We start from the raw sequence: 72,089 nt of genomic DNA on the forward strand, positions 1-72,089 counted from the left end.
CAGCGTCGCATCACAGGAAAAAAAAAAACCTTGGGCACAGTGGGCCCCCTCCAGCTGTGGGCCCGAAGCGGTTGCTTCGTTCGCTTTGCCCTAAGGCCAGCTCTGACCTACCCCACCCCTTACAGTCCATAGCAGTCCTGTTTTATGGTGTTGTGAAATATAAAAATATAACAACGTCATATATTGCATATTCCAGGGAAATCCTGGAAAAAATACCTAGGCAACGGCTGACATCAATGTCACCAAACAGCACCCATAAGAATCCATAAATGAAAAAATATGATTAATGATTGTAACATTCTCAGGAATAATATTAAAAATAATTTAAAAAAAAAATAATAAAAATAATAAAAATAAACATCAAATCAATAAAAGCCAGCAAAATTGAATTCCTTAAGTTCAAAAAGCCCAGTTTAGACGACAAGAAGTTAAAAAAAACCAGAAGAAGCACAAAAAAAAAGAATAAACAACACCACTTATAACAGAGAGTTTGGGTAGCATTTTGGTTTTGGTGACAGATATTCAGTCTTTCTGGTTTAACCCTCGTTTTAACTTCCTTAGCATGGTGTATCCCTGGAAAAACACGCAAAATGTTGAATTTTGTTTTTTTTTCAATAGAAATGTGCAAATACCAAAATGTCAACATACGTAAATCCATTAGGAGAGATTTGTGTAGTGTCCATTGCTGTCCTGATGCAGATTTAGTACACACGTTTTGAAACAGTCACCAACATACAGCTAGAATTCACAATCAGCACAGTAGACACTTGTCTCTTTCCATAATTTTCTTATAACATTTCTTCTGTTGTTTGCACATGAGAGGCTAGAATGTTAGTGCCTGATCTGTATGATCAACTCACCCCTTGTATTATTGTAGACTAACAGTGCAAAGTTGATTATCACCAAATTTAGTCCGATACAGTTGCTGCATTGTGAACAGTACTTAGTGGGCTAACGTCTTACTTTTCCTTGCATGTAGTCCAAATTATTTTGCCTTTTGTCACACAGTTACTGTTGCACCACACTGAAGCTTCACATGACCATATTCCCTTGTCGTATCACAGCGGTTTAGTCATACAATGCATCAGTTTTACTTTCCATGTTGACGTCTGATGTCCAATTCACATTGTCATCACTCTTATTCGATTCAAGCAATGGTGCCTTTATGACTTTTGTTTGCCATTGTGTTTTTAGTTGGAGACTCCGCCCCACTAATAAATATTGATGAGTTACATTAGAGTGGCAAAATGCATCGAAATGTTCATGATGTTATTTAATCCACTAGACTACCAGCAGAATACTATCCTAAGCATTATTCAGGTGTAAGAATGTAGATAGAGTGGCTCATTACACATCACCCCGAGTCTGACTGAGGTGTAACCTTAATTGTACAGATTTCAGAGCTCAAGTCCCACCCTGGGTTAACACCAAGGAGGTTATATTAGGCTTTCAGATTCATCTCCTGGTTCATTCTATGCTTTTGGTTTGTGGTTCTTTTCACTAGCAGTAAAAAAACGAAAAATAAATCCAAACCAATAAACTGAATTCTACAGACCTCATACCATAAAATCATAAGGATGATACAGGCAGCTCATCAGTCTGGGGCTGAACCTGTCAGATGGGGATAAAAGCTGGAGACACAGAGTCAAATTAGGGTTAGCTGGTTTGTTCACTATGTGCTCATTGTGATCTAGTGTGGACTGCTCGCTCTTTGATACAACACCCCAAAATCACTTCTGCTTGAACGATAACAAACCTTAAAAAAACAAATTAAACAAGTCGAGGCCAATGAGTACATCTATACAGACATAGAATGCAAGCCAGATGTGTTTAGCTACTTTATTTTTCAATATGCTCCGGCATGTTTAATAAGCTACAAGAGATGACAAGCGCTCAATGCGGAAAACATCTACCCATTTATGTGTGCATCGGCCTAGTGACAGGTCCGCTAATGGCCTTATCAAATTTAACGAGCATCCCTTGTTCCTATATTCTGCCATGTACATGCGTAGGAACAGAGGGACAAAGGCTCCCTGAGCTTTGTGTGTACTTCACACATGCTGCTAAGTGACATCTGACCAGTACAGTTTAAAGACGGCATTTCAATGTGTCTTCGAGTGACGTGACTAAACTAAGAAGCAAACGTAAAAAAGACGAGTCCATTCATTAGGCTGCTTCTCTTTCACTTTTAAGACGAAAAGATTACATTAGAAACTCAGGATGTTCCCTCCAATGCTTATTATTTTATTTGGAATGTGCCAAGGAATCATTAAATTTCAGTTATTGAACCTGCAAGGCTGCGTTATACACCATCTGTATGCTTCGAATTTTTCAGAGTTTTTAAACAAACATCAGTAAAAGGAAAAAAAAGTTATTTTTAGCTATCCGTTTTAAAAATAAAAATAAAAAAAAGCCCAATTTTTAACCAGAACGGTCCCCACCTCTTTCCTTCCTCCTCCCCTGCGTCACTTTCTCATCACTCGTACCTTTGAAGTTGGTTGCGAAGGCAGGCTATATAAGACATTTAATGGAACGATGACAGTTTCAGTTTGTTCACTTTCTCGACGCACACCGACTCGGTGAGTTTCAACGCTGGGACTCGATTCACCCAAAGAAGGTAAGCCGACATTGACCCTTTCGAAGGCTGGCTGGCTGGCAGACACTTGTGAGTGAAATTCTCCTGTTTGTGGCTTGTAATATTTTGCTGTTTGTTTCTTCATTTTGCTGAACACATTACTATAGAATGAAGTGAGAGCTTGTTTTGTTGGAAACACAGCCTCGCTTTTAAAGACCCAGGTTTACTGGACTCAATAGCAATGCCTGTTAGAGGGGAGTTTTCTTTGTTCCTGAGAGTAAAGCAGGGGCTTTTAGATGACAGAATTAGCTTTTATGATGTGCAGTTTATGTCTTTCCGATGTCAGAAAGACAGCTGAGTCCAGCAGGGAGTGCTAGCTCTTCAGATGGACCGGGTTCAATACTGGGAACCACTCTGTGAAAAAGCTGTTCTGCTTACAAAACCGCCTCAAAGACACAAAAGCGACAAAATACCCATAACAAGAACACAAAACAATCATGACACAAATAGGAATTGTAGACTTGCATTAAAGGATCCTTCAGCACACGAATCCACAAGACAGATAAAAGCCGACAGGATGCCGCCGATTGTCTCGGTGTTTGGGCTTTTGTCTCCTCCAGATGTTATCAGAGAGTGCAGAAGTTCAGAGGTGGATGGTGATGGAGGACAGCCATTCCAAAATCTTAGGGTTAAGCAGATTAGCAGCTGTGGTGCTGTGGAGTGTCTGGGGTCCATGGGGTAGTATGGTCTCAAAATGTCAGGGGGTGCTAACACTTATTGCAGCTTTCAGACAATTTTTTGTGATCAAATTTGTATCAAAAGAATTAAAAAGTAGTACACTGAAAAGTATTTAATGATAAATGATCATTGGACTATATAAGAAAAAGCACATGGCCAACCCGCTGGTGCCCAACACCCCCGAACTTTAAGATAATAGAATTGTGGTGCATTAAACTAATCAGTGTCTAACTAGGAGTTTCTAGAATATTCTGCAAAATAATCAATTTTCTTAGCCTTTCACCCAGCAAGATGTACTTTCTCACAGATTTATAAAGTAATGGATAACATAAAGGAAATATAGACACTATAACATAGTGATAATAATAATAATAATAATCAGAACTACAAATACAGTATATATGGAACGTGAAAAGATGATATTTCATAAGCAGGCTATTTATATGAGTACAAAGCTTGTTAAACACACAGAGCACAGTGACAAACTGAATGTAAATAATCCTCACTGCTGCCTACAACTGAATAAAAACTTAAAAAAATGGAAGTTACCCTTTCAAAAGAAATTGATTGTGGAGCTGAATCCTACTTTTCATTCATTAATTTCTCAAACCAATACAGCGTCTTTATCTGATATGATTGAACAGAAATCAATAGAAGGTGACAGGAAGCCGAAGCCCACCTCTTGCAGGACCCCTGGATGAGCTGCTAGCCCATCACAACGCACTCACGTACATTAAGTGCATTCACAAGAGGCACTCAGCTTGAGCTGCAAGTGTTGGGCAGATTAAGGTATCCAAAGGGGGCCCACGTGAACATGGGGAGAAGGTGCAAACTCCACATATGGAGTGAGTGAGATGGAGCTGTGAGACCAATGTGTGCCACCCTTTGATTCACGTCCAAGTATCCCAGAAGATCCATTCAATTAAATCCACGGCCAAATAGCCTGTTACATGTAGGTAGGACCTTTCATCTGTCAAGCAAGCAAACTCCCAAAAAGGATGCAACACAAATAAATGATTTTGAGGGAAATTAAGGAAGGGGTTCAAAGGCAGACCACTAACTCTGGGGGTAAGGGTGGGACCTTATCTGTTAATTCAATCAAGCATTGTGTTGATTTCACTCTGATTCCTCTGAACTGGATAGAGCGGCCATAGATAACAGATTATTTGTTTTCTACATTATATTTTCATTAAATAAAAAAAGGAAAATAAAATTATATTCTACTACTGTATGAGTTACAAGCTGCACTTAGTACAATTAAATTCTTACTTTGCACGTTCTTCTTCTATTTGTCTGGGTTTTCTGTCGCGGTCTGAAGGCAAATGTTCGGTGGACTTGGCAAATCTCTGGTCTGGACAAGTGGATGTGCTCCATGGTATCCAGTGAGGGGTCAGCCTCTAACTCCTTGAGACCCTGAATTGGCCAAAGGCAGAGTCCAACAATGGCGGAATGTTACTTTATAATATTTACTGTTAAAAATGAAACATAAAATATCAGTGTTATAATATGCACAGATGGTGACTAACAGAAAAGCACAGGTGCAAAAATAAGATAAAAATCACCATCAATGTTGAAAATGTAACCCCCTATTGACAGGGTGATGGACTATGATAATAATTGTGGTCATGTACTGATTAGGCACACGACACAATGAGGATAAAAGCAGGTACTGGAAAAACGAAGGACACTTAAGGGTTAAATGCACTTCATCTAGTAATTACATCTTTAGAAGACTTGTTGAGCTCCTTGGAATGATACATGACTGGCTGAAATGGGTAAAGAGAGGTGTTTGAGGTCAGAGGGCATAAAAGTAAAAGACGGACTAATGGGAGAATTGAGAGGAAACGGTAGGACCTGGACAGGATTGATTGAGGGGCCAGAGGCCACCATGACCCCTACTCTTCGATGCCCCATCGTCCCAGAAATGTTGCAGGGAAGCGTGTAAAAGATATAAATATCAGGGCAAATCAATTGTCTGGGATTCATCTCAGGGAGTGCAGCCCGGCCAGACAGACTGACCAGCTCACTGCGTAATACAAGACGTCCTTCCACCTGAGCAATAAGCACATTGGGTGCTTAGCCTTTCAGCATGAAGAGCTGCTATTCATTCAGGTTGTATTTGGGGTAAATGCCACAGTGATATGTAATTGCTTTGTTTAAGCACATTATAGGACTTAATGACATTTATGATTTAAAATGAGGTAATAAAAAAGCCGTACCTATTCCCTTACTTGATTGCTGTACACTCTGTCGTATTGTCTCAGAGTAAGTTAATGAGTCTGTGATCAAAAAATATCATAGGCTAGAAAAACAGATAGCAGTTAAAACTGGGATATTATAGGTAGGGTTGGGTCCCTCTGTCATACCCCCACAAGAAAACACCTAAAGAGAAGGTCAGCTTTGTCTGTTTGGCTGACACTTCCCACTGAATTCAACTAATTATTATTATTATTAATAATAATAACTCTCATTAAAGAGTAAAATCCTTTAAAACAGATCATTTTTCATAGGTTATGTTGAATCCAGTAAATTCGGGATCTCTCAGACTCTTTAAAGGAAGAGATTATGACACCCACTTGGACCAAATTTACATTTTAATCAGAATATCCTTGAAGCCGGCAGCACAGTGCCCTGGTGCGTTGTTCTGCATGACTTGAAAAACCTTTTCCAGAAAGATGGCATTGATAACACGGAGAAGCAATATGGCTGGGTAAACAGGTAGTTGTATACCTTTGTACTTTGAAGAATTAGAATTATACTGATGTCACACTCCTGAAGTTTTGAGAAGGAGGCTTTGAATAAACAAGCTGTTAAACTGCAACACACCCTAACAGATTGTTTCTCTACACCAAAGAGTTAACTCATATTCCTGTCATTTACTGTCATAAACAGGGTCCTGAAGCTGCTCTTACTGCTTTACAGTGACACCACTCAGCAGGGGGGTTTATTCGGCTGCCTCACAGGTTTGATTCTGAGCACAGAGAAGCCTGCATGTTCTCTCCATGTTCACGTCAGTCACAACTCCAGCTGCCTGACTCAATTACTATTACTTGATAGCAACCCTAACTCTAACCCTAACCTGACCACAGTTAGTAGCAGCCTTGCATGAAATTCAGCCAAATCTTTGCAATCGTGTAAATAGAAACATGAATTCAGAAAACAAATGGGAAGACGATTATTCATAATTATTTATTCTACTTTCAAATTTCTGTGATCTACACCCATTACAGCATAGAATGCTGATAAAACTAAAGTCAGAATGTCAACATACAATAAAAACTGGATTATTATGGATTATTAAATATTAAACAGGCTGTCAATTTCAACAGTAAATTGGTAAGCATGAGTGTTTCAGCGCGTGAACGTAGCAGGACAGGCATCACGCCCAGTTGAACTCCAGTTCACTTGAATGGGTGGAGATTTTGGAATTTGAAAACCGGTAAAGTTTGCAGAAGAGCAGAATTAATATCTACTGTAAATTACATAAGGTGACTTCTGTCCATCTCGCAATTCCACTCTGTTGGGCATGTTCAGCGATACCGTTTGTGATGAGCCCTCTGTTAGAATGCATGTAGCAATAAAACCGAACTGCAATTTTCATTCCAACAGGAGACGTATCAAAAACAATAGCACTGCAATTGAGAATCCTGTAGCAAATATCATCTATATTACTAAACGACAGTTGTATATATGCACAGACGCAGGATGACGGACGCAGGATGATGGACGCCGGACGCACCGATGCGCACACGCACTGTGATTCAGTGCCCCAGAGTCAAACCCAGCGGCTTCCCAGACTCAGTAGGTAGCGCCCAAACAACACACTGTAAACTAAACTTCAGGTCACAATACAACTGCCGCCCGAACGCGCACACCACCGCATATAAAACCTTCGTTTAGTAATGTTTACGAAGGTTGTATATATGCACGGATGCCAGACGCAACCTGTGCCAAAAGCGCACGTACACTCGCACAGCGCCCAACAGTCAAACCCAGCGGCTTCCCAAAGTCAGTAAGTGGCGCCCAAACAACACGACACAACCTGTAAACTAAACTTGACGTAAAGCGTGTACGCCAACAAGTTGCCATGGTGACATATTTAAACATTGACATAGAATAACTATGGCATGGCTAGCAGAATTGTACTTCAACATCGCCACCATATTGTGAGTGGCACTGCTCTAGAGTGAAGTAATGAATAATGTGCTGCTTGGGATTATACAAACCACTGTACGCTCCAAACCAGATCCCGGGGGATTACATTTCATAGGTAAGGCTGAACAATTGTTTTGGTTATATTTGGCCGTTAGAAAATCCCGTTTTATAATCTTTACTTTAGCTAAGCCAGGCTAAGCTAGCAAAGCTATGCATTTATGTGCTCAAGTGAGCCTCCAAACAACGTTTTGGCTAAACGTATTTAGTCACTATGTAGATTGTTGTTAGCTGTTAACATGTCTCAAACTTGATGATGTTTTTTTCTCAAGGAGCACATTGAGGAAACAGTTTGAAATTGACAACCATTATTTTATGCTCATATCTTTAGTTGTGTCTGTCTTCCACAAACTAAGGCTGCACCATATTGCCAAACTGAATACTCTCAAAGTACAAGATCTGAGTGAGCGAGAGGAATGTAAGTCTGGAGGAGATCAGTGAGGTTGTGGAGAGTTTTAAATGTTAAGAGCAGTATTTAGTATTGTATTCTGTAGTTAACTGGGAGCCAGTGAAGTTGAGAGAGAATAGGTGTAATATGTTCAGTGGATTTACAACAGCAGGATATTATCCTGGCAGCAGAATTTTGAAGAAGTTCTAAGCGATTGATAAGTTTTTGTGGGATGCCAGATAGAATACCATTACAGTAATCTATACGTGACGTGACTCGGGCATTAAACAATACTTCAGTACTGTGTTGCGTAAGAACAGGACAAAGTCTGGAAATGTTTCAAAGATAGAAGAAGGCAGTCCCGAAATGTTACTTATATGGGAGGAATGGTTAATAATAATAATAATTATAATTATTATTATTTAATAATTGCCATTATTAGTGTATAAATAGATATAAATAATTGCATTTAAACGATTCCCCAAAATCTGTTGTATGTAAACGATACTGTTTTAAATGTTATTGTTTTTCATCAGAAAACCCGGTGTCCACGTCTACCTGTATTAGTTTAAATGGCACTTTTGCCACTTGCAATAAGGCTGACGTATCGTGTCTACTGGGAAACACAGTTTATGCGGCGTCTATCTATATACGTGTATGTATTTAAACTTGAGGTAGTGGTTAATACTGACAGTGCCAGCAGTCAGCTACTCCACAGTGCCTGCGGTCAGGGGTTCAATTATGATTCCTAACAGCAAACGACTTCTAGTTAACAACACACCCATAGAAACACAGAAACTAGACTGCATGGATAAAAACAATGAACAAAGGCGCCTACAACGCGCTTCTCAAACACCAGAACCAAACGAGTCATGACTCCAAAAAGACACATCTTTACTACAAATATATTTATTTCATTAAATGAAAACTTTCCCAGGACACTCCCACCCTCCATGATCTTACATCCCTACAAAGATTGGAGGGAACAGAAAGTAATTGCCATTCTTTGATTTGCGATTCTTTAGAGAATCTGAGGTTTACTGGTATAACAGAGGGAACAGACACACCAATACTACAACTTTTAATAAAGGAAAATTTAAATAGGAAGTAAAGAATGATAAAGGGAATACTAATCTTGTTCAAGTCAATTAAACATTCTGGTGATCTGCCCTCATTCATCTAGAAAAATGAGAGCAGGAATAAGTCCTTTAAAGGAAAAATAAATTCCATTAACAGCTAGAGAGATGGTATGATGGCCCTGGGGACCTGAGTTTGAGACCCCAGCTATCAGAACATCTGTAAACTAGGGTTGGGGGGGGGGGGGGTCAGTGAGAGTTTAGGACAGTGGAGCATATGATATTATTTATCTGAACCCTCAGAAAGCATTTGATAAGGTGCCATATGAGAGGGTGGGCATCAAATTAAAAGAAGTGGGAGTTCAGGGTGATGTTTGTGGATGGGTGAGAATTGATTCAGATACAGGAAGCAGAGGGTGATGGTGTGAGGAACCTGATCAGAATTGGCCGATGTTAAGAGTGGTGTTCCACAGGGGTCAGTGCTAGGGCCGCTGCTATTTTTAATATATATAAATGATTTAGATAGGAATATAAGTAACAAGCTGGTTAAGTTTGCAGATGATACCAAGATAGCTGGATTAGCAGATAATTTGGAATCCGTTATTTCATTACAGATGGACTTGGACTGCAGACAGGCTTGGGCAAATTTGTGGCAGATGAAATTTAATGTCAGTAAATGTAAAGTATTACACATAGGAAGTAAAAATGTTAGGTTTGAATAAACAATGGGCGGTCTGAAAATCGAGAATACACCTTATGAGAAGGATTTAGGAGTCATAGTGGACTTTAAGCTATCGACTTCCAGACAGTGTTCAGAAGCCATTAAGAAGGCTAACAGAATGTCAGGTTATATAGCACCCTGATGTGTGGAGTACAAGTCACAGGAGGTTCTGCTCAACCTTTATAACGCACTGGTGAGGCCTCATCTGGAGTACTGTGTGCACTTTTGGTCTCCAGGCTACAAAAAGGACATAGCAGCACTAGAACAGGTCCAAAGAAGAGAGACTTGGCTGATTCCAGGGCTACAGGGGTTGAATTATGAGGAAAGATTAAAAGAGCTGAGCCTATACAGTTTAAGTAAAAGAAGATTCAGAGGTGACATGATTGAAGTGTTTAAAATTATGAAGGAAATTTGTACAGTGGATCGAGACTGTTATTTTAAAATGAGTTCATCAAGAACACGGGGACATAGATGGAAACTTGTTAAGGGTAAATTTCACACAAACATTATAATGTTTTTCTTTACACAAAGAATGATAGACACTTAATAAGGGGACTTTCAAAACTCGACTTGATGTGTTTTTATAAGAATTAAGTGGATAGTACTGGCAAGCTTTTTTGGGCTGAATGGCCTGTTCTCATCTAGATTGTTCTAATGTTCTGATAAAACTCCATGGTCTCCAATGGGATTAGTACTTCCTCTATTAGCCTTTCTTATTTTCTATTTTAAGTTTAGTTAATTAGGTTATAGTGATGGTTTTATACGCCATCTGTTATAGTGAAAAATGCAGTGCATTTTAATAGTATAAGCGACAAATGCCTTGCAATGGGCTGTCGAGAATGAAGCTCTTGTGTGAGTGTGTCAAGAGCAACTTTGCAAGAATTGTGGAAAGCAGTTTACACTCTCCTGAATTAATTTCAATTAGAGGACGCCTCCACATTTAAATTTAAGTGAGGTATGAAGAGTCCACGGTTTATCATGGACTAGGCCAGCTGGTTACAGATATCTTCATCTGAGGGTTACTGAGTGGCAGACGTTTCTTTGTGCGTCCTACCAGTTAGTAAAGACAAAAGCTGCACTACACCTGCCTGGGGAGGCTCTTGAGTTTTGTTTTGTTCATTTCCTTGGACACTCTTTGTCCTGATTTTTTGTTCATTGTTCCCATTGAGTATGTTTTAATAAAACTATTTCATCTGAAAACTCCTCATATCATTGATCCTTTTATTCTGCATCCGAGTGTCTGCCAGTGCTACCCCTATCAACAATAATACAGTATCTCAATGCCTATGTGCCAGTTTCAATGTTATTTAAACTTTAGACTCCTTAGTGTTATGATTATCCTGAGAAAAACAAGCCAAAAATGGTATGTGTAAAAGAAACATGTAAATACTCAAACATCAACGTAAATACATTAGGAAAGGTCTGTCCAGTGTCCACTGCTTTGCTGATGCAGATTGAGTACACATCCTTCATGTGACATGTTTTATGACCAACGCATGGCCTGATATTGCAATTGAGACAATAGACACCTTTTTTTTTTGCACTTTTCTTTTACTCGCACATGAGAGGGTAGAATGCCAATGTCTGATCTGCACTATTGATGCGCCCCTTGTGTTATTGTAGGCTACCACATTACAAGGCCTACATATTTCACCTGACACAAATATTTACAGTTGACATCTTGTGAGTGCTTAATAACATCTTGCCCATGCATTTTACTGCAATTATTTTACTCTTTTGTCACGCAGTTACTTGCAACATGGTAACTGAAGTCACCAGGCATATCATGGAGGTTTGGTCATACAGCGCAGTATCTATTATATAGTGCCTTTTATATCTATCTATCTGTTGTGTAACACCTTCAGCGCATGCTCCCAACCTCTATCTATCTATCTATCTATCTATCTATCTATCTATCTATCTATCTATCTATCTATCTATCTATCTATCTATCTATCTATCTATCTATCTATCTATCTATCTATCTATCTATCTATCTATCTATCTGTCATGGGGAACAGCCCGGACACAGACAGGAAGACATGATTTAAGCAGCCACCACACGTTTATTTACACAATATTTACAAATGGAACACACACACAACCCAGTGCCGCAGCACCAATCACCCCAAAGTCCTGGCCTTTCACAATGCCTGTACTCTTCTGACCGCCTCCACTCCTCTCCTCTGACTTCTGTCCTTCTTCCACCCGACTCCAGCCGTTGAATGGATGGAGGTGGCCCCTTTTATACACACCCGGATGTGCTCCAGATGCCTCCCGATTAGCTTCCGCCAGCACTCCCCAGTGTGGCAGAAGTACCGGCTGCGCACCCAGAAGCACTCCGGGTGTCCCTGGTCTTCTTCCCCCCAGCACGTCTGGCTTTGGTGGAAGTGCTGAGGGCCAGAGCTCCATTGACATTGGGGCACTCCCTGGCGGTGACCACGGGTCCCTATAGGGTTGAGCTTCTAAGCTCTGTTCCCGTGGTCCCCAAAGCCACCAGGGCGGTTGCCCCCACGTGGTCTGGAGGATGCGTAAGCCCTCCTGTGGTCCTCCTGGGCATCCCAGCTGGGTACCACCCCCAGCCTCCTGTGATACTATCTATCTATCTATCTATCTATCTATCTATCTATCTATCTATCTATCTATCTATCTATCTATCTATCTATCTATCTATCTATCTATCTATCTATCTATCTATCTATCACATAGTGCCTTTCATGTCCGTCTGTCTATCTATTATATTGTGCCTTTCACATCTATCTATCTGTTGTGGAAGCTGGCCCGGACACAGACAGGTGGACACATTGACGTCACCCAACACACGTTTATTGAGGTGCTCTATATGTACAAATGTTCTCACAAGTCCCAATACCCTAAAGTCCAGGCCAACTCGAATGCCTCACTTCTTCAGGCCACCTCCTTGCCTCTCCTCCCTAGCTCTGTCCTTCTCCACTCCCGACTCAAGCCAACAAACGGAGGGAGGCAGCCCCTTTTATAATCACCCGGATGTGCTCCAGGTGCTTCCCAGCAATCTTCCACTGGCAGTCCGGGTGTCCCTGCTTCTCTTCCCCCCAGCACTTCTGGGTGTGGCGGAAGCGCTGAGGTCCAGGGCTCCAAAGGCATTGGGGCGCCCCCTGGCGGTGATCATGGGCCCCTACAGGGTTGAGCTTCAAAGCTCTGTACCCGTGGTCCCCATTGGTACCAGGGCGGTCGCCCCCATGTGGTCTGGGGAAGGCGTAAGCCCTCTTCCAGTCCTCTGGGGCATCCCAGCCGGGTTGTCCCCTCAGCCACCTGCGACACTATCTATCTATAGTGCCTTTCATGTCTGTCTATGTATCTATCTATAATACAGTGCCTTGTTCTATTTCTTTACTGATCCATGTTGTAAGTAACTATGGAAATCTGTCTGTGCTTAAAGATTGTTGGAATCAGCTGCTTATTTTTTCCTTTATTCTTTGATGTTTACAATCCAAGATATTTAGAAGGCTGGTTATTTGTTTATTTATAAAGTGCAATGTGATCCTGCAAAATGTTCTACAAAGGCTATATACAATGAAGAATACTCAAATGGTCCTTTATCCCATTCAAGCATTCTGGCAATAACATATTATGCTACTTAAAATAAAAGAAACATCTCCTGAGTAGAAAATCGGCCTGTCTTATGGAGGTTAAAAGCTCTTGTATAGATTCATGAAGTGAATGTAGAAGATATTAACACGGAGTGTTTGATTTTCCATTTTAGTCACTGTTGAGCTCAAACTGCATTGCCATAGCACTTAGACAACGTAAGCAGGCAGACACAATAAAGCTCCCTTGTCTGCTGCGGATGCTCTGAAGAATACCCACTAGAGGAGATAACCTTCATGCAGTCCATTTGTTTTAAAGAAGTCATTCTGACGTCTTTAATAAAGTGCTTATCCAGTGCACCACTGGCCTCGCTTGTCAGTACAACAATGGCCACATTTATTTAGAACAGTTCTTAAGGAAAAGGATACTAAAGCAAACAACAGTGAGGAATTGGCAAGAGCTGCAGAAGTGGTTTTGATTTGTGAGTCTCATTTAAGGGTTAAGTGGAATGATCAAAATCATCCATTGTGAGAGTAGACAAGCCTTGAGCCGCACTGTGACGGCTGCTTCTTTTAGCTTTTGATTTTCTTATCTCATTTTTTTGAAACAAGACTAACAAAGGAAAGAGTTACATGCTGTATTGAAACAGATTGCTTACTGAAGGTGCCTAAAAGAGCCTTAAATATTCACCTGATCACTAAATATATGTGCCGTGTTTCTAGCTGTAACCATTTAGGTAAAGTCCCAGTCCCAGAGTCCTAGCACTTCACAGAGAGCAGTGTGGCTCCTGAGATTTGATGTGATTTGATGTGATTCACAAGTTTACAAGTTTAGTAAACAGCTCTGCCTTCACCTCCATTGTGCCATTCAGCCTGGTGCTAAAGCTCAGAGACCTGGGTCTGAGTAGCTCCAACTTTGGCCGGATGTATGATTTCCTGACAAACAGAGCCCAGTTAGTGAGGATTGTCAAAAAGAACTCCTCCATTCAACAAGGCCGCGGCCTTAGCCCGCTGCTCCACACTCTATTCACCGATGACAGCAACAGCATCATTATCAGGTTTGCGGATGACATTACTGTGATAGGCCAGTGATAGCTACAAGCTGCCTACAGGAGGGAGGTGGAAGGCCTGACTGCATGGTGCCATGACAATAACCTCTCCCTGAATATTGACAGCACAAAGGAGGTCCTTGTTGACTTCAGAAAGAACAAAGGCAGTCATGTTCCACTTTGCATCAACAGCTTTCCTGTCCAGACTGTCAGTAGCTTCAAGTTCCTGGGTATCCAGATCACCAACTGCCTTTCATGGCCTGTCAACACCACCTGCATACTCTAAAAGTCTGAGGAGGCTATAGAGCTTTGGGGGTAGGAACCAAAACACCAGTGAACTTTTACCACTGCACTATTGGAAGTATCCTGACCAGATACATCACGTTGAGGTTTGGTAACCTCACTTCCCAGGACAACAACCTCCTTCATAGATCTGCCCATATTGCTTCTAAAATCGCCGGGGCTGACCTTTCATAGCTTCATATGATCCACTCAAACAGATGTCTGAACAAAACTGAATCCATCATCTCAGGTGACAGTCATCAAGCTCATCCCCCGTTTTCACTTCTGCCTTCTGGGAAGCCTCATCACTCACTCCACATCCTTCAGGGACCCGCTTCTTCTTCCACCAGGCTGTAATGTCAGTGAGCTCCCAGTGTAGACACCAGCTGTACCAGTTGATGTGGAATTTTACTATATGTTACTTTTTTGAAAACTCGTTTCTTATTAATTTATGCTGATTATTTATTAATTTGTTTATTTATCTTCTGCTGCTCTTATTTATTTGCTGCATTTATTTATACATCACACAACTGTGGCACAAGAATTTCACCATGCTCTTATAGTGTATGTGGCAATAAACATCTCTAATGACATCTCTGAAATTCCTGTAGATTTGCTCCAGGGTCACTGTGCAATGGCTGTCCCTGTGCTCTGACCCCCAAAAGTCATGTGAAAAGATCATTTTCTGTCAGGGATTAATAAACTATATTAACAAAAAATAAAAATACGCACCATGCCTTCCTTCACCAAGTACTCAGACTCCTTCACTTGTTTTCCCATTTTGTTATGTTGCAGCTTTATGCTAAAATCATTTAGATTTGTTTTTTCTCCACTCAAGTAACACTTAATACCCTAGAATGACAGGATTTTTAGAAATATTTGCAAATCTTCTTATATAATATGCTACCATGGCTGTCCATTTGTCTGTCCAGGATTTTAAATCACCTGTCGCTCGCAAACCGTTTGAACTATTGACCTGAAATTTGGTATACATACACTACATGACCTCTACTAACTGCTTTCAAGGTGATGATTGACCTCCAAGGTTATTCCTCTTTTTATTTTTATTTTATTGTCGAATCAGCTCTCGGCAACGGCCAGCAGGGCGGCTGTGTGGCGTATGCGTATGGGCGCCATTCTCATCTCTACCACCTTTGCCGTCACTTCCCCTACCTCTTCATATCTTAAATCATTCTTGTGGCAGATTGAAGACTTAAGTGCCAGCTTAAGTGAGAAATTAAAGAAAACATACTAAGTAATTGCAACACAAACAGCAACTTAATCAGTTTTAACGCGAAAAGATGCAGACGAAAGAAGAAAAGAAGCGGGCCGCTAGGGTGGAGAAAAGAAGAGCTGCTCAGGAAGCAGCAATCGCATCAGCCTCTGAGCAAATGAATGCTAAATGTACAGAGAAAGAAAGAGGATGAAAACTGTGAATGCTCAAGTCAAGTGTATTCACTGCACATTATTGTGCAGTGCATCGTTACTGGTGTATTAATAATACAAAAGTGAAAAATCCCCATTTCACAAGTATTCAGACGTTTTACTTATTTGAAGCCCCTTTGGCAGCAATTCCAACCTGGGAGTCTTCTTGGGTCTGACGTGACAAGCTTCACACACACCTGGATTTGGGGATTTTTTGCTATTGTTCTCTGCAGACCCTCTCAAGTTCTGTCAGATTAGATGGAGCCACCTTCAGCTCACTGCAAGGATGTTGGCTCTGGCTGGGCCACTCATGGACCCTCCCATAGCTGTTCCTAAGACCCATTGTGCTTTGAGTCATTGTCCTGTTAGAAGGTAAACCTTCAGCCCAGTTGGATGTCCAGATGGTTTTCATTAAGGATATCTCTGTACTGTGCACTGTTCAGTTTTCCCTTAGTCCTCTCTAGTCTCCCAGTCCCTGGTGCTGTAAAATAAACCCACAACATGATGGAACTTTTGGAGTTGCTATTGCACAGGTGATGAATGGTATCAGACATGATTTAGGTTTCATCAGACCAGAGAATCTCATTTCTCACAATCAGAGAGTTCTTTAGGTTCCTTTCTGCAAACTCCAAGTGGGCTTTTCTGTGTTGTCTGACCACTGTGTCATAAAGCCCAGATTGGTGGAGTGTTCCAATGGTTCCAATGGTTACTCTTCAGGAAGTTTCTACTATCTCCACAGATGTTGTCTGTAGCTCAGCCAGAGTGACCATCAAGTTAGTGGTCACCTCTGTTACCCATGCCGTTCTCCCATGATTGCAGCCCTAGGAAGAGTGGTGGTTGTTCCAAAGTTATTCCATTTAAGAATTATGGAGGCCTTTGTGCTCTTGGGAACCTTAACAGATAAGTTCAGAATTTTATGCATTTGCCATGTATAATTGTGCCCTAAAATTAAGCAATTTCTATACATTAAAAAAAAATCTTGTAATGAAAGACAAAGGGATCAGAAAACAAAAGCCTAAAAACTTCAAATACATCAATTTTTCAAGCCAAGAAAGTTATTGAGTATTGATGTGAGTTTTGCGATTACACACGTTATAAAATTGTTCATATTGCACATGTCATTTTTAAACAAAAAACACCAATATTATGAGATTCAGCCATTTTTAAAAAGGACAACCTTGGTGTCTGTCTTCCGCTGCAATAACCTTTTACCCCATTGGGTGTGGATTCCTGTCAAAGACAAAATCACGCTAAACTGTCTCTGGCAGAACTTTAGGGTCCTGTGGATTTACCTCCATATGTGAGGACAACTCCTGTTGTTGTTACACAAGAAAATATAAAATGTATCTTTACCTCAAATATGTGATAAAATGATAATTTCTGGGTCCCTGTGGTTATCCCAAACACAGAAGGCATGTTTTCTTATAGTGAAACTTTGCTGCTTCATCAATACGTTCTTAGGCTTTTGTTTGCTGGTGGTGCTCTGTGACCCGTGGCTTCCATTATAAAACGCCAGCGCTGGCAAGATATGTCTGAAAGCTTATAGACAATCCTTAACTTTAGAACACAGTGTTATATTTTAGCCAGGGTTCCCATCTTAGCTGGGTTTCAAATCCATGTCTCGTGTCCTTTTTGTTCATTGTTGAGCCTTTTATTTACATTAATGTTACTTTTGTTAAGTGTCTGCTGTATTTTCTTAGTTTGTGTTATGTCCCATTTGTTTTTGTGGATGGTCTCCCAAGGTGAGATCACTGGCCATTTGCTGCCAGGAACTGTTTCTGGCGGTTCTTTGTGGATTTGGCGAGTTTTTGTGTTTTGTTGTGCTTGTGCAATTTAGTGGATTTTTGCCTCCATGCTCTGTTTTTGACTTTGCATCTGTGAATTTCCCCTTGGGATTAATAAAGTGTCTATCTAATCTAATCTAATCTAATCTGGATTTTAGATTGGATCTGTGTTTGCGCTGGATTGCCTTATTGTTTTAGGCAACTCCTTTTTGCCTCCCATGCTCCACAGAGCTTCTTTTGTGCAACAGAGCATTCTGAGAAAATAACCATTTTTATTTTATAAAGATTACGTGTTTGCCTTTATTCTACCTGGGGTCTGGCAGTATACCTTGCCCCTAGATGGCATTTTGGGACATGTTTTTGGAGGATTTGGGACACCAAGTTTATAACATACAGTTTCATGTGGCAATTTATTATATATGATGTTTATATATCTACGCACTGTGTCAGTGCATATTCCCAACCACCACCATACCATCTAGTAACCCCTGTGACCCTGAGCAAGACTAAGCGATTTAGGAAATGACTGAGAAAAAAATTAAGAAATAAACTCAACTTGAAAGATATCGAACTTATCCTTTAAATGCTTCAGGAATGTTTTTTTAGCCTTCCCTAGATTTGAGCCTCGACACAATCCTGTCTCTGAGATCTGCTGGTAATTCCTTTGACCTCATGGCTTGGGTTTTGTCCACCTGTGCGAATTTCTGTAGACAGGTGTAAGCCTCTCCTAATCAGTCCAATGAACTGAACTGACCACAGGTGGACTCCAGACAAGGTGTAGAAAAATCTTAATGATGATCAGTAGAATGGGATGACCCTGGGCCAAAGCAAAGAGTCAATGTGATATTTCAGGTTTTTAAAAAATTGCAAAAATTCCTAAAATGCTGTTTTTGTTCTGGAGAACTGAGTGTTGTTTGTAAAAGAATTTGATTTTGTTTCGCTGCATTAACAGATTATTTTTTAGTCCTGCTGGTTTTTCAAATCCCCACTATTACTTTTGACTCTAATTTTTCCAATTGCACTATGGCTTTGATGAAAGATTTCTTTGACCTTTAGCCCATTCTTTGACTTACGGTCCTCCTTGTCATTTTGATTTCCTTCTTACCACATCTTGGTAGTCAGTAAAGGTATAGGGGATTAAAATATGTAAAATGAACATATAGTTCCAGAGTCTGAAAATCCATTAAAAAAGATAAACAAATAAGTAACAACTTTGACTGGTGTGTCTTTTTCATGTTGACTGCTTTAACTTTATGACAGCATTCTGCTAGCCTAGAGATGAAAGGCTCAATTGAGTACACCTCTGCAATGCAATGCAGCACCTTTGGTATAGGAACAGCCATAACTGTTTTCAACTTTAGATTTTTATTTTGCAGAATATGAAGACAATAACAGGACTTCGATCGAAACTTCTCTTCAAAGCCTTTCTGCTGTCTGCTTTGTTGTGCTTGGGAAACACTGTGCCTCACCTACGCAGTTTAGACAGGTAAGGAAAGCAAATCTGAGGTTATTTGCAATTTGTAATAAGTATATTGGGGTAATCATTTAGGCTTTTGTGTCATGAGTAGGATTAAAAAAGAAAATAATGTAACAGGTTTCAATAAAAAGGGTGTAGAGCAACACATACGAAAAGGGAATAGTAGTGCAAGCATCTAATATATTACTTAACATAATAACATACTGTGGTAAAGTGTGGGGGAGAAGAATCCCTGTTAACCAATGAATTATTTTGCTTATTTGCTTAGTCTTTTGGTCCACCTACCAAAAACAAGGAACGTTACACAGGTGAAGAAAATACAGCAGACAGTTAACAAAAACAACATTACAGAAATAAATGGCTCAATGATGAACAAAAAAGGACACAATGCATGGATTTGAAAACCAGCAAGGGGAGAAACCCTGGCTAAAATATAACACTGAGTTCTAAACCTAGGTGTTTTCTATTAATTCTATACATTAAAAAAAAAGTTAATTTAAAAATAAATAATAAATACATTTTTAAAAATATCTTGCCCGCACTGAAGTTTTGGGGCACAGAGCACCATTGGCAAACAAAAATTACTCGTGAAGAGGCAAAAGTATCGATATAAGAAAACATACCTTCCGTGTTCCCACCATATGTTTGAGACAACAAAATGAACCTGGAAACGATTATTTTTATTGCATGTTTATCTTGTGGTAAGGATACATTTTCAATTTGCTTGTGTGATATAATGAGAGGAGTCCTCACAGAAATACAGAAGTAAATCAACACGACACCAAACATCTGGCAGAAATGGTATAATAAGACATAATCCTTATAAAATGAAAAGGTTTATCTTCTCAGAATGCTCTGTCATACGAAAGAAGCTCAGTGGAGCACAAGAGGCAAAAAGGAGTTGCCTAAAACATTACAAGCCTTCACTATGTTAGACTACGCACATAATATACCGCTGTCTGGTTATGCTGTTATGCTACTTATGCAAGTAAAGCTGCTGTTTTTGTTTTGCTGCAAATCAGTTTTGTTTTTGCTTGTAGGTTTCCAGAAGGAAACGGAAAACGATTTCAGTTGTACTTTAGTGTGGCAGCAGCTCAAAACAACAAATGCGTAGCGTGCGCAGAGAAGTGTGAGCAGGCAAAGAGAGGTTTTGCCCTTCTGGCCTCCCTGAGCTTGCCTTCTGACACCCACGTACCACCCCAGCTAAACTCCCCACCTTACACTGTGCCAGAAATGGGCTGTGCCGTGCCCAAGGGAGTTGTTGGTCATGCATTCTTGTGCATTGCATCTGTCACTGAAAGTTGCTTTGAAGTGCCGTCACTCAAAGGTCCAGTTTTGGCATTAGGTCTGTACAGTGAACAGTACAAAATGCCGAAAACTGCTAGACTGTAAGTGATACAATTTATTCAATAGCATCTGTTGTTATAATGTTGTGGATTATCATCAAATAAAGAAATCTGACTTTAATAAATTAAACATTTTGGTTTTTAAACTTGTAAATTGTTGGGGAGGCTAGGGTTATAGTGCTAAGGCGCTGGGGAGGACAGGGTTCAAAGGGTTAAAATGAACGTCTTTTAAAAAGCTGTTCATCTGAAGGATTCTTTGCAGGCATGTTAGCTCTTCCTTGATAAACACCTTAGTTGTTAGATGAAGCAGAGCGCTAGCCACAATTATTTAAGACCCAATTCTCTAGACTAAGAACGAGCTCCTTTTCAAGTACTGTGATGTTATTAAATACTCAGCAGCGGCTGCATGTTCCGGAACTCTGAACTGTATATTGACTACACTGTAGCATTTGTACATTTATTGCTTTTTTGTTTTAATTGCTATTATTTTTTATTGTTGGCACTGTTCTGTTGTTTTTCTTTTATCACAAATTATGTTTTCGTTGTACACGTGCTCAGGAAGTGTAGAATGACAATAAAGCTGAATTGAATTGAATTCAATTGGCTTTTAAAGTGGCAACCAGAACCATTCATACTGGTTAGAAGCGAGAATGAGCGCTGAGTGGTCCAAATAAAAAAGGGTCTGGGGCAGCATCTTAACAGTTAGAGAGAGAGAAATGAAGAAATGATGAAACATGTAAAAGTTAAAAAGTGCCCGGCAAACAAAGCAAACTGGCAAACTGGATCAGAGGGGATACCCAAAAACCATTTCCAAGGGGGTGGGATAAAATCTATGAAATATTTTTAAATGTGTGATTTGATAATTGCGATTCCCACAGCCAGGAGAGGGGGGAAGCCAATGGAGAGTCTTTTCCAAATCATAAAAATGGGATACATTATGTGAACTACTTAATAATTTAGGAGATGTTATTTCACGATTCATATTTAGTTATACCTCATTGACAAAGTAAATAAAAATCAAAAATGCTTCATGTTCGAAGTGCATGCATTCTTGAATTTGTTACACAAATTTGTTCGAATCTGTTGCTGATTTGACAATTCATAACATACCTGCCCAGGCTTCTGTTTCAAGTGAATAGCAAAGATTAGATTCCCCTTTACCTAATGGAGTGACAACACTGCTGTAATGCTGTGATCCATTTGAATGGGAAAGTCAGAATTTCCATGTTCCAAGTAGGAAGTTTTCAAATGTAACACAACCACAAGTCATATTTTCTACTCAGAAGGTCGGGTGATCCTCACTGACACCAACCTCAAAATCCAAGAAGGTGGCATGGTGCATCAACAGAAGTGAAAACTGAAGTATTATCATTTTTATTTCAGTTCTTTCCTTTTCTGTCTCATTAAATCAGTCGTACACACAGTTATGTCCAACTTCTATCTGTGGAAATGTTGATATAGTGTTTGGATGTGAAAAATTCCGCTTAAAACATTGTTATCAACTTGTTCGGTAGTTGCCTGTATTCTGAAAGAGCAAGCACAACTGGTTTTCCTGGAGGTGTCTGTATTGGTTTTCCGAATGTTTTACGTCTCATTTGTGATGTCATTGCCAGCTCCGACATTTGACTTCCAAGGTAAACGGAACACAGCATAAAGTAACAATAGAGATGCACTTCCCTGTTGGATTCCTGGTGCTTATAATGAGCTTCCTTCTGTATTGACACAGAAAAAGGTTGAATGCAGACTGCAAGAAAAGGATGGATCAGGAGATGAAATGCTGTCGGTAAACAAAGCAGGGGTGAGAGCCAAAAAGACAGCCAAGACTGCGGCTAAGCCAAGTCAAAAGTGTGAAGTACAAAAGCAAAACAGCAGTAACCAGAGAACAAAAGAAACACTTGAGACACTCCAACTTCGATACTGGGCAGTACATGTTAGTCAGACATTCCAACGTGAGCATTACAAACACATGTTACAGACTTAAATTACAAGGCTACAGTTGTCAAAATAAACTGAACAGAGGTGATGTTCATGCAGTAGGTTACTTGAGAATAAATATGCAATATCATACAATGAAATTACAGTTGGCCCACCTTATCCATGGGAATGGTCTTCTCCAATTTTGACCTACCATAGTTCGAAAATATAAAACAGATCCAGAATATTCCTAAAATAGAACATTTAAAATTCACGCATGAAGTGTTATCTGCTTCATACACACAACAAACAACATGCACGGCCTGATGCTGCTGATTCATGGTGTACTCAAGCTTAGCCAATCCTCAGCCTTGCTGTATCAGCCCTTGTATAGTATAAGTCCTGAGCATCCGCGGTTTTAGCACTTCTGTGGGGAGTGGTCTTGAAACCATATACAGTACCCGTGGGTAAGATTGGCCAACATGTACAAGCAACTGATACACAAAACTGAAATGAAAAAACATGCCCTCAACAGAGCTCACCTTCTTCTGTACAGTTGCACAGACGAAACATGTCTTTTCTCTAGCATGTGTGTAAAGTAACGCATCACTTTCATGTACTCTTAGGTTTAGGTTTAGGTTTGTTTGTCATATATAGGTTAACACAGGGTCAACATACAATGAAATGTGTATGACGAGAAAAACAAGTCACTCAGCCTAGATCTCATAAAGCTAAAAAAAATAATTTAAAAAAATTACAAGTTAAAAATAGACAAGCCATATAAAATAAAATATGTATGTTTTAAAAGAAGTTATAGAGCAATATAAGTTGAATGAGCAGCAAGTACAAATGACAGTTATTGCACAGATAATGTTTTATGAGTACAGATACATATTCCATAAAGTGCAGATGCATGTTCCAGTCAGTATTCAGAGTGTGTGCAGGTACAGTTTGTGTGTGAGTATTGCAATGTAGATGTAATGCAATGTAGGTGTAATGTAAGTGTATGTAAGTGTTCAGGTGTTGCTGTTGAGGAGTCGAATGGCCTGGTGGTAAAAACTGTTCTTAAGTCTTGTAGTCCGAACAGCCAGACTCCTGTATCATCTGCCAGACGGTAACAAGGAGAACAGCTGGCGTGCTGGATGGCTGTGGTCCTTTATGATGCTGCTTGTCTTACGCAAGCACCGATGGAGGTAAATGTCTTCAATGGCAGGAAGACTCTTGCCCGTGATGTGCTCTGCTGCCTTCACCACTCTCTGTAGTGATTTCCGGCTGTTGGCAGAGCAGCTCCCATACCAGACGGTAATGCAGCCCGTCAGCAGACTCTCGACCACACTCTGTAAAAGTTTGAGGTGATGTTGGCATTCATGCCAAACTTCCTCAGCCACCTCAGGAAGTAGAGCCGCTGGCAAGCTTTCTTAACCACAGTGTCTATGTGAAGGGTCCACGAGAGATCTTTGGTGATGTTTATTCCAAGGAACTTGAAGCTGTTAACCCTTTCAACTTCTATGCCGCTGATGTAGATGGCCTGGTGTTCTCTGCTTTGCTGTTTCCGATAGTCCACGATCATCTCCTTGGTTTTGCTGACGTTAAGAGACAAGTTGTTATCCAGGCACCAATTACTCAATGCCAGCACCTCCTCTCTGTAGGCTGTCTCATCATTGTCAGTGATAAGGCCTATGATGGTTGTGTCATCTGCAAACTTGATGATGGTGTTTGTGCCGTGTTTTGCAACACAGTCGTGGGTGACCAAGGAATACAAGAGGGGGCTAAGCACACAGCCCTGCGGCGCTCCTGTGTTTAAAATGAGTGATGAGGACGTATGTTTGCCAACTCTCACCACCTGGGGCCTGTTTGTGTGGAAAGAGAAAATCCATCTGAAGATGGTCATCCCCAACCCAAGGTCGTTAAGCTTCAAGACGAGTTTTGAGGGGATGATGGAGTTGAATGCCGAGCTGTAATCTATGAACAGCACTCTTACATATGTATTTCCTCTTTCCAGGTGGGTGAGGGCAATGTTTATTGTTCTCTTCTGTTATCAGTTATGGGTAGGGATGCTCTGATCAATTGGCCGTCGATCGAAATCAGACGATTTTCACAAAAAAAGGCTGAATTGGTGATTGGTAAAAAGGCTGATATTTTCGCCCCTGGTTTTCTAAGCTTTATGGTAATTTAATTACAGCAAATTTTTTTTCTTTTGCAGCAAACTTCCTGCAGCGTAAACAAAGAGCAGCAAGTGGAGGTTTGTTTAATCAGTGAACGAAAGGCAATTGGAACATTAGTGTTTACATTAAACAAAGTGGAGCTAATAAACTGACAAAAAAAGTAATCAGAGAAGTCATACTCTACAATTAGACAAAGGCAAGAAAAGCTACTTTAAGCAATTTGGACCCTTTTATTTTGTCCTTTAAATTAAAACGGACACTGCTTGAGTTTGGACAGTGAGCTTGTTTAAAATGCAGCAGCTTACATTTTAATTGGAAAAAGATTAAGACAAATTTGAAATTGTTGCCTAGTAAACAATAGGCTTTTTTTTAAAGATTTGTACTGTGTTTATTATTATTTGCTGTGTGTCATACAGCATTAGGTTTTGGTAAGAAACAAGTCCTACATAATTAAAAAGGTTATTCATATTTTATAATCACACCTCAAGAATTACAAATTATCTTTGTACATATTTTATTAGTTAAAGTGTCAACTTTAGGGAAATTGTATTTATTTTAGTATTTTATAGTCACTAAACAATAAACGTAGAGAATTTTGTTAATAAAAAATGAACACATGATAACAGAAAATACGGTGGTGCACAAATGCAAAATGTTTTTAATCCTTCATTGTGATTTTTGCTGAGGAAAAAATAGTTTCTGCCTATAAAAGAAGTCCATGAAATTGCCACAGGGTGTTTATTATTAAGTTCTGGTTTGATTGAAAGTGTGCTGTGTGAAATGCTACCGAGTGAACTGGCAACAGAAAGAAAGTAAGTAATCACTTCTAATTTGGTACAAAGCAAACAGACCAAGAGTATGAAAAATGCCTTTTGTCAATCCTTCAGCGAGCTGGCGGGTTAAGATTTCAGCAAAATCGGAACAGCAAGAAAGGGATCAAAGCCAGGTGATAAAGGAAAGCATCCAAAGTGTGAGACAAAATTTGTAGTCAGAAGGTACAAAGCAAAGAGGTCAAAACAGAATGAAACTCGTGAACAGAATTGTAGCAAAGGTTCTTGAAGTTTTTTTTGCATCTGCAGATCAGATAAGAAAGATATCCCGGGCTGAACTATTGTCATGTCACACTGATGACAAAGATGACAAACAGGTCACAAGATCTGAGGCCACGCATCTAGAAACGCAGGACACGGACCAAACAACAAGTACTTAAAATGGCATGACTGCGACCAAAGAGCCGAAAATGGCATCCAAAACCGCTACAAAAAAACCCAAAAAAACCACACAATACCTAAACCATTACGAAACTGAGGCAAATAACAACAGGAATGGAATCCTTGACCTCAAGGACCTACAATTCAAGCACAAGACAGAACCACTTCCCATCCGAATGAGCCAAAAGAACCAAGAGCAACACCAAATCGTGACATCTGAATTGACTGTCATGTCTCGTCTTTGTCTCTGCTGCTTACCACACCACTTGACTGCTGGTAACAAGTAATGATTGCTCTGGATGGTGTCAGCCCATTTGGCTCCATTATTTAAAGACACTCTGACATCATGTTGACAGTTAAGTCCAGATTCTTATGGTGTAGACCCCATAACTTAATCTAACAGCCTCAGCTTTTTTTCCTGCCCTTTTTATTTGTAATGCAACTTTCACTCATTTTAGACCACATGCCATTGTGTGATTGAATTGTTTTCGGAGACATTTTTTGTTTGAAAAGGAAAAAAATTCTGTGAATGGTCTTACATCTGCAGCATACGGAGTGATTGTCAGTATCCAATGTCAGTCTAATGTTTGATCCTCCTCCCAATGGCTCCTCATTACAGACCAGTTTTTCACGACAGAAATGTCAGTTTATTTTTTAACGACTTCAATATTTGTTTACCGATTCTGAAACTGCAAACATTTCTGGCTTTCACTGAGGAACATAGTTTATCTGTAAAAGTTTGTTTTCAGTAGTGTTTTTTCAGCATTATTTACTTGCTTTTTACGGTAAAAGTGTTACATCCTCCTACTGTATTGATAGTAAACTGACAGGTAAACTTTTTAGAGTAGCACCAGGACATAAGCATAAGAAAATTAAAAAAAAAAACAAGCTGGGAAATCACGATTAGAACACAAAGCCAAGACGTGAATAGAAATCAAAGTCACAAGAACAGGCAAGAGGTCTAAACCGAAAGAACCAAGCAAGAATATTAGAGCAAGGCTTTTTGATAAGAGTTTTGGCATCTGCTGATCAGATAAGGTAACAAACACCTAACTGTCCTTCTACCCCGTGGTGTCAATTATGAACTGGTCACAACGTCTAAGGCCACACCCTAGAAATACACGGAAGCAGACCTAGTGATGGGAACTCAAAATGGCGGCAATAAGGAGCAGAAATGGATTCCAAGACATTGAAGAAACAAAATACAGCACATGAATGAGTAAATTGACAAATACATAATATTTGAACTAAAAAAAAACCAATTTCAAGCATTAGATAATATTATATAACACCAAATCGAGACACCCACACTTAAATTATTTTAATAGACACTGGCCACTTCTAGAATTCTGTTCTAAATGGGAGCAGTGCTGTCATGTCTCTCGCTTTGACCTTTCATTTCACCTGCTGTTATTAGGCCAACATAAATAAAAGGTGGGCACCTAAGATTAATATGAGTTTATTTGGCCATGCTAAATATTTAAGGATGTCTTCAGAACAGAGTTGGTGCACTCTTAGGATCTGTTTCAAGTAATTTCATCCTTCTTTATGTCTGACTGCATCTACACTTATTCCTTTTCCTGTACCTATTCCTTATCTTATGTTGTTGGTTTTGATGTTGTTCCTGATCTTAGGATGGTTACAACTATGTCTGTACATCATCTCTCATCCATGTTGGATATTCTAACATAATCTTCTTCCTGAAATGGCCATTTTGAATTCTGCAGTCAAGTATGATCCATGATAATGGGAAGTCTCTCAAAGGATACTTAAGGAGAATATTTCAGCAGTGCTTTGAACAAATCTCTAGCATAAAAAGAGCAGTCCCATTCTCCATGAGGCATCATGTAGACTTATTGCTGTTCGTATAAAGGATCCCCAGTTACATTTCTTGACACACTTTTAGTCAATAACTTGTTGGATGAAATTCCTCAGTGTTGGTGTCTCAGAGAGAGGATGTGCAGCATTGTTCATAATGGCACTCACTGTCATGTCCTGGGAATTGAAGGCACCACAAAAGGAACAAAGCAAAGAACAGACGAGAGAAATAGGCATAGGACACAACCAAAAAAGATTAATTAATACCAAAGTACATTAACCAAAAATTAAAGCTGTTGAGCAAATGAAAAGTCTTAACTCCCTAGAAAGGTTTTCAATAACTAAAGGCATGGGAGGACTTTCCGTTAAGTCTAGACACCTCAACACTAAGTGTAGTGTGTAACCATTTTGTATATACAGGGAGTGATGACATAATACACCACATGACCCCGTCATACATTGTGACTTGAAACGGGCATAGTGACAATAAACAATAAAATGATAATAAATACATAAAATGATGGTAACCGTGAGAATAAAGCAAATAAAAATGGTTTGGTATGAAGAATAAGATCAAGATTCCAGAGTTCCACGTCTTCCCTATTCTTACATACGGATCAGGGTGTTGGACAATTTCACCAACTACGAAAAAGAGAGGCATTGGAGTTGTGGTTCTTAAAGTGCATTATGAAAGTCCAGTGGACAGGCCACACTACTAATGAAGAGGTTATAATAAGATCTGGCTACAGTAAAAGGTCACTACTGACAATTAGGAAGAGACAGAGGGGTTTTTGGTCATATAAAGAGAAATTATAGTAGTCAAAGGAAGAAGAGATTGTGAAAGCCCTCATGAAGAGTCTTTCAGATTGGATGGGAATGGCCAGTTTAAAGATTATTTGTGCCTTATAGAATAGAGGTATGGAAGGGCATGTTTGGATATGGTACCTAGAAGAAGAAGAAAAAAATGGCAGTTCTAAAACAAAAACAAGATGATAATAATTAGCAACTTGTGACTACAAAATCAAAATGTGGACACATAAAATCCCATAAATCGTAACAAAAGAGATGTTTGCCTGAACTTAATTTCATAACCAGATAAAATCAGAGATGTTACTGAAATAATTCAACTTTACTGAATATAAAAAAGATAAGTAGAGCCAATAAAACATGGAGATGACCGCTCATCCTCGCTGACTGTGTACCTGCCACCCCCAGTTCCTAAATTACAAAACTGGCATGGAGATGCTGTGAGATTCCCAAGCTAACCAGATGAACCAGACAAACAGCATTGTCTCTTCTCAAATTGTTTAAGAATTTTTGTTTCCAAATTCTTCAAATGATTCATGTTCTTAACTCTAGATCACACTTGACAGAAAAGTTTACTTTTTGTTTGTTTCAAATTTAAAAAACAAAATAGAAATGATTTAAAACAGTCACAGCAGCACTATTTACATAAATGCAAGATACATCTCCCATAGTAGTAGCCTAGTGGGCCAACAGCCTTTTAAACAAACTTCATGTTAGTGTTGGCAGGATAAATAAAGCATGATGGTGGTAAATATTTTAAGAAAGGGCCCCTCATAGGAGTGGATTCTGGAAACTGCTGTCATTACCTAAGGCACTAGCTGTCCATTAGGAGACCTTCATCCACATGGCAGAAAGAAAAATTCAAGAAGATCAAGCAAGGCCACATACACTGTAAAAAAAGTGGTTTTGTCTACCCACAGACAAAATTAAATTAGTTATAGTAAAAGTAATAGCAGTGCTAGCATTGTCATGTGGACAGAAAACAAACAACAAATATGCAACACATCACCACTTGTGAGGCGATAAACTTCATTTTTTTGAATTCGGATTCTAGTTCATGTAGAAAAGAAGTGGCCAATGGATGGAAACCATCCTTCTATGTAAAGATAACATCTTCAAGCCTGTTTATTCCAAGTCAGCAGAAACATCACGCATGACCCCAGATATGGTGTCAGTCCACTGCATGGCCCATTCATACACACGAACACTCACACTGGGTCAGTTTGGAATCTCCAGTTACATAAGGTCTTATGTTGGATGTTTGTGTTCTACCTTATTTCTTCTTATCCTTTCTTATCCTTTTGTAATTGTATTTATTTATATTTTGACACCACAGGGACTGCACCTAATTTTGTTGTATTTGTTACAATGACAATAAAGATATTCTGATTCTGATTCTGATCTTCGGGATACGGGCCTTTTGTTCATTTGTTTTCTGAACGTCAATCTTTACCCAATCAAGGTTTTGAAGTTAAGGGAATATACTGCTACGGTTGTTTTCTTGCTATACCCTTGGTTGAAACACTGCTGATTTTAATTAACATAATGTTTTGAAGTTACCACTATGGAATTTTGTTTTTTAACTATCACAACCATTGTGTTACTGTGGTGTGATTTTAGATGCTAGAGGGTGCGGTCCTGGAAATTGCACCACACGGCAACATTAGCACAACGAAATTTAAACAGGGTGTAGTGTTATGTTTACCTTATGATTGATGAGCCAAATATGTTTCATTTTTTTCAACAAGAAAAAAATGTTGTTACTGTAACAGAAACTTGTATGTACCTAAATGTCACAATAAAAAAAAACAGTAGATAACTTCTGTCTAGGTTCCACAAAACAAGATCCTTCATGTGATTTGTTTTAAGATGGTCACCGACACACAGCCTGATATTGCAACTGGAGTAGTAGAACCCTTTTTCTTTGTGCACATTTCTTATCAGAGGGTAGAGGGTAGAATGTCAGTGCCTGATCAACATGATCAATGCACCCTTTGTGTTATAGTAGGCTACCACAGCGCCAGACTTAGTGATTTCCACATTTCGTCTCACAAGAACATTGACAATTGCTGCCTTGCAAAGTCCTTGTAAATGTCTTTCTTATCCTTGCACTCAATCACAAGTATTTTTTCTTTCTGTCATGCAGCTACTGTCACACTACACTAAAGCTTCACATGACTGAGTTCACCCGGCATTTCATGGCGGTTCTGTCATACAGTGCTGTATGCATCGGTTTCACTTTCCATGTTAATGTCTGACCAATTCACACTGTCATCACCCTCACTTGATTCAAGCAATGGCTCAGTTTCAGTTTGTTCTAAAACTGCCTTTACAGTTTTTCATTTGCCACTGTGCTTTTAGTTAGAGGCTCTGCTCCACTTATGAATATTGATAAGTTAGATTGGCAAAACGCATAAAAATATTTATTAATTATTTTGTAGCATGATGTTATCTTACTCACTAGATGACACCAGAATACTGTCCTGAAAGTTATTCAGGCTTAACACTGTAACACATATCATTATGCATCATCCTGAGTCTGACTCGGACTTCACTGTAACTGTACAGAATGCAGCCTGAGTCACACTCAAGGTTAAGACGACAGAGGTTAATCGTAAAGGACAAAAATATTGTTGCAAGATAATTGCAAATAGGAAAAGAACAGGAAATGGTAATGGAAACAAGAAAACAGTTAGGATGAGAAATAAAGTTGTATCCAGGAAGTCAAAACAGACAGAGAAACACAAATCAAGGGACAAAAATAAAAAGTCAAGGACACAAGAAGAGTTAGGAAATCAAAAAATTAACTTAATACTAAGGATGTCTTAGAAATAAGCCAACTACGCTAAACCCAACCTTGGTTTACTCACCGAGGGATAGTGAATACTGAAAGCACTGCAAAGTTATTGCATTACCACTACAACATCATTAATGTGATGATCAATGTCTTGTGATGCTTTCCAATGGTGTTGTGTAAATAGTAAAAAAAAAAAGATGCTATCTGCGATCTTCTGGTCCAAAGCCCTTAAAATATACAAAAATACACACATAATACAACTCAGCTCAAGTGCCGGACAGTGTTCAGAAGTGATTAAGAAGGCTAACAGAATGTCAGGTTATATAGTGCCTTGATAATAATAATAACAATAATATTTCATTTTATTTAACAGGCACCTTTCTTAGCACTCAAGAACACCTTAAAATAAAATTAAACAACATTAGTTAAATAAAAACAAGAGAATGATAAATCACAAAGCAATAATTAGCAAACAAACAAAGATAACTGGCAGTAACAGTGTAGGATTCACAATTGGTATGCCAACTTGAAAAGATAAGTTTTGAGGGCAGTTTTAAAATGTGTTATTGAATCGAGCTGACGTATATGAGAGGGAAGAGAATTCCAGAGTTGAGGAACACTATGAGAGACGCTCGAGCTCCCATAGAACAGAGTTTGATGTGTGGTACAGAAAGTAGAGCTGCAGATGAGGATCTGAGTGAGCGAGAGGGAGTGTACAGTGCATCCGGAAAGTATTCACAGCACATCACTTTTTCCACATTTTGTTATGTTACAGCCTTATTCCAAAATGGATTAAATTAATTTTTTCCTCAGAATTCTACACACAACACCCCATAATGACAACATGAAAAAAGTTTTCTTGAGGTTTTTGCAAATTTATTAAAAATGAAAAAATTGAATTCACCTAACCTGCATGTCTTTGGAAGGAAACCCACGCAGACATGGGGAGAACATGCAAACTCCACGCAGGGAGGACCTGGGAAGCGAACCCGGGTCTCCTAACTGCGAGGCAGCAGCGCTACCACTGCACCACCATGCCGCCAACTATCTTTTTGAGAACTTTAAATATAAATGGAACATTTGAAATAGGCTGATAATTGTTAAGGATATTTGGGTCTAAACCAGGTTTCTTCAGAATTGGAGTAATTGAGGCTGTTTTTAGTGAGAGGGGGATCGTGCCTGTAGTAAGGGAAGAGTTAATTATAGTAGTTATCATGGAAGAAATATGTGACAGACAAGACTTAACAAACCTTGTAGGTATTGGATCTAATTGACATGTGGAAGAATTAGATTTTGTTTGTGATACAAGAGACAAGAGACATGGCAAGGTTTGGGGCAGCCACCCATATAATTCGGTACCCTGGCTGCAAAAAGTAAATGTTTTAAGATTGAGTCAAGATTACAAGACAAAACAAAACTGAATTCCAGGGAAAAGGAGTGAGGCTTTATAGGAAGTCTGGGGGAAGTGATGTCGTCCTCAGGGCTGGGACCGGAAGTGATGTCGTCCTTGGGGCCAGGACCAGAAGTGGGGTGTCCCGAGTCGAAGCAGTGGCTCCTGGTGGGATTTCCCGGGAAAGGTCTGCAGGGAAATTAGAAAGAGCGTTAGTGCACCCCCTGGGCAGATGTATTACCATTCATCTCCAAGCCCTTCAGCTGCCTCCTATTCACACGTGTGTTACCAGTTATTTTCAGCTGGTAAGGTGAAATCTGAGAATAGGGTGGTTGGTAGGGGAATATGGGCGATAGTGAAAAGTACGTCATTTTCTGCAGAAATAGAGGAAGCAAGTTGCTGGTGGATTTTTTCAATTTTTGAGTTGAAGAAATCCAAAAAAGTGCAGCAGTATTTAACAGAGAGGTTATGATGTGTTGTACAAGTCCGAGGAGGTTCTGCTCAAACTTTATATCACACTGATGAGGCCTCATCTGGAGTACTGGGTGCAGTTTTGGTCTCCATGCTGCAAAAAGGACATAGCAACACTAGAAAAGGTCCAGAGAAGAGTGACTAGGCTGATTCTATGGCTACAGGGGGATGAATTTTGTGGAAAGGTTAAAAGAGCTGAGCCTTTACAGTTTAAGCAAAAGAAGATTAAGAGGTGGCATGATTGAAGTGTCTAAAATTATGAAGGGAATTAGTACAGGTTGCTTTGAACCTGGGTCTGGTCTCTATGGAGTTGTATCAAGGTTTTGAGGCTATGCTACACTCCCTATTGGCCACAGAGGTTACACAGAAAGAGTGGCACAGTAATGGTTAGCTCTGCTACCTCACAGATGCAACATCCCAAGTTCATATCCTGTGTTCTTCTCACATGGGCATTTAATAAAGGGGAAGGGAGAGGAAATGTTTGTCAGATACTAGCAGGATCAAAGTAGAAAGTCAGTCCTAAATCCAAACACTAAATCCTAAATGTAAACCAGACACTTTTAGTTGTAAGCCCAAATGATTGTTTCACAAAAACACATACCACATTCTAAAGTGTAATATTAATTTTTATTAGAACATTTAAACATTCTAGATGGGAACAGGTCATTCAGCCCAACAATGTTTGCTCTCCTATCCTCTTAATTCATCCTAAATAACACCATTCTAGTTTTCAGGGTCCGTAAAGTCCTACTGCCTACCACACTACTTGGTAGGTTCTTCCATGTGTCTATAAGAAAAACATCCTAATGTTTGTGATAAACTTATCCTTAGCAAGTTTCCAGCTGTGTCCCCGTGCTCTTGATGAACACAGAAGACCCGGCTCCCTTCAGCATGTTTGTACGAGGATAATGATAGCAGTGTGCTCACTGATCGGCTGTGGCTGTGTGCATGAATGTGCCTGTTTAAATTTATACTACTGTCTGTCCTTCCAACACAACTGGTAAAGGGAATTGCAGGGCTGAGAATGATGAATCACAGTAACAAGCTCAACATTCACTTCCTATTCTTGCCAGCAGAGGGCAGCCAATAGATGCATTTGAAGCATCGGCCACTCCTGAAGACAACTGCTTTAATTTAATTGAATCTTAAAAATCATCTGCATTTTCTGTGCTAAAAGAATAATACTTTAGGTGTTACTTAATTGAAAATATATTATTATTATTTAACTGGCAGCATGCACTGTGAAAGTTTAAAACATGTAATGCATAGGTAGAAAATGGCATGGAAAATGCAGTTTAACGTTGAAAAGATCAAAGTGCTAGACAGAGAGCGAAAGGAATGTCAGCTTTAAATACAACATGCAAGTCCCTGTCCTTTGAAAAGGATTCAGGGGTTTATGCTGACACAACGCTTTCATCATCTAAGCAATGAGCAGAAGCAATTAAAAAGGCAAATAAAATGTGAGGTTATATTGTTAAAAGTGTTGAATATAAATTGAGGGAAGTTACACTCAGACTGTAGGATGAACTAGTAAGACCACATCTGGAGTATTGTGTTGAGGTCTGGTCATCACACCATAAGAAAGACAGAACAGCACTTGAAGCCCTTAATATGAGATAATAAGAGCAACATGGGACTTAAGGACAAGTCCTACAGTGACAGACTTAGAGGATTAAACCTGTCTAGTCTAGTCCTGCCTTGTACTCAGTGCTTCTTGGATATGCTGTGGTCCTCCTACCCAGAAAAGGGATGGATAAATGCAGGAACACAGTCGGAAACAGAGAGAGAGAGTGTGAGAGTCAGAAGGGCCATACCTTTTAACAGATAAGGATTCAGGTGGTAATGTAGGCAGAACCAAAAAGACAAAATCTACTAGTGATTGGCGATTTGGAAGTGAATTTTTTTTTGGATAGCTCTTTTTAAGTGAATCATATGAATCGATTTGTGAGCACAAACAAATTGATTCAGTGGAGTTCAATGGGAGTGCTAAATCACATCACTGTCCTACATGTTGCAGTCCGCATCTTTCATTTCGCTGGTAGATGTTGAAAATGTATGCGTGGGAACCACTAGACTCATTTGACTCGTGAACAAGTCACTACCCAAAAACCAGTCTAACAATATTCATTCATTTGAATTCTGAGTAAATCTCTATCCAAGAATCAGTCAAACAATTCTCGTTGATTTCATTGGTGTACTGAATGACTACCCGAGAACCAGTCTAACGATTCTTGTTCATTTGATTCACAAATGGAGAACTACTTGAGAACCAGTCTGACAATTCTCGTTCATTTCATTCTTAGATAAGTCACTTCTTGAGAACTAGTCTAACAATTCTTGTTTATTTGATTCACAAACTAATCATTACCTTAGAACCAATCTAACAATTCTTGGTCCTTTCATTTGTAAACTGAATGACTACATGAGAACCAGTGTAACGATTCTCGTTCATTTGTCAGCTATTTATTACGCGTCGCACAATTCTCATTCACTTGTCATTCTGTTACGAAACGTCTTATTTGAATTATGCATCTTAAATGTTTTCTCATGCTTTGTGCATGGAAACAGGACAATGGCATATGAATTATTATGTTACATATACAGGTATAAATAATGATATATTTATATATAATGAATTATAAATAAATTAATAAACAATGGTATTATTCATATATTTATATGTACACATACATATTTATTAAAATAATGTATCAATTATTAAACAATACATTTGTGATGCACTCACCAAAGCGCTCTAAGCGAATTAAATGAATCAAAAGAATTAATCGTCAGTAAACTGAACCTAAATGCCCAAATCGACGTTTGTTCCTCATTTTATTTGTTTTTGTATTTTATGGACTTACCAGTTTAGAAATGCCTTCAATTTATTCAGCTTCAAAGGAGGAAGCCATAAATAGGAGCAAAACACCCCCTTTTCCTTCTGCATCTGATGAAAGGTGCCTAAATCTCCTCTAATCCATTATACACCACTTTAAATTAACTTATTAATTTGATCCTGTCTACTAAATGCTGCCCAGTAGCCTGCCTTCTCAATCTATTCCCATATTAATTAATACACACCTTTCACTGCCACATTTTTTGCGAGCTTCTCTCAGCAAAAAAGCCAGCACATTTTCATTTAATGGATGCAAATTCAAATGACTGTCCAGCTTGTTCTTTCTGGGGAATGATGGGAGGGGGGGCATTAATGGCATATTGGAGCAATTAGCAAAGCAATTTATTGAGCGCTGAGGCAAATAAGACAAAAGTCAAGCAAAAAAGGATTTTACCAACAATGTGTGAGTTGCCTAAAGACATTCACAAGAAAGCAGATGCATTCTTTTCATTTGTTTTTGTAACATACTTACTAAAATACCGGAGGCACAATCAGCTTTAGTCCAACCTGACAGAATCTTCACCAATGGAGGAATGCAGCACCAGTCCAGTGCATGACACAAATAATCACACAGAACCACTGCCACTCATTCCTGCTATTTAAAAATGCAAAAAACAAACAAAAAATAGGCATGCCACCTATCAGTCACTAAAAGCCAGAATCTCAATAGTTAAAAACACATGACATTGATGAATATAGGGAGAACTTAAAGGATTAAAAAAGCAAATAAATAAATAAACAAAATGTCTACTTCATTCCAAGAATGCTAACTAACTCACAGCAGAACTTGGAGGCTTCCTGAAGCACTGCTGGCTCTGTGCTGGACAGCAGGGCCCCACTTGCATCACTCACAACAAGAACTGGGTGAGCTACTTGGACAGCAGTCATGCTAAGTAGAATATCAGATTTTCAAATTCTGGGCAGTAGTGGAAGATAAAACAGTTCATCTGGTATGCTGGATGAAATTCTTCTTGTGGTTATAGATTTTGAAAAAAACGTTTTAGCTGTGTGCTGTAAATTAGTGGAAAAACTGTGGACACACTTAAACATAATGTAAAAACATGTATATTGCAAAATGTGTTACTCTATATGTGCAAAAGAAAAAAGATAATGTGATTTTCCATTGGTTTGTTAGTGTCATAACAGTAATGTCTTTGTGTATGGATTTATTGCACAAACAGTAATGTCTTTGTGTATGGATTTATTGCACAGAGTCCACACACAATGACAATAAAACACCAAATGTTAAATCACACTTCCCATTTTCTTTTGCACTTTAATATTGTGTGGTTCAGCAGGACGGGTGAGTCAATGCAAACTGGGAAAGAGGACAGGAAAAACATAGCCTTGTGCTGTGCTTGTTTGGCGGAGGTGGCCTGAACAATTGAGAAAGAGGCTGTTCTTTTATTGCTCTTTTATCGGTTCAAGAGAGGTAACTACCTGCCACAGAGCGGCAGAATATTAACAAGTTTCTCAATAGTTCAGACACACACCTTTGTGCACAATTAATTAAAAGTGCATTTGTTACTTGTTGAAAAATATTTCTTTCTTTTTGTACCTATAGAAATGGTCAAAATTGTGTTTTGTCATGGTAGGATCCTAGTGTGACCCTGTTTCCTTTATTCTCTTTATGGTGCAGACCTTAACAGAAGGGCCCAAATCCCATACTCTTACTACACTTGTCAGGCTTAACTGCTATTGTAGTTCAAAACTTCCCAATTTCTTTTACTTTCTATGACCCCGGGCAAGTAGACAGAATACCAGAACAGGCAGGAGAAAATATTAAATGTATTATTGATAAAATGCCTAAAGTATAAGCATAAGTTCAAATATGAGTGTTGTAATAATAGGCTACCAGGTGGCTGTCTGTTTTATTATACTGAATAGCCTTTGGTCCAGCTCTTTACTCCTGCATGTCCTATGAATAAAGTGGCAGAAATGATAGCACGGCCTGTCCTACCCTTCTCAAGATGGAAAATGACAGATAGAGAGACCAGCATGCTTTGCAGGCCTCATTTATCCAATTTTAATGGTCCCTGGCTGGCTTCTTGCACAAGTGGGAGTATGCAGTTTCCAATGACCAAACTCAGACACATTCAGCCTCCAATTCATCCCAGTTCATCTTTGTTCCCTTTCAGCATTCTCTCTGGTTTGCACAGGATGCATAATCGTGGTTTCAAACAAACAAGAAAGAAAGGTAGTTGGGTAGTAAAATGTCTTCTCAAACCTGCCTTCTAGTCCAGGCTTTTGTCCTGGGAAGATAGGCTCATATAATGTTCTAAAACAAGGTGTCTCTGACATGTCCATACAGCCTCACACCCACTATAGTCAATTTTCCCTATCCCCCCCAACTTTTGTGGGGAGAAAGTTACAATAGCTTACTTTAATTACATTTATATGTAATTAGAGCTTCTCTGCCTATATAAACATTTTAACATTATTGGGTTTGTGCACAAATGTCCCCTGCAATGGACTGGCATTTCATTCAGCATTCGGGGTTGGTTCCTGCCTTTACCCAGTGCTGCTCAGTTTGAAGACTGGCCCTTTTGCTGTGAACCTGCAGTAGTTATATACTCACTTAGATTGCTTACTTTTGCAAATGCTTAAATTTGAGGCTGTCATGAACTTGGAAAGAACTTTAGCAAAAAATAGTCAAAAAAATACCTCAAAATGACCACTATAATGGGAAAACCATCAAACCCAGGTAATAAGGAAAAGGGCAAATGTGGAATCTTTACAAATAAAAATATTTATTTTTGAAAAGACTCTGTTAAGAAAGAAAACTCTGATTGGCACAAAAGACAAAGGTGGGCTTATTTATTAGAGGACTGTCTTCCTGCTATCAACCTATAGACCAGTTTCCATTGTTTTGTAATTCGTATAGCGGATTTCAGTATGAATACATGTTTCTGAATATGTTATACATTTACAGGGGGTCATTACGGTCACATGTAGTGTAAAATTTCTACTCTCATTGGCTAATCAACAAGTAACAGGCTGCCTCTCTCCAGCACCATGATTAGTGAGTCCAAATGTCTTACTTCGAAATTTTTGTCTTCCTTACCTGATAGGCCTCAGAACACATTTGTCAGAAATAATAGTACTCTGATATATCTAATATTACTATATGACTGATAAAGTTATGTTTGTATCATTAATACTTGCTATACAACAAATTTTATAAGTAACAATAACATGGACTAAATTAGTGCGCTAAAAGGTAACATTTTCACTGCAATGCTTTATAACACCAATCCCCTTCTTTCTGTTATTTCCAGCTATTCATCTCCCTTGGCCACCGATGACAACGAAGCCTCAAGGTTTCAGCCCGGCTTTGATTTTCCCTATCCTTCTATTTCACTCCGTGACTGGAGAGTTCGAATGGTGTCATCATCAGAACTTCCAGGACAAAAATCCAAACTGGTTGCTCTCCCTCCACGTTTCTGGCCATCCAATGATCAGCTAGAAAGCTCCTTCAGCTCTAACTCTGGGATGACCAAGAAGTGGCCTTGGGACTGGTCAGAAAACGTGGCAAATTTGGAGAAAAGAAACATAGTTGTGGCAGACGACGCAGCCTTCAGAGAAAAAAGTAAACTGCTGACAGCAATGGAGAGGCAAAAGTGGCTCAATTCCTATATACAGAAACTGCTGGTCGTGAACTCTAAGTAGAAGAATGATGAACACCATTTAATTTAATAAAGTTATATAAAAAAATGTTATTTTCATTAATCTGTCCTTATTTATTTTGGGATAATGGTGCATATTGAAATGTAAATCAATAAATGTCAGCAGAACTATGATGCAGAATTCAATAATGAGGTTCTACCATTTCTTTACCTCTTTGTCCACACAAATATGTACTCCTGATTTGTAGAGTGACCTAGTATATAAATTACAACAGCAGCTTTTCAAAAAACTTAAACATTAAAAAGCATAAAGGAAATTAGGACAGGTCCTACCTATACAAATAATAGTCTCAGATTACCAGATGAGGTGGTGTTTTGTCGAGGAAGTGTCTCGTACTGATCCTTTTCTCTCTTTATTACATAGACCTGAATTAAATGTCTCAAATCTCTGCAATAGCCCACATATGTTACACTACCTTTTATATCTATGACCTCAGTCAACAAGATAGAGCTCCAGTACAGGTAGGAGAAAAAGTTACAATTTTATTCATCATGTATTATGAGTAATATTCCCCAAATAATAAAGTAAAAATGTGAGTGCTGGCAAAAAGGTATTAATACAACCAATCAGCTCATCTTGCATAGACTACCAGGTGGCTCTCTGTCTTGGTATGGCCCAGCATAATTAAGTATGTCTGCATAGGGCCGCAGAAATGGCCTCTCCTCCACGTGGAAAATGGCAGAAACAGGAGAGAGATAGAGGTAAACAAAGATGCTGTCTATATATGTTTTTATGTTGATCCAGCTTCCTCAATGTACCTCCAGGAACATATCATAGTGTAAGTAACTCCATGCTTCATTCCATATTGTCCTTTCATCTCAGCCACCTGTATTTCTCCAGACCAGCTGGACAGAATTGTTAAAAGGTCTTTCCAAAGATTTTATCTGTACTAGTTATGACCTGTAGTAATTACAACAATTAGTTTCTATTTTTTTCAAAGTACAGTACATATTTTTATTATATCATTATTACACCATTCTCATGACACTCCACCTCATGATAAACATAATGTACCATCCTCATGATAAGTGGCTAGTTTTTTTATCCACAGTACCAACCTATTACTCCCTGCTCACCTTCCACCAATACTCTTTCTCCCCACCCCAGCTATCTACCAGTTGATTCCTGGCATGTCAATTATCCAGCTAACTGCAGGTACACTGGCAATATAACTAATTGGGTTGGGTTTTAAAGCCCTAACTCTGAACCACTTGTAGAAATATTTCTGGAGCCCTGGATATCAAATAGAAGACATAGCTTGAGGTCATTCTAGTGGACCCAGGTCTTCCCACAAACTGCATATCACCACTGAAAACAATGGGAGACGGTGTCATGATTTGGTATAATTTGGGTCCTCAAAGGCCGCCAGTGTTTCTTCTGTCATTAGGTCTGCTTACAGCATTGCTAGAAGTGTGACCTCTGAGGTCAGGAACTATGTGTAATCGACAGGACAGGATAAAAGGGTGCAAATCCTTATCCACTTTGCAAATTGCAAATCTCTGTAATATTCAAAGTTTATCTTTGTACTCTTTTCTTATGTGTACTTTTGGTTTTGACCCTCTTGTTCTCTTAAACACAATTATTGTCTGTCATGTTGGGCTTCATTTTGTTTCACTTTATATTTCCCTTTGCTTTGTTTTGTTTTTTACACACATCCCTGGTTTTTGCTCAAAGGTTTATCTGCCAGATTGCTGACAGAACATCATGATAGTTTGATCCCCCCAGGATCCTCGAGCATATTGTCCCGGGAGTCCACAGTGCTCTCTAGTCACTTTTGGAGGCTCCCAATATGCTGTATGACTGGGATTTCCCCATTGCTCTAATAAAATAGTTCAGGGTGTTGTATAACCTTACTGCTATCCAGTAGTGTTCCGTGTTGGTCAGAATGACAAATGTGTCCCTAATTCTGTTCACAAAATTCATAAACGATGAATACAAAAGTATGGCATTATAAATTGAAAAGTGGAGACTATAGTTTGAAGAATGCAAATAACTGGATGGAAACAATCATGTCCTCAAATTCTAGATAACAAATAATATAAAGGAGTCACAGTGGAGCAACATTCAAAATTATAATCCACAGATGGACATTGCATGTTCAGAAAGACAACATGTAGGGTCAGTGTGATTTGATCCGGGTAAGATTACAATAAGGAACTAGACCGAGGAGCACAAAGCTTTGAAAATGTAAACGTCAAAGTGACAAGAAGTTCATCTTCCTGCTTCCTTGTGACCTTTAGTTATGAATCCCAGAGTGTGCATCCAAAACCAAAAACAGAACTGAATAAAAATTCATCTGCTTCTAAATGACAATAAACAAAATCTCAAACTGGATTAACAATCATGTGTAATCCACATACAGCTCTGTTTGGAGCTCATTGCTGCTTGATGAATCATCTATTATGATCACTTACATTATCCTGCTGGCTTGTTTTCTTATCTTGCTCCACAGGAACGCACAAATCCCACCTACCCAGACAAAATCTGAAAAAAGAAGTCTAATATTAATGTAGGAGTATTAGCAGATGAAGATTTTAAAGCTCAGGCCACCCAGTGTATTCATTTTGACATCTGAGAACAACAATGGAAACAAAGAAATAAAAGCACATCTGAAATAGAATAAAATGACCTGATGCATGAGTAAATCCACATGCCAGTTACAGCTGGCTTCTGCGTTGTGAAGAACGCTACCAGCTAGTCTAATTGTGTACCGTAGACAACATGCCAGCTCCAAGTCAGTTAGGTCACACTCAAACTTACAGATCAATAAGAAGTGTCTGGTTGTCCTTCCTTGGATCACTTTTTTTAGGCCCTAACCACTGCCTACCAGGGACACCACACAAGACCTGCCATTTTGGACACACTCTGTCCATTCTTCTAACCAGCTCAATTTGGCTCTTGTCAGAGTTGTTCGGATCCTTATGATTGCCCGTCATATCAGCTTCAAGAACTGACTGTTCACTTGCTGATTAATACATTCAACCCTTTGACACGTGCCATCGTCACGAGATAATCAATGTGATTCACTTCACCTGTCAGGTGTTTGAATGTTGTGGCAGATCTGTGTGTGTGTATGTAAGAGACGGATACGAAAGATGCTCTACTGCATTTTCGGAGAGACAAACGTGATAACAAGCAAAGCCTGCATAACAGGATGACTTACCTACAGTGAGAGTCTGAAGCCAATTAGGGCACTTCTGGTGCTCTGAAGTTCTTTAATTTGTGTGGCCTAATGGTCTAAATCTGGGCGCTGAAAAAATCTAAGGGGGAATTTCTGGTCCAAGACATATTAAGGGGCATTGAGGACCAGCCACCGCCCCCTTGGGCAATACTCGCAAGAACGCCCTGAAAAGTTTGATTAATACTATAAATCTTCGAACACATGTTTCAACTAATAATTGTAAATGTCCATTAAGAAAGACCCGTCCGTATTTAATAGTTGGTATTGGTACATTATATTTACAAGTCTGGCACAAGTCATGCATTCTCAGATCATACAAGTCCTTACAAGATTAACACACGTGCAGAGGACCGAATCTATGCATGTTTTGACAGGTTCATTGAACATTACTATAAATACTTGATAAGTTTTTTATCAATACCAGATTGTTTCGGAATTCCTGCAGAGCAAGTGTAAACCTAAAATTACAGTGCGGTACGTACAGATCACATTCAAAGGATAACTTACGTGGTCCTACCTATTAAAAACTAGGGGGCTCTGGCCACTGCTAGCTTCGCTCGCCAACCCCCCTCGCGTATGAGGATTTCACTTTCACCAAACAACAAACCTTTTAATTCTCATGGATATGCCTCATCATTGGGAAGAAACAGTATTTTTCTCACGGGACTTGAAAGTATCTCCCTCGTCACGTCTTGTCCCAGGTTTTAATAGACAAGATATATTATTGGTGCAATAACTGTTGCCACATTGGTAAGTACATATTTTTTATTATTATTTTTTTAAATTATTTTTTTATTATTATTATTGTTTTATTTTTACAGATAGAACCATGTCGGATTCAAAGAAAAAATGTAGACAATATAATGTTGAATATTTGAAATATGGTTTTATTCAGTCACCCACAAACAAGACATTACCAATGTGCCTGATTTGCCACAAAGTTTTTTCAAATGAAGCCATGAAACTTTCACGATTAGAAGAACATTTGACCAAAACATATCCTGACAGAAAAGATAAAAATTTATCTTATTTTCAAATGCTCAAAGATCAACATTCGAGACGTCCAACTTTGGCTGATATGTTTTCAGTGGCATCGAAACAAGACAATGATGGATTATGGGCCTCTTACAACATTTCCTTCCTTATTGCTAAATCGGGAAAACCGCACACTATTGGCGAAGAATTGATACTGCCAGCCGTGAGTGAGGTTCTGCGTACTGTGCAGCACAAGCCAGCTCAATGAATCTACTTTACCAAGCAATGAGTCTTTACTTCTAACATACGTTCACTTCATAAAAGATGAAAAATATTGTCAAGAACTATTATTCACAAGCACATTAGAAACGAACACTAAAGGAAAATCTAAATTTGATGTATTGGAACACTATTTTAAAGAAAAAGGTATTCCTCTTAATAATATCGTGTCCGTTGCTACCGACGATGCTCCGGTAATGGTTGGACACTACAATGGGTTGATTTCATATTTGATAAAGGTGGTACCAAATGCAGTCGCCATGCATTGTGTGATTCACCGACAACATTTGGTTGCAAAAAACCCTTAGTGATCGCCTTCATCTCTCGCTACAGTATGTAATTACAGCAATTAACAAGATCAGAAACAATGCTCTCAATGATAGATTATTTGGAAAGCTTTCTGATGAAAATGACAAAGACTTCAATCATTTACTATAGCACACGAAGTTCATTTCTGTCAAAGGGTACCTGTCTAAAATGATTTTACAAACTCTTTGAATTAGTTATAAAGTTTTTTGAAAACAAAGATGATTTGTTAAGAGAAAATTTATTGAAATTTAAGAATGATATAGCTTATTTAACAGATTTATACAACAAATTAAATTAAACGAATCTACAGCTGCAAGGAGATGATTTGAATTTGATCAAAGCAAAGGCAACTATTTCTGTGTTTGTGTCAAAACATGCCTTGTACAAACGAAATTTAGGTTGAAGACAATTTTATCAGTTTCCAAATCTTTCTTCAGTGGAAACGAATGATGACGACATTCTGGTTTATACCCAGCGTTTGGAAGCACTTAATGAAGATTTTACAAATAGATTTCAGGATTTACTCAACATGACCATTCCAGATTGGGTTCTAGAACCTTCCTCAAACCTACAAATAGCAGAATTATCACTGCAGGAGGAGTTGATAGAATTGTCAACAAATGAAGAGTTGAAATTGAAATTAAAAAATGGATATCAAGAATTTTGGCTTTAAAGGCAAATTCCAATATTATATCTAGCCTTACCGTCTGCAGCAAAGAAGTTTTTCATTGCATTCCCATCATCATATTTAGCTGAAAGAGGAATTAGCATGGTCAACAATCTATTAACAAAGAAAAGAAACAGATTGTCAATAGTGGAACACGGCAATTTAAGATCGCTGATGACAAAAATGGCACCAAACATTGAAAAATTAGTGTCATCACACCAAGCTCAGCCCTCTCACTAATAATATATATTCATTTTTTAATAATATATATATTTTTAATCATACTTTGAGCAATGCACCAATATTGTTAATATCTTCTAATAAAATAATTTTAAAAAGCTGTCCTTGTTTTTCAATATATAGTATAGTATAGTTCACCCAAGGGGTGCGCTATCAAATCACTCTTTGAAAAAGTGGGCTCTGACCCAAAAAAGGTTGAGAACCTATGGTCTAAATAATGACTTGAAGGGACTGGGACACTTGTTTTTTCCACCAACAAAAAGTTGTCGCTATATAATCAGGAAATTTGGGATGGAAGTTATTTGGGAGACAGGTCAAAAATGGGCACAGAGTTCTTTTAAAGCACAACAGACTTGCAGCAGGTAAAGCTGCAGATCCATCTGGAAACAATAAAAAGAAGGATGCAGTAAAGATTCCGTTAATGTCCCTTTCAATAAGAAGGAAGAGAAATAACGTTGTTCACCCGGCGGTAGTTGTTAAAGTGGGCCAGGTGAAAAGACACACTGCAAAAAAGGGTCAATACTAGGAGCCTCATGTATAAACTGTGCGTACGCACAAAAATGTTTTGTACGCCCGTTTACACGCTCACATTGCAATGAATAAAAAATAAACTTGGCAAAAGCCATGCACATTTTCATGAGCGGTCAATCCCTGGTGTATGCAAGTTCTCCGCTTGATTTTGCAAACTGGTGGCACCCAGTGTCAAAGTGGTGCTACTGTTCCTGTGTGGTTTCCCTTTATTTTCTAGATTGAAATCCCTGATGCGTCTTTATCAAATACACTGAAATTAACCGAATATCGTTTATTAGTTTAAGGCATCTGATTGTAATCAACCCGTAACCATATAATGGTGCACAGAATGGCCAAACTATTCCAAATACTATAGCTGCTTTAGCGTTGTCACTGTCAGTGCACCACTCAGAGTATTTAACCCACTGTATCTGAGTTTGGAATCACAGCTGTACAGCAGCTGATTGGATTATCGGGATACAGCATCTAGCACACTCTGGCTCAGCTATGCACACAGTCTATTTGAATTTCTACCATACAGTATGGCAGACGCTTCAGAGCCTTTCCTGTAGGGACCTCACGCTTCAGAAACAGTTTCATCCCAAGAGCTCTAAATGCACTCAATCAGTCCATCATGTGTTCCTGGTAGAACTGTTTGTACTTATAAGTACAATCACCTCACTGAAAACTTGCACTACAGTTATAATATTGCACAATATTGCACAACCTGAGCCACTTTATAAAGCGCGTATTTACAGATGATGTTGATGACTGGCTTCTAAGTCGATTTAAATTTCCAAGCACTATCTTTTTGGAGCTCTTCATATCATTTTTAAGATGAAATGCAGTAAAGTATGTTTATTACATTATACAAATAAATTGTAAACTTCATTAAAATAATGTATATTGTTAATAATTAAACATGCGAGGACACGGAGGACAGCAGTAGTGACGAGCTGGCGCCCTGTTCAGTGATTGTTCCTGCCTCGCACTGTGTTTGCTGGGACAGGTGTGACCCTGGTTGGATAGATGGATGGAATAATTATACATGTACTATGAAGATATTTCTATGTTCCATAAAATGTTTGAAGAATTGGTGTTCTAAGCTTACAGATGGCTTGGCATCTATTACAGAGCTGATCGTGGGGTGATTGGTTACTTGGAGAAAGAAAAGGAAGGACAGGAATTGGGGGTAAGTATGTTTGAGAGAGACAGTACAGCTGCATTAAATAATTTCATTGAAGGTTGCGCACGGTGAAGCAAGCATCTTGCAGGAGACAGGAACAATCTCTGGACGGGGCACCAGCTCATCACTAATACTGCGCAACCATGTCCCCATGTTTACTACATTCTTTAATTCCTATCATTATGAAAATGATATCAAGTATACATCTTAATATTTAAATTGTTCTGTGTATTCTGTGTCCTGTCGGTGGAAGAGAAAGCCCATTTAAGAAGCACGTAGTGATTCACACACATAGAACACATAGAATACGAAGCATTTAACGTGCTACTTTAGTTACGAATGGATTTGAGAAACTAGTAAATTAAACGATTTTAAGATAAGTTTATGATGTTCTACTTTAATGACAAAAGAAATTACGTGATTAAACTGGAAATTTTGAGACTAAAGTTGACATTTGGACATTTTTTTCCAACTGTGTCCCTATTTTGTTTATTTTTTCTTTGTTCCCTAATACACTTCCATATGACACTCAGACAGTGGGCTACGACTTGTCTTTTCACGTTGACTTTGATATCTTCTTATTTATTTCGGGCACTTTGCGACTTTCTGAACTTGAACTTTCGAGTTTCTCTGCCACTCTGTTACTCAATCAACTTCCTTTTGTTGTTTATATCACTGCTTAAACCAACAAATAGTATGTTTTTCCTTGCCTCTACTTGGTATGAAATTGGTATGAAATTCTTCTTTTTTCCCTGTGCTTTTGCCATTGTCTTTTCATAGAACGCAAAACATAATGGGCTATTCATATTGATTTGCATATTCAAAGAGGCATAATTCTGGGAGGAGTCCGGGAGGGGCGGTAGGTGCGTGCACAAGTATTACATTTCACGCAGACCAGGATTTATGTAGTGGAAGAATATGGAAGTTGGTGTATGCACTTTTTATATATTTGGAATTTTTTGTGCGTACGTGCATTTCCGCTTTTGTCCGTACGCCATGTTTTAGTGTGAGTTCTACACAAGCCGTTATGCATGAGGCCCCAGGAGAACGAAAAGTTTGGGCTATCAAAGCTGAAATGACAAAAAAAAAAAAACAAAAAAAAAAACAACAACAAAAGCAAAGAACTCAATAACCACCATCTCTTTAGCAAAATAGTCTGAAAGAGCGACTCAGATGTGGAAGTAAATTGCAGGAGGACCTTTTAATCTATCACACCATACCACGACCACAGAAGACATGACCTTAACAACTTGCATCTTTACTGTAATAAGATAGGGTAAAACTCCAAAATAGCAATGAAAGTGAAATTTAAATGGTGGACAAAACAGGCCAGTTATTAAATGACCATCAAAACAAAGGAGATTTGTTACAAATGTGGAAAGCTCAAACCCAACAAAAACAGGCGAACACGGAACGTCATAAAATACACACATTTATTTACACTAAACCAGAACACAGTGCACTCTTCCACCCGACTCCAGCTCTCAGAATGGAGTGAGGCGGCCTCTTTTATATCTTCCTCGGATGTGTTCCAGGTGGTTGATGATGAACTTCCTGCAGCACTCCCCAGTGTGGCAGAAGTGCTGCCATTGCACCCGGAAACACTCTGGGTGTACACCATCCCTGGTCTGGCAGCACTTCCTGGTGTGGCGGAAGTGCTGCCTTCCAGGGCTCCACAAGTATCTGGGCGCCCCCTGGCGTTAACCATGGGCTCCAACCGTCTTGAGCTTCTAAGCTCTGCTCCCATGGCCCCCACGCAGACCAGGGTGGCTGCCCTCTGGTGGCCCGGGGAAGGCATTGCTCCTCTCCCAGATACCCTCAAGGTGTCCCGGCTGGGCAGGTCCCCCAGCCATCTGCCACACAAGCTAATGTCAGAATCAAACTCCAAAAACTGCAAAAGTGAATGTCTAATCACCAGAATCCACTTCAACTTGCTGGTTTCTTACTTGGCTTCGATTCTACCCATCCTGGGCACTGTTTGCTCATGACGGAGTGTGGTGTCTACTCTATTACATTTAGTGGTCTCCAGTTAAATTTCAATCAATCTCCAGTTGATTTAATTTCTGCTTTATGCTGTCCAAATTTGCTTTGAAAAGAGGAAAACACTTACTGGACTTGTAACATGTCCAGTCTACTATGTCATGTCTAAGATTAGCCAGCATCCCTAAAGATTTCCTTTTTAATATTTGTACTGAGATTGCAGCAGTAGCAGCGATACACAGAGTTGCTGCACGAGCCTCAGTGTTTTAATAAAAATATTTCAGACAGACATCGCTTGCAGGGGTTGACATCTCAATAAGTTATGCTGCCTAACATTTGGCACTTCTAGCTGCAGGCAGATTTCCCAGCAGATATTGAGGCTGACAAATTCTTTTCTGGGCCTTTCAATATGTCAGCTGTACGTTCCTTACCCATTACCTGTCACATAAACATCTGTCTTATGTAGATTACAAAAGTTATTTTATATTTAATGCACTGCACTGAAAATGCTATAGGTGTAATCCAGTCACTTTCAGATTTAAGTGGTCCCTGGTCCGAAGCCTCTGACTCGTTTTATTCTTAAATGAAGAGATGCATTGTGCCTGGTGGGCTTTTTGCTGCTGTACGAACAAAGGTCATGGGCAAAGTTACTCCAGTTACAGATCAGAGCACCACTGGCAAGTGGCCAGTAGGCAGGGTCACAGCTGACACTGGATTTCATGGGTGGTTCATTTAGAATGTGATGCAAAGTTCTAAAATCCCTTCCAATCCCACAAGGAGAAACCATCAGTTGGACATTTGTAAGGACTTAGCCTGCTATGTGGACAATAAAAGGAAAATCCAACAAGTTTAACTATGAAACTAAATCTATATGAATCTAGCAACCAAAAATGGTTAAAAAAATCAACAGATGATGGACCTTCCTGAAAAGTACTGAATTGTAAACAAATGCTAAGTGAAACAACAGAAAACAGGAGAAGCACTGGAAACCTGAGGTGCACCCTGAGATCTTAAGTGTTTTGTGATAGCTTAACGTCCTTGGTGTTACCCAAGTCTGCCTCAGGCTCAGAATTCTATGTAAATACAGTTAAACCTGTACATCACACAGTAAGCTTTTTTTTATCGCATATAAACTATTAGGCCTGAATGATGCTCAGGACAGTATTCTGCAGCCATAACGTTATCCATCAAAAAAAATTATGAATATTTTTATGCATTCTGCCACTCTATGGTAACTCATCAATATTCATGAGGGGGGCAAAGCCTTCAATCAAAACGCAATAATGTGCATACGAGGAGCTGTAGAGCCAGTTGTAGAACAAACTTGAATAGATCGACAGTGGTGACAATGTGAATTGGTCATCAGACTTAACACAAATAGCGAAGCAGATGTACCAGGAACTGCACGGTCAAACCGATGTGATATGTCTGGTGAATTCAGTTGCATGAACAGTGTAGCAGTAGTGAACAAGGAGCTGTGAGGCAGAAAAACAAAATGACTGTGATGGAGCAGAAGGACAACCAAGACATTAGCCCCCTAAGCACACAGCGAAATGTGGAAGTCACTAAGCCTTGTACTGTGGTTGCTGCATCAATCGTGTATATCAGGCACTGACATTTTACCCTGTCATTGTCAAGAAACAGAAAAAAATATACAGTAAGAAAAGTATGCCAAAAAACATGTTTCTACTGTCCTGAGTAAAACATCTGTCTTTGCGTCAGTGATTGTGTCGAAACATGGCACACGAAGGACTTGTACTAAATCTGCATCAATACAGCAGTGGACACCAGACAGACCTTTTGTACTGTATTTATGTTGATGTTTGGGGATTTACATGTTTCTGTTGCACGTAATAACATTTTTTCTTGTTGAAGTAATTCAACTTTTTTTTAGCTCTTTTTTCCGGAGGTAAACATAACACTATGGAGGTTAACAGGGTGTTTAGCAGGAAAACAACATGACATTAAGCCATTGAATCTCTAGACCTTCTTATTTGAGAAGTGTTGGTAGGGTGAGATGCACAGTACATAAATTCGACTGCTGCCAGTTTGTTTCAGGCTATTCCAAGAGTGCAAATTCAAAAATTTTGAAAAAACATACACAATCAAAGATGAAACCCCGAGATCATAAAAACAGGAAGCAGTGGGATACAGAAAGATGATGGTAGTAATCTCAAACTAACAGCTAATTATCTGCTGAACACGGTTTGCTTAAAGACCATACTTAATTTATTAATCAGCTAAACTTGAATGCCAGCTTTGTGAAGCACTTTCACACTTTGGTAGAGTGTATGGCTATTAAAAATAAGGACATTCTGTGGCCAAATAAAGAATTAATAGAAGTGAAGGACAGCACCGTTGGGCTACTCATTTGAAATGGTGATGCCCCACTCTGGAGATAACACCGTCAATCGGCAATGTTTAAGGGGATGATTGGGCGCACTAAGAATTCTGAACACCGCCAATGCCAGTACTGGATTATCGCTCCAAGTGCACAAGTGCTGTTCATTTTACTGTACGGTATAACGAGAATAAACGAATTGAGATGAATTAACTTCATCTGTGACGAACTCTGATTTCAAAGTAGACTCAAAGGTGTCTGATCACCAATGTTACATTTTGACTGTGTAAGTAGACCCATATTTATTATTAATATATTATGACTGGAAGTTCTGTCAGAATTTTGGGCGACAGAATGTATAACCTCCTCACAAAAATGTGGTTGGGCCCAAAGCTGCAATTTCAGTTTTGGATTTGATTTAAGTGGCAGAAATACAATCATAGTAATATTGTCACTTGTACACAGTACATTGAAATCCTTACTTGTGGGTTTAAGTCGTCACTCTCTGACACCACGATAAAGAAGGCTGCACTGAAGTACATAACTTTGTAACAAAACGGTCTACCTGATGAACTCCCTCCCTCATTTCCACACCAGTTACTCAGCTAATGCTGTATTGTTATTATTTAATACAAGGAAAATCCCCCATATGCCCTCTGACCAGCTTGATTTTGTCAGGATGATGATTTAACAATGTGTCAACCCTTGATATGTAATATGCCTTGTACTAGTGTATTGATTTCATTAAATTGTTATATGTTAAACACTCAAAAAAGGTTTGTCACTTACACAACTCGCTCTTTTTTCTGGCATTGTACTAAACAAACTCTAAGGGAAAAGAATCCACAAATAAATGATCTTACATCAAATACAGACATCAGTAAAAGAAGAAACACTACCACATACTGGGGCGGACAAATCGAATGTCGCTATTCAAATATAATTATAATATTCAAATAATATAAGACTGACATAAAATGTTGTCAATCACAGCCACACAAATCATATGTCGTCAACAGGAGGCTATCAACTAGTAACTAACCAAACCAAACAAAACTTTAGTGCTCTTATTGAGCCCCACTGAATTGATTCGTATGATTCACTGAAAAGAGCCATTCAAAAAGAATGAATTGTTCATAAGTTGCCCATCACTGTTGTTGGGCTAGGAAATGTAATGATGCAGAGAACTACAAAACACACCCCATTTAACAATGAAAAATTCAATGATGCTCCAGTGGCGAGTCAAAGTCGCACTGCTAGTTTTGCTCACTTTAGAGATTGGTTAGATACCATCGCTATTACTGTGTGCGCTGGAAAAATTTAGAACCACTTAACCCCCAAACGCCGAAGCATTGGCCATGTCACAGATTTGTCTGATACCTAGGAGCCACGAACTCAATTGGTATTAAAGCTTCCAGTTTCTGCTACAGCCAGTAAGGCACGCAGCTTTACGGCTCATTGATACAACAGATAACAGTGCTTAGGTGGAATATGGCATATTGAAAGACGCAGTTTTGGCATTAGTTGAGGGCAGATTTACTTGTGTATTCGCAGACTGGAAACACACTTGTTAGATATGCATACACAAACTACAAAGAATGGAAAAATGTTAATTGGACTGTTTCCTGTTACATAAATTATAACGGATATTATTTGTGTCTTGCGATGGGCTAGTGTGTCTTAGGTATTAACAAAAGGTCATTTTTGTTTTTTTTTTTTAAATTTTATTAATTTTATTGTAATCATTCCATACAAATAGATCCATTTTTACAAAAGATAGGATTGAAAACAAGTCGCCCCACCACCCCTGAGAGAGAGAGCATGGCCAACAGAGTAAAACTTAAGGCTTGTAAACGTACCTAAATTGATGAGTTTGATAGGGCAAGAGAGATCAATGGAGAAGAAAAAGAAATGTGGAGATAATTGCTGCCTCGGTGCATTACGAGCTTATTCTAAGATATTATTGATTAGATCCTGCCAGTTTTTGAAAAAAATCTGTACAGATCCTCTAACTGAATATTTGATTTTTTCCAATTTCAAATAGTATAAAACATCGGTTACCCACTGACTTAAAAGAGGAAAGTTAGGATTCTTCCAGTTTAGCAAAATAAGTCTGCATGCCAAAAGTGTAGTGAATGCAATCACAGTTTGTTTGTCCTTCTCCACTTTAAACCTATCTGGAAGAACACCAAACACAGCTGTTAATGGGTTAGGAGGGATTGTGACACCAAGGCTGTCTGAGAGGCACTTAAAAATGTTGGTCCAAAATGATGTTAATTTGGTGCAGGCCCAGAACATGTGACCCAGTGAGGCTGGGACTTGATTGCAGCATTCGCAGGTTGGATCTTGCCCTGGAAACATTTTGGACAATTTCAAGTGAGACAGATGTGCTCGATATATAATTTTGAGTTGAATAATTATATGCTTTGCGCATATGAAGCTCGAGTGAATTCTCTGCATTGCTACCTTCCACTCCTTTTCTGATATGTTGAGTGAGAGATCTTTTTCCCATTGTCCTCTTGGATCTTTAAAAGGGAGGGACTGCAAGATAATTTTATATATTGCATAGATGGTGTATAAGTCCTTGAAATTGAGCAATATTTTTTCCAGCATGGAGGTGGGTGCAAGATGCGGAAAATCGGGCAGGTTCTGTTTAACAAAGTTCCTAATTTGAAGATAGTGAAAGAAATGTGTGGCTGGAAAGTTAAATTTGGAATGTAATTGTTCATAGGATGCAAAGATGTTGTCTATATAAAGATCTCTAAGCAATTTAATCCCAAATCTTTTCCAGATATTAAAAACTGCATATGTTTGCTAGGGCTGAAAGAGGTGGTTCTCTTGCAGAGGTGCCACAGATAAAAGATTCTCCATCTTAAAATGCTTTCTACATTGGTTCCATATTCTGAGTGAGTGTAGCACAATTGGGTTATTAGTATATTGCCGATAACTTGCATTTATTGGGGCACAAACCAGGAAATATAAACAAGTACTGCAGGATTTTACCTTTATTGCAGACCAGGCCTGTGTATGTTCATCTATTTGTGTCCAGGTTTTTATAGCTTGTATGTTTGCTGCCCAGTAATAAAACTGAAAGTTGGGTAGAGCCATGCCACCTTCTGCCTCAGGTCTTTGTCGGGTCGCTCTTTGGATATGTGAATGTTTTGAGTTCCAAATAAATGAGGTTATTGTTGAATCTAATTGCTTAAAAAATTATTTATTAATGTACTGTATATTGGAATGTTTTGAAATAAAAAAGGTCATTTTGAATAGTTACCGTGTTTATCTTCATTAATGCAACTTAAAGACAGATCCCTTCACGGTGCAGTTTTTTTTCTTTGCTATTCCAATGCTCTGCACTTTGAACCACAAGTGTACTCAGAGCAGTTTTTCTAAGCATTTCTCAGGTGCCCTAAAAGTGTCATTGTGCATCTGACTTTGTCTCATTCAGTCTTAAACCTGAGATTCTTGACTATTTAATCCTAAGATCTTCTCATTCAAGCAAAAGAAAAACAACTGCCATAATTCTGATTATTCTTTTATTACTACACTCTTTAATGCCCACTTGAAACACCATTGCCAAAATGTCAGCCAACACTTTGTGTCCCATAATTTGTTTCCATCTTATGTGGCTGATATATTAACACATAATGTCTAAAACTATTAAATATAATTAAAAATATTAACGATGCCTTTATTAAAAAATTTGCTGCATACAGTATGTAAAGAAGAACAAAGCAGATTATGTGGACCCTGACTTGATACTGTGACTTTCATCACTTTTCCAGGTGAGTCCACAGTGCCAACTGTTTATTAATTCAAAATGCCACCATAAAAATGGTACCCTGCTGTTGCCCCTTGGAGACCTCCATAATAACTTGTCGAGGGTTTACTAGTTGATCTGTATTCCTCCTGATCCTTGTCAGGACAACAAAGCATGAAAAGGAGGCTTAATCGCTACATTATTATTAACATTTTTACTTTTATTTATTTGCAGTTCATCTATGAGTCTGCAAAGCACAAAGTGCTTATGGCAATGTTTCACAGGTCCCATTTGTAGCACTCAACTGTGCTACAAACATATTGTGGCATGTCTTGCTGTTGCAAGGACAGCTGTGAGGAATTGGAAGCAGCATTAGGAGTAGTGTCAAGGGAAAAGCATGTTTTGTGAGGGCACAAAGCACCTCCATAGGAAGAGCTTAACGGCTGGCATGAGAAATAGTGCTTTCACACTAAACAGACTGAATCGTTTAAGATTTGGCCACCCATTTGTAAGTTTCAGACTGAAAACAAGGTGATGTTGCAGATACCTCCCTTTTGTACGGGATTTTGATGGCTCTTAAATTTAAATAACAGTTGCCTAAGTACCAGTAGGTTTGTTGTTTTTTTTTGCTGTTGGTGTTTGCTGTTGTTGTGGCCGCCACTGTAGATGTTATTATAATATAAATTATAAAAAAAATTTACATGTATGCCTAGAATCAATAACCTAAGTTTAAATATATTTAAATATTTACTTATTTTTTATTTTAGTATTCAAAACTTATTTTTTGGTTAATTTGACAGTCCTCCCATTTTTCAGTTCTTTAATACCAAAAGATCTTGTCTTTAAAAGGCCTTCCTTATTTGTACCCAGGACATCTACATGAAGGATTCCAGTCAATTTGCGAATCTTTTTCTTTCTCTTTCTGCCACTTTAACCAGCATTTACCAAGCTCACCAACATTGGACTGGGTGCTTTCCCAAAAAAATAAAAGAAACCCAGAAATATTTCACAGCCTGATGCTCTTCCTGACATGAATCTATTTCGGTCTCTTTGTACGGCATGTAGAAGGTGTGTTGACCTTATTGTTAACCTGGGTCACAAGGGCTCAAAGTCATTTAGTGAATTTATAATATAACTATTCCACAAACCGTTTGACAGTTTTTTCCCCCCACGTGAATAAATGTTCTGCTTCAAAAGCTACCATTGTTTTTGATTGCATGTATTTAAACGAGAAATTAGGAGGCAGGTGCCTGCATAGCACATGACAATGATTCAGATATGCAAATATAAAAGCAAATACTAAAAAGAGTGTAAATATGTTATTTACATATATGTTTAAGCTCAGATAAGCTAACCAGTGTGTACATGCTTAGAAAAAGATGTGAAATTAGAGCATAGAACTTTGCAGTCAACATGATTCTTACAGTGAGCTAAAAGAAATGTTACTGTCATGTAATCAGACCAGGGAAATTTTGTAGTTGTCCAGTTTTGGCTTGTGTTACTAAATCTTGCAATCCCAGCTACTAAGTTGTAGCAGTTGGGATGAGCCACTCAGATTTCTCACTGTTCTTAAAATGGCGGTTTAATTTATTTTATTTCGGGACTCCAGGAACGCATCCAGCCTTGACCCACCTCACACGCTCACAAATAGAAACAGGTGAAAATGTGGTACAAAATAAATAGATAAAGTATATATTAAATAAATGAAGAAACCAAAAAACAAACGATAAATAAATAAATAAATAACATATATACAAAATCCCATCCAAATTCCCCAGGCGGCAATAATTATTTATCAAACACTGCACAAATGAAACCAAACAAAACACTATGCACTACACAAGGAACACTTACGACACAATCCAGTGCAGAAAGTGTGGGTGACAACGGTGAGTAGAATAACCAAACCCTGTGAAGAGCTCTCCAAATGAAAGATAGTTTTGTCCAACCAGGTTCGAGTTGCTGTGTGAAGATTTGGCATGATCGGGAGCACTCCCCAGACGAAAGCATATTCATAAAGACAAGAAATCCCACAAACATGCTGGCACAGAGCAAGCACATAAATCCAGAAAGAACGGTAATCCATGGTGATTGTGTTTGTAAATCCAATAGAGTGTAAATCGTAGAAACAAATGGACAGAGATCATCACAATCACATTTGGTGTCTTCCAGCTCCTTTTTAAAGATAGCAAATAGTCATTCTTCTTCCCGGCAACCCCTGCACCAGTCTGCGGCTGCCCAGCTACTGGGGCTACTGGGATTTCTAGGCCATTTAAGTGGCACTACTGCAAAGATCCTATATTAAAGAAAGGGTTCTTTTGTACTTGATGAGTTTCATAAGAAAGAGAAGACTCACAGTTGTGATACAAGAGATGCGAGACAGAGTGTTTGGTTTATGAGAGAGATGACGTAGGAGTATGTGAGAGTGAGGTGTGGAAGACGCAAAGAAACATCATGCTATCGGGGACCAAAGTAACAGTGCCACTTACAAAACAACAACAAGAATGAGGAGGTAAAAGGCTTTTAATGAACACCTTAGCTGGATGAAGAAGAAAGGACTCTCAATTTACCCAAAGTCCTTGTTTAGTTTTACTAATACAAAGCATAAGGATATTGGACACAGTTTTCGAGGTTGTATGTTTTCTTGTATTTTACCTTCTGGTGTTTGATATTCCTGGTTTCCCAAGGTGATGAGTGCTAACACAGTGAGCTGTGCTCGTTTAGAGTAAACTCTTTTAAAGATAGTAATCTACTGAGCATTTTGAATGTTCCCAAGGCTTGGTTCAGGATCACTTCCAGGTAAGGCTGGTGCCCCACAAAGTAGTGCACTATAGTCTCTGTAGCAGCCCCTGGGGGAGCCCACGTAAACCAACAGGGCTGAGCTGTCAAACCCCAAGTCCCATGATGCCCTGTGAGACTCTGTGGCGATGCCGCAACCCAGGTGGGCTGCCATCTTGCACCTTGGGGGAGATAAAGCTGTGTGCAAGTTGTGTGTCCTTCCATGCTGTGGGAATCCCAGCCGGGTAAGATTTATGGGTGGTGCCCTTCACAGTGGCTTATTTACATGCAGTACATTTGTTACACTTGTTACTAGTGTTGTTTCTTTATAATTAGTCGTTGTTGTTGTTATTTATTTATTACTAGCTATTTCAAGTTTTTGCTATCTGTTTGCTTCTTCCCTTATTATTATTATTTATCTTTACCTGTCTGGCCCTGTGTTTATGTACATGTTGCACTGTGGTCGTCCTGTTATTTCATGCCACCATATGCTCCAATATAGTGTATGGATGGTATGACAACAAACCTATGTGACTTGATCTTCAAAGGGGGACCCAAAAGGCCTCTGAAGAAACTGTAATAATATTGGCATTGCATCAGGGTACCGTCAGTTCCTTCTTTCTACTGTTACTGCCCCCGTTTTACTGTTCAGCTGGGGGCACCAGATGATCTTAATGCTTTGCTCCAGTATCCATTATCCTATGCAGAATATCTCACCATGCTCCCTTCACCTTTGAATTCATCCATCTTTACTTCTAAGTGACAGAACATTTTGTGATGTTACCAGCCGCAAATTTACGCTAGTCTGATTAAATGTGTCCCATTACCGTGCCACTTCTAGTGCCGTTGATTACTCTGGCAGACATAATTTTGTGTATTTAAAAAAATGACCAAATTGGTAGGACTGCCGTAAGAAAATTACAGGCAATGTTACCTCCTGAGCTGGCTCTTAAATTACATGTTTTCCATCCATTTATGGGTTGGTAGCTGCAATATATTTCCCTTTGCTTCATTAGCATTTTGCATCCTGATTTGTTACTGCAGTTGATTTTGGTGATTAATGCATGTGTAAAGCCTTAAACTAAGGAGGAGACTAAGTGGGTTCACTGTGACGGACATCAGGATACCACGAAGTAACTGGAGTGTGTGTGTGCTGGATGCTGTGGCTAATCAGACTGATCATCATGTACCCTGAGTCACAGAAGCCAGGACTGGCTGGGCTCTGACACAAATCATAAATACACATGTGCTTCTTACCCGATGGTGAAAAATGATTAAGGCATGCCTGACTTTGCAGTGGATTTAAATGGAGTGGCCAGGGGTAATGATAGACTTTCATTTCATTATCTCCTCGGTGTAAAAGGAAATGTTATTCTTCCCCTATGATTTACTGTTACCCTGAGTAAATATTGGGGGCCTCTAGGTTACTCCGCATGAGCTGATACCATCAAGAATGTCTTAATGCCGTGCAAACAAGACCATGCATGCTTAGTCCACTGCTCTTCACCATGCAGACTCACAACTGCACAGCCACGCACAACACAAACCACATCATCAATTTTAGGGATGATGCGATGGTGCTAGGACTGATAAGCAAGGATGACGAAACAGCATACAGAGATGAGGTGGAACAGCTGTCTGCATGGTGTGAAGACAACAATCTATATCTCAATGTCGACAAGACAAAAGAGATAATCACATCCTGCCCACATCCCACTCAGCATCAACGGTTTAGATGTGGAGACTGTTAGGAGTACCAAGTTCCTCGGTGTGCACATAACTGAAGAACTTACGTGGACGCATAGCATCTCATCACTAACCAAGAAAGCCCAGCAAAGACTACACTTTCTGAGGCGGCTAAAGTGAGCAAGACTTCCCCCTTCCGTCCTCACCATGTTCTATAAAGGCACCATCGAGAGTGTTCTGACCAGCTGCATCACTGTCTGGTATAGCAACTGCAACATATCTGACTGTAGGCGCCTGCAAAGGACAGTGAAGTCAGCAGAGAACATTATTGGGGTGCCTCTCCCTTCACTACAGGACATATTTTACAAACGCAGTGCAGCATTGTGCAGGACCCCATACACCCCTCACATGGAATTTTCACACTTCTGCATTCCAAGAGAAGATACTGCAGCATCAGAGCCACATCTGCCAGGCTGCAGGATAGTTTTTACCCCCAAGCTGTCAGACTCCTTAACACCATGCTGCCCCCTGGGATCTTCCACACGTCCTCAACCACCTCTAAAAACAGAACTTTTATACATGCAAGTCACTTTCCTGCAAAGACTAGTGTGTATGTAGAAAAGAACTGAAAATCTCATACTGACCTTTAAGTATCTTGCACACTGCACTTTGACATTCTTTGATATCCTTCTGTTTTTGAGTAAGTCAGCTTCCTTGACACCACCGTTCAACTGAAAGACAACACCCAGACAGATGGACCTACCTAAGAATTGATAGCTTCCACCCCAAGCATATAAGGCGCTCCATTATTTTCAGCCAAGCAATACGGTACAATCGTATTTGCTCAGACCCAACGGACCGGGATAAACAACTGCAGAAGCTCAGACAAGATTTCATCAGACAAGTTTACACCCCCAAAATAACAGACACTCAAATAAGAAGAGCTACTGCCATACCCAGAGACAAACTTCTGGAATATAAAAACAAAGACAACAAGAACCGCATCCCACTTGTTGTCACTTACAACCCACATCTTGAAACACTTCGAAAAATTATAAAAGAACTTCAGCCAATACTAAACAATGACCAAACACTGAAAAATGTATTTCCTGAACCTCCCCTCCTGGCATACAGACAACCACCAAACCTTCGGCAACTAATTGTCCGAAGCTCCCTAAGTGAACCAACAGAAAATTGCACATCTCCCTGCCTACAGAAAAAATGTAAAACATGTGCCCACATTTATAATACAGACCATATACAGTAGTTATACCACACTGCCGACTTGAACATCACATAAAGGGATCATTTTCCTGCAGATCATCTAATGTGGTCTACCTAATTCTCTGCATGAAATGTCCTGACACTGCCCTCTACGTGGGAGAAACTGGACAAACACTCCGCCAGAGAATGAATTTACACAGGTTCCACATTAAACGTGGCAACACAGATATTCCTGTAGTGGCCCACTTCAACAGCCATGGACACTGTGAGAGGGACTTTAAAGTCACAGTGCTTATGGGCAACTTCAAAACACAGCAAGAGAGAAAAGAATGGGAAGTTAAACTCATGCTAAAATTTAACACATTGCAACATGGTTTGAATAGAGACAAAAGAGTTTTATGGCCAGATATGAGGATTGTTTGCATCTCTCAGAATGACAGAAAACCTGACTACAGATCCACATTGTATTGAAAAACTCATTACAAACTTCACAAGACTTTGTTGGATAGTTATCTTATCCAAAGATCTTGACCATACATTGTTCTTCTCTCTTGTAGAGAAAAGCCAAGCAAAATGACACCTTTTATTGGCTAACTAAAAAGATTACAATATGCAAGCTTTCGAGGCAACTCAGACCCCTTCTTCAGGCAAGATGTAATTCTTCTCTCTTGTTAAATGAATCCTAGCCTGAAGGAGTCTATTAATTTTTTACATTTAAGATTTCTCATTTAAAGATTTACCAATGTTGTTTCTTGTCCTAGAGTGTGTATATAAACGCAGGGAACTCCAGTTTCTGTATTACATTTTGCCTGAAGAAGGGACCTGAGTTGCCTGGAAAGCTTGCATATTGTAATTTTTTTAGTTAGCCAATAAAAGGTGTAATTTTGCTTGACTTTTCACTACATTTACAAACTGAAATGTATACATAAAAATACATCTTTGTTAAACATTTAATTCTATAATATGTTTTCATACTTAAAATGTACAGTAGCTTAAAGTGCTTTACAGGATGTGAAAGAAAAAAGTTTCAGGACAACAAAAAGTAGTACTAGGGTGTTGTACCGTGTTTACATCTCTCAGAATGACAGACAACCTGTCTACAGATCCACATTGTTTTGAAAAAACTCATTACAAACTTCAAAAGACTTTGTTGGACAGTTGTCTTATCCAGAGATCTTGACAATACATTGTTCTTTTCTCTCTTGTTAAATTAACCTTAGCCTGAATGAATCTATTCATTTTTTACATTTAAAATTTCTCATTTAAAGATTTACCAATGTTGTTTCTTGTCCTAGAGTGTGTATATAAACACAGGGAACTCCAGTTTCTGTATTACATCTTGCCTGAAGAAGGGGCCTGAGTTGCCTCGAAAGCTTGCATATTGTAATCTTTTTAGTTAGCCAATAAAAGGTGTCATTTTGCTTGGCTTTTCTCTACAGGACAACAAAAACAAATAAAAAATAGATATGAGTAGAAATGTGTAAATGGTAAGCCAAAATGAGTAAATAAGAATAAATCAGTACGCACTTACATAACACACACACACGCATACACACACACACAGGCGCACGCAACAATCAGCCACAACATTCAAAGCACTGCCAGGTGAAGCGAATCACACAGATTACCTCGTCACAATGGCACCAGTCACGGAGTGGGATGGGATGTGTTAGGCAGCAGTTCTTGAAGGGGATGTGAAGGGCAAACATAAGAATCTGGGCAACTCTGACAAGGGTCAAATTGTGATGGCTAGATGTCTTGCAGGGTCTTCCCAGTATGTGGTCAGTATGTACCAAATGTGGTCCAAGGAAGGACAACCAGTGAACCAGGAGCAGGGTCATGGGTGTACATGGGTCATGGGTGCGAGGGCTAGATTGTCTGGTCTGATCCCAGCAGAAGAGCTACTATGTCAGAAATTGCTGAAAAACTTCATGCCAGCCACGAGAGAAAGGTGTCAGAACACATAATGCATTGCAGCTTGCTGTGTAGCCACAAACCGGTCCAAGTGGCCATGCTGACCCCGTCCACCTACAATGGCCATGTGAGTGTCAGAACTGGACCATGGAGCAATAGGAGACTTTGGCCTAGTGTGATGAATCATGTTTTCTTTTAGATCATATAGATGGCCGGGTGTGTGTTCATTGTTTACCAGGGGAAAAGATGGCAGCAGGCAGCAAGGGGCACAATGGGAAGAAGGCAAGCCAGCAGAGGCAGTGTGATACTCTTGGCAACGCTATACTGGCAAACCGTGGGTCTTAGCATTTATGAAGATGTTACTTTGACATGTACCACCTACCTAAACATTGTTGCAGACCACATACACCCCTTCATGTCACTGTAGTTTCTGACGGCAGTGTCCTCTTTCAGCAGGATAATACGCCTGGCCACTCTGAATAAATAGGTCAGGAATGGTTTAAGGAACATTACAAAGAGTTCAAAGTGTTGACTTGGCCTTCAAATTCCCCAGATCTCAATCTGATTGAGCATCTGTGGGATGTGCTGGATAAACAAGTCCAATTCCATGGCTGCTCCACCTCACCACCTCCAGGACTTAAAGGATTTACTGCTAACATCTTGCTACCAAGATATGACAGGACATCTTCAGATTTCCATGCCTCATTGGGACAGAATTGTTTTGGTGGCACGATGGGGACCAACACAACATTAGGCAGGTGGTTTTAATGTTGAGGCTGATTGAGGTGTATAAAATTCATAGATGAAGAGACTCCTATTTTATGTAAGGGTAGTCACCAGGAGCAAAATATAAACACAGAAAACTAACTATGAGGTTTTCATTTAAAAATAGCATTTTTAAACAAAAACTATCTCTGTCCATACTGGCATTTTCACATCATTTATGAACATACATTATGACATACTGTAGATGTTTGCCTATACCAGGCATTCATGCATCAATAGAAAAATCCTTCAAGGGGTGGCAACACTGCCCCCCACATGATTTATAGTAGAACTGTAGAGGCCAGGAAAGGATTTGCAGCATTCAAACTGTACAAAATGAAACTTACATACATACAGTTAAGCAACACAACATGTGCCATGGAAAGCAACTCCTCTATGCCTGCCTGGAATATGTTTTTCTTCAGTTTTTGTATTAGTTTTTATTTCTATATTTTTTCTAACCTTACTTGGAAATTCAGTTTAGTTTTAGTTTTCCTTCATCATGTATTTTTAGTTTCAATTTAGTTTTTATTTTACAAGGAAATTTCTACTTTATTTTTATATATATTAGTTTCAGTTTTAGTTTTAGTAATTATGGTATGGTTAAAGAGCTACTATGGAGTTTAGTTTTTATGTCACAATGAGACAGAACTGTACACTTAATGGGTTTGGATATAATATGACTTTAATGTTAGTGGAAGCTTACTATACTACACAACATAGTTTACTTTTTGGTTATGTTTTTGTCTGATAAAAACAAGCATAATCAAAACCAGGTACTGAATATGAACAATTTTACACAATTTTATCATTTTTAAAATATTTTCTATGTCATTTGTGCTGAACAAATCTGCGCTGACTATAGGCACTTATTTTCTTTTCCTTTTATTGCCCAGAATGGGCCAATTTGTAATGAAATTTAGGTGAATTTTAAGGTGTGAGGGTTTTTTATTCTAAATGTCTACATCACACAACATATCCTGCTCCAACGACATTGTGCTTATAATGAATGCCTTCAATATTGCATTAAAAAATCTCAATACTGGGCTTTGTTATTTTTTACCAGCCATATTGATCTCTGATTCCATCTCAGACACAAACAATTTATAGACAGAATTTTGCCACCTGCATGCCTAAAAAGATATAAAAAATGAGAAAACAGAATCTACTGTGTTCTGACAGGTGTGATCATGAAAATCATTTGGCCTTTGAAAGAACAGGACTCTTAGGCTTGAATTAGTGTGCTGACCTCACCTAGCTGTATTGAGGGAAACAAAGAAAAATAAGCATGTAGTATGAAGGTTTGGGGCCGTGAGACTTGAATAGCCAATGTATAAGAACAGTAAATCCATAATGAGAAGAGCAAGAGCAGGTAATAAGTGTATGGACAGGCACAAAATGACAGAGGCAGCATCTGAGATTAAGAACAATATATACATTATCTAAACCTGTTTATCCAGAGCAGGATCACGGGAAACCTGGAGCCTACCCCTGCTGGTTTGGATGCAAGGCAGGAAAATCCCTGGTATGTAATATATATGATATGGCTGATGCTAAGAACAAAAAGAATATGATATTTCAACAATCTATTTTGAGAGAGATAGAAACATTGAAAAAAGGGGGACAGATATTTTAAAACATAATTCTGCTACTGGATTATTTTCACAATATCATGTATTTTGAGCTATGAATATTAACTAAAAAACATAAATTAACAAATATAGCATAAATACAAAAACACATTAGTATGTTTGACTTTTCATCACTTGGCAGACTCTCTTCGCCTACCTATCTCTAGTTCAGTAGAGACGTTGCTGTTGTGATGTGAGATTTTACATATAACTTGATAAATATTTTGTACGTCTTTATTTGTAACTTAGGCAAAGCAATGTAAATTAGTGTTTAACCCCTCCCCTTTAGGAATGGGTCTGTTTGAATTTTATGACAGGATTTGGGGGATGTGTCTTAAACCAGTTTGGCGAGTGTTTCTTTGCTAAAGTCATTTCTACCCCCGCAAGTAGGCTAAGGTGTACTCTAACATATGATTTGGGGGCAGGTGTTAAGATGTTGTATTTCCCCATTGGTCTGAGGTATGGCTGTTTGGAATTGGCTTGTGTCAGACGCTTTTAAGTATCATGCTGTCCTATTGGCTGTAGGGGTTGGACAGAGAATTTATAAATTTGCTTGTTCAACCACATTCTCTCTCTCTCTCGCTAACCTGTGATGATGAAGACAACACAATGAAGAGCATAGTTTAGCAGCCATTTTGAACAGACATGTGGCTGAAAGCTGAGCACCAATGATGCCTTAACTAGAGACATTTAAGTAACTACAAGTCTGTGTGCCGCCTGAACTACATATCACCATTTAATTAGGTTGTATGGTTGCCAATATTCAAATGTACTTTGCATTTTGTTATTATTTATGAATATTATCAATAATACATTATTTTATGTGTAATTTAACTTCTGCTTGTCTTTTTACTACATCTAATTGCCTGAGGTTATAGATATAGAATGGAAGGTGGGGATAAGTTATATACAATAATACCTTATAAACAGTGGTAAGTCTGTGAGATTAGGCATTCTAAGGCTACATATTAATAATACAGAAAGTAGAGCAATATATATTACTCTACCAAGGCAAAACAGTTGCCAACTCAGGAATTTTACAACGTTTGTATCACTTTGTCGTTAAACGACATTTTTAAAGCAAAAGTGATTGATCAGCAACAATTTGCTTATCTTGTATGATGACCTTGTCACTCTCTCGATCAGTGCCATTTTATTTTCAAAAATCGGGAGTGGTCTCCCTTAGACTTTCTCATGTACTCAGACATGGGGATGGATATTTGAGTAATAAACCGCAAAACAATGATTATATTATGTACATTAAAGAACCATCAACAACAAATTAAATCAAATTAATAATATATTGAACAATTATTATAAAAGTAAAGCTGAATAAATCGGACTCTGCATCTGCATGAATAAAACAAAATCGAGTATGTGTTCAGGTAAAGTACCACTTCCGATTGATGTTAATACAGATTTTGGTGTAACAAACACAAGTCAAATTTCATCCATCAATCTAGTTGCGTTATTGAGTTATCGTGTTTACACACTCACACACACACATGGATAATTCCAAAAAACGGTATTTTCGGACTCGGGAGGTCTAAAATGTCAAGTTTCATCAAAATCTCGAGGTTGAATTTTTTTCATGATTACTATACTTTCCCTATACTTCGTATACTTTGTGAGCGAAGTAGCAGGTGAATTACTGTCAACAATAAGCAGGAACCTGATAAATAAACTGAAGCATTACTCACTCATGATTTTTCTGTCCATATGGAAAGGTTTTTGTTGACCAGCACATTCTGATTTCAGGCATTTGAATTACATCTTGATATACAAGTGCAAAGAAAGGCGGCACGTAATTCGCTTTCAATTCCACACGCTTTATGCACATACTCCGCTTGCTTTGTCACTGCAAATGCTGTGTGAATACCCACCCTTCGTCACCAGCTGCTGTTCACTGGATGAATATGTGCAGGAGGCTCATGGTGGATGACTTTCAGTTTTAGAGTTAAAAGTTATAAGGGTTAACAACTAACAGTAAGAATGTTCATTCAAAAACGAAAACTAAAATTATTTTTAGTAAATTATTATTTTATTTCAGTTAGTCTTTCCAGCTACTTTAATAGTTTCATTTAGTTTTAGTTTTTTATTTCGGTTTTGTTAATTATTTTATTTTAGTTTATGAAAATGTTTTTTTAATAATAGTTTCAGTTTTGATTTTAGTTTTCGTTAACTATAATAACCTTGGCACAATTAGACTGTGCCTTTTCAAAAAATTCAGCCTTTCACATTACAATGCTGAGGCTGCATTGGCCACAACAAGTGAAAAGTACTCTAGACCTTAAAAGTAAGCAACTATTAAACCAACTGAAGCACAAGACCAGTTTACATAACCTTAACTATACTCTCATTTCGTGTCCAGTGACTTCACAGGCGCATGTCAGACTGGAGCAACGTGGGTACCACTGTCAGGAAGACTTGAGGTGAAGTTGCATACTCCATCAGATATGTTCTGATCTGGAGAATGTTATACAGAGTGAATCTAACAGAACAGCAAAAGTGATCAGCAAAGGTAAGTCCAAGGTTGCATACTAAGTTTGAAGGTGCTAATTATAACGAGCAGAGCTTGACAGAGATTTTATGTTGAATCAAAGAGCTTGTTGAGACAATAAGGACCTCAACCTTCATTCAAACCAAAATGTCACCGAAGCAACCTGAGTTTCTAGCTGAGACTTTGTTGTCCTCATGAGAGTGCACAGGTGGGAGACCTCCTTGGAAGGGAGAGGTTGGGCATCAAATTAAAAGAAGTGGGAGTTCAGGGTGATGTTTTTAGATAAGAGCAGAATTGGCTTAGACACAGGAAGCAGAGGGTGATGGTGTGAGGAACCTGATCAGAATTGGCCGATGTTAAGAGTGGTGTTTCACAGGGGTCAGTGCTAGGGCGGCTGCTATTTTTAATATATAAATTATTTAGATAGGAATATAAGTAACAAGCTGGTTAACTTTGCAGATGATACCAAGATAACTGGATTGGCAGATAATTTGGAATCAGTTATATCATTACAGAAGGACTTGGATAGAAGACAGGCTGGGCAGATTTGTGGCAGATGAAATTTAATGTCAGTAAATGTAAAGTATTACACACAGAAAGTAAAAATGTTAGGTTTGAATACACAACGAGTGGTCAGAAAATTGAAATTACACCTTATGAGAAGGATTTAGGAGTCTTAGTGTACTCTAAGTTATCGACTTCCCGACAGGGTTCAGAAGCCATTAAGAAGGCTAACAGAATGTCAGGTTATACAGCGCCCTGATGTGTGGAGTACAAGTCCAAGGAGGTGCTGCTCAACCTTTATAACGTACTGGCGAGGCCTCATCTGGAGTACTGTGTGCAGTTTTGGTCTCCAGGCTACAAAAAGGACATAGCAGCGCTTGAAAAGGTCCAGAGAAGAGAGACTTGGCTACAGGGGTTGAATTATGAGGAAAAATTTAAAGAAGCTGAGCCTATACAGTTTAAGCAAAAGAAGATTATTAGGTGACATGATTGAAGTGTTTAAAATTATGATGGGAATTTGTACAGTGGATCAAGACTATTATTTTAAAATGCCTTCATCAAGAAGAACAATAGACACTTGGAATTAACTACCAAGTAGTGTGGTAGACAGTAAGACTTTAGGGACTTTCAAAACTCGACTTGATGTTTTGATGTTTTTTGGAAGAAATAAACGGATAGGACTGACAAACTTTGTTGGGCTGAATGGGCTGTTCTTGTCTAGAGCGTTCTAATGTAGAGCTGACGGGCTGGAAGCTGCCTTGACTGCGTATCCACTTCACTAAAACTAAAAGAGCACAAATGTGGGACACCAGGGATTATGAGAAGATGTCTGATTATTTAAGTTTTTCTAGGACACTGTGATTGTCCAGAGGCATTCCTACCCCAAGTGTTACCTTCGATGGTGCTCTAAAATAGTGCATAGTGTCAGGGGTCATATGTTGAATTGAGGTTGACAACAGACAGACATAAAGACGTGATTGGTGTGGCACTGGGAAGTGGAGAAGATGGCAAGCCATCCAACCTGATAGAAAAGACCCAGCTTGTTTTGTAAGGTGCTTGATTTCTATGCTCCTCTGTAACTTTATATCTCTGTGAGTACCATAGTAGATAGACAGGCATCTTGAAGGGGATGGAGGATAATTCCTTGCCCGGCTGGGACATAATAATAAAGGAAAATAGATGGATGGTCTTTCCAGCCAGGAGGCCTATATAATGGAATGACCTAGGGAGACAAGAATGTTTGGTTTCTTTATTTCCAGGTACGCTAGATGGCAATGTCTCTGGGTTAGGATTCCCACATGGACACCCGCAGGGCATACTGGGACCTGTAGTCCAGTGGGACAAGCCCTGTTGGGTTCCGTGGGGGCCACAGGGGGAGCTGCCAGGATTAGTAATCCCTACTTTCAGGCACATCCGTTTGACTGGGAAGTGCTTCCAGCAGGCTATTCCCTAGCACCGGAAGTCCTCCCAAGTCATTGATAAAAGAAGCTGCTCAACCCCCTCCAAGTGAGTCGTAGTTGGGATGCAGAGGACAACACTTGCTTGGAGGAAGAGGAGTTCAACTGAGAAGGAGGAATATCTACAGGATTCTAGAATGGCTTGTAAATGTAGTGGAAAGAATAAATCATTATATTTGAACCTTTGTCTGTGTCTTTGTGGGTTGTGTCCAGGGTTTGGGGCTCATTGTTTCATTCCTTTGTTGTTTTCAGTTAAAACATCCATTATGTTCTTTGGAGTTTTTATTCTGGGTTGAAGTGTCCATCAAGAAAAGATCCTTAGACAACAGAGAATACATATTGTCAAACACTGAGTCGCGCCAATAACTACAAGACAGTTTTCAGCACAGAACATTTTTTTACGTTTTGTTTTCAAGGATTTTAATACAAATTAAGATTATTTTTTTTTCCTTGTTGATTTACAAAGGATTGCAACAGTATCATGTTATCATGTCACCTGGTTATATTTACATTTTATTTGCTTAACAGATGCTTTTATCCAAAACGGCTTGCAAAAATTAATTAAGTAAAGCTCAATCTGGGAGACTTGGGTGCAAAACTAACCATCACCCAGTGAAGAGCTTAGAACAAAATACAAGCGAGTTGCAATTTCTACTTTACAACAAGACAAAGCCATTATCAGGACAGGAGAGTCTTCAAGCGCATCTTAAACACATGGAGGGAGTAGAACTTTGAATGGAGGTGGGCAGCTTGTTCCCCCTGCTGGGAGCTACACATGACTTTGATACGTAACCTTTTTTTTGTGCCTCCAGGTATTTTTGAAAATAAACTCTTACACATGCGCCTCTGAGGGTCACCTTGCCGGCTCTGATCACGTGTGCGGTACTAATCTTTATACCTTCGCAGCAGTGACAACATGAGTTGCAACCTTCTGCATGTCACATATTAGCAACAAGGCTAGCAGCAGTAGATGAACTCTAACAAAATGGGAGCATCCATGAAAAAGCAAGGTGATGTCTCCACTTGACATGAAATACTTCTAGGACAGCCAAAAGGATCCCAAAAGGAAAAGAAATAGGAACGAATATGGATTACTCAGGTCTCAAAACCTCTAACGAGAAGAAAAAAAATGAAAAAACTAACCAAACCATGACATGAACCTTCTGAATCTGGAAGGAGCAGCTAAGGGGAATTGGAAAGGGACACAAATAACAAGAACGGGCAACTGAAGATGTTTCGTTTTCAGGTGATCACAACAGGACTGGAACAGTACATGTAAATCATTACTTCAATTTTCCATCTTTTACTCACTTTATTGTCTGCTGCCTTGCTGCAATTATGTTCATTCCAAAAACATCTGATTATTACAAGGGAAAAGTTAGCAGTGGGCTCACTCTTCCTGATAGAGTGAGTAGCTCTGCAACATGGGAGGGCCTTGAAATAGCTTGGCCTCTGGACTGAGAAGAGCTAAATGACAGAGAGTTAGAATACCCCTTCCACCTTATTTGTTTAAGGCACGGCCTACTGGGAAAAGAGCCAGGGGCACACTGGAAGGAATGTATTTCTGTGATGGCCAGGGAGAGCTGCCCAGATGAGGCTGGGTACACTAGTGAAGGAGAGGGTGGTCTGGTCAAACCAAGTAAGTAAGCTCTTACCCTGATTAGAATATGAAAGCAATGAATGATGATGAGGGTAACAATGGAGACATCCCTACCTGCATTACAGAAAATTACGTTTTGTCATTCCTAGCTTACAAACTTAACTACAGCTGCTGGCAAGGTTGCCCACTGAAATCCAATAATACCATGCATCTCAGGCAGCCAAAAATGTTTCATGTATGGCTGAAGTTGCTTTTGGATAGACAGGGCTAGTGTAACAATTATGTTCAAAACCTTCATCTATTGGTGCTAAAAGTGGTGTATAACTTTGAAAAATGAAGAATGCTGGAGTGCTGGAGAGAGAGACAGAGACAGAAGGGGTGTTTAATGTCACCCTGGGGAAAGCATCTAAAGGCAGCAGTAAAGATTAATGACACTCGGTGCATCATGGCAGTCTGTGTATTTAATAAGATTTGCAGTCATATACAAAAAAAAAAACAGCCTGCTTGCGAAATATTATCCTTTCATATACCATACATATTGTTTTTATTTCTGATTATTATTATTAGCATTCTCTCTCTATTATAGTGCTCATTTTTTCCATTTCATTATACATGCTCTACCATTGTTCTTTACAGTAATTCTTGTGGTACATAAATCCATGTGAAAGTAGTTTTTAGGCTCTAGCAGGAGAAATGCTGAAAAACATATCAAAGAATATTATCCTTGTTGTGGCTGACACAGAGAGTGATCCGCTGATGACGCCAGGAACCGCACAGCTCACAGTGTTCAGAGATGGACTCTGCACG

General features: G+C 39.0%; 1 protein-coding gene across 1 annotated transcript; it reads left to right on the forward strand.

Moving 5' to 3' along the window:
• Positions 1–2,382: 2,382 nt before the first annotated feature.
• On the forward strand, positions 2,383–40,254 carry pth2 (parathyroid hormone 2). The gene is made up of 3 exons (XM_028821819.2): positions 2,383–2,617; positions 19,193–19,302; positions 39,387–40,254. The coding sequence occupies exons 2-3, from the start codon at positions 19,196–19,198 to the stop codon at positions 39,775–39,777; spliced, it is 498 nt and encodes a 165-aa protein (XP_028677652.1). The 5' UTR covers positions 2,383–2,617; positions 19,193–19,195; the 3' UTR covers positions 39,778–40,254.
• The last annotated feature ends 31,835 nt before the right edge of the window (positions 40,255–72,089 follow it).

The sequence above is a fragment of the Erpetoichthys calabaricus genome, chromosome 16 (assembly GCF_900747795.2).
Source record: "Erpetoichthys calabaricus chromosome 16, fErpCal1.3, whole genome shotgun sequence".
In the NCBI taxonomy this organism is placed as follows: domain Eukaryota; kingdom Metazoa; phylum Chordata; class Cladistia; order Polypteriformes; family Polypteridae; genus Erpetoichthys; species Erpetoichthys calabaricus.

Coding starts and splice junctions, on each gene's coding strand:
- pth2 (XM_028821819.2), top strand. CDS start 19,196: ATGAAGACAATAACAGGACTTCGATCGAAACTTCTCTTCAAAGCCTTT. Junction 19,303..39,386: donor CACCTACGCAGTTTAGACAG/GTAAGGAAAGCA, acceptor TGTTATTTCCAG/CTATTCATCTCCCTTGGCCA.